This window comes from Takifugu flavidus, chromosome 21 (genome assembly GCF_003711565.1).
Source record: "Takifugu flavidus isolate HTHZ2018 chromosome 21, ASM371156v2, whole genome shotgun sequence".
Classification (NCBI taxonomy): domain Eukaryota; kingdom Metazoa; phylum Chordata; class Actinopteri; order Tetraodontiformes; family Tetraodontidae; genus Takifugu; species Takifugu flavidus.
In genome coordinates this window covers 4,884,774-4,956,862 of record NC_079540.1, presented here as the reverse complement: position 1 = coordinate 4,956,862, position 72,089 = coordinate 4,884,774, and the positions used below count along the sequence as shown (strand labels likewise).

The following is a 72,089-nucleotide window of genomic DNA, read 5'->3' as shown; positions in this document are numbered from 1 at the left end:
ACATTTCATAAGGGCCTAAATAAAGCAACGCAATCTGATAGAGAGGCCCAGCACTTTGCCTGCGCTGTTAAGATGCATCTGTGTCAAACTCTCTTCTTCATCACGGCAAGGTTCTCGTGTGAAAGGGGTGCTAATCACCACTGGAGACACTTTTCACCTTTCTGCACATCAGGGATTGGGGCGGGGGTCACAGATTGTTGAGCAGGAGAGCTACCCCTGTGAATGTGTGACAGTCTCGCTGTCACATGTTAAGATGATGGTCCGATGGTGGCAGCTAGCTTAACCGTGTCTGGCCCATGTGGAAATACGTCACCAGGTTAAACAAATAACAGCATTTTTTAAATTTACAACAGCGGGATATTCCGATAAATATGATGCAGGTTCGCTTCCGTTGGCGCCGAACTGCTGCAACAGCTCTACAACAACAAACTCTGGACTTTATTGGGTTCGCTCTTGCACCACCATAACTGATCCTGGCGTGAAGGGCGGGGCTGAGAACAGGTATTCAGCTCCTGCGCTGTTCCCGCCATTAGCTGCCAACTCACACACTCTGGACCGTTAAACCAAAACAACCAGTTTGTTATTAGCGGGTAGTCGCTAATTAAAAACAGCAGGAAACCGGGCGTCTCGTAAATGACAAATCACTTTTATTTATTCTTACACTTTTTAATTTAGATAGTGTGTTTACATGTCCCACATCCCTGTAATAAGTGGAGATAAAGTCTTGCTTTCATTGTTTTTGATTCATTTGCATGCACTCGGGGTTACACACAGTCTGCTGCACAATTGGCCATTAAAGCTTACATCATGACTAATTTATATGCATTTGGAATGAGCGGCGCTCGAGTTTACCCCGGCAAATCACCCAGCGCAGCCAACGAAAATAACCAGATTTTCTAGACTCGTCTAGGAGAACTAAACCGTGACTGTAATCAGGTTAACGCCTGAGCCGCGCAGTCCCGAGACAGGAGCATGCGAGGTGAGGCTCCGCCCCCTCAGCCATACGGCTCTGACTCATATACAGCGATCTGCTTGCACAGTTCCGTGTCCTCGCATCACCTCTCAATAACTTTGTTACAGCCACTTCAGTAAAGTCCCCGCAGCGTGGTGTGTGACTGGAATCTGTTTACGAGCGCCGTGCCAGTCGGCCCTGCTCGCCGCCTCCTGTCTTTTTACAGGGCTGCTCTCAGCTGATTCAATTTTCCATTCAATCTGTTTTGTTTATGGAACTGTTAGACAGGAAAGTATCAGGGAAACATCTAAACCCAATTTCATAAAAACACAACAACAAGAAAATAATGATTATGCCATTCCCAGTGTCTAGGTTTCACTCGTATAATCCTGTTTGACCATGGCGTCTGACTGTAAACATTTTCATCCCTCTAAATCGTTCGTTTCTCTTCTTTTGCTCTGAACTCGTCTGAACTTTACTGTCCCCTCGTTCCCTCTCCTCTTCCTCACCCCTCCCAACATCCCTGCCCGTCCTCCCTCAGCTCGCCTCCACATCATTTCTCACTTCCCTCCCTCAATTCTCCGCCTGTCCTGCGAGTTAACTTTAGGTAAGCAGGGCAGGTGATGCGGGGTGAAAAAAGGAAACAAGAGCAGCGTGACTGCGCTGGAAAACAAGCGAGGGTGAGGGCAGCCGGGGTGAGAGAGCCTGTATGTGTGTCGGAGCGGGAGAGGGTGGGGGAGGAACAGAAATAGTTTCCATCCTCACGTTGCAGAATTACAGTCTGGATTCCCTCAGACTGGATCCCCAGAGAATGACCAAGGCTCTGTTGGTTTTTTTCTTTCTCTGCCTCGCTCCTTCGTAATGTTCAGCGCTGATAAACTGCTGGCATCCCATAAGCACAAAAGCGGGGCGAGATAAGGCCCCCGCTCAAATCGTCAGTGGGCTCTCCTCGTCTTTCCTTTTTAAATCTTTGTTTTCTCACTCCGTGCCACTCTCCGGCTGATGGGGATTAAGAGGCTGGTGAAACAGTTCAAACATATGTGGCTTTATCACAGCCACCCATGCATCCGTGTGTGTGTGTGTGAGTGTGTGTGTGTGTGTGGGCGTGTGCAGGGGTGTGTGTTTCCAAGGCCGCCAGCGTCTGTGGTATTTACCCATGCCTGGCAGTACTGTACTCGCACTGGCGTTTGAACTCATTATGACTGGAAGACACCGGGTCAAGGCTCTGCACACTCAGCACATTTGCGTCAGCGTCGTGTGAGTTTGTCTCCGTCTGCGCGGGTGTGTTTACATTATGTATGGATGCTTGTGTCCCATGTCTTTGATCACGTGTCTGTGGTTGAGAGTGAATTTACCTACTGTAGCTAGTCCACACCTCGAGGGTTTTGAACACCAGAAGAAGCTTTGCGCAGGTATAATGAGATAATGGAGAACACAGATCTGCAGCTAGCGACATTGAAAACAGTAAAACCAGTCCAGCGAGGACTATTTACATATATTTATTTGTGTTTGTGGACTAATCCTGCAGCTGCCTGTTGTGAATATCTCTCTTAAGGGAACGCCTTTTCAATGAAATCGACCAATATTCAATTATTTTGTGTCTCTGCTATTGAGGCCATGCTAAATTTGAATAAATTTCCAATATACATCTTTGTAATGAAGTGAATTATTGAGTCAGAAAGTATGTTCGGAAGGCCTTCTTCCAATTACCTGTGTGCTCACAGCATGTGGCTATTGTTCCCAGGCTTTCCAGGCAGGAACGGCATTGGTTTTTTCAAATAGTTCACAGAAAAACTACCAGAAATTTCAAGGGCGAGGCCGTTATTGAGGCCTCTATTCACTCAGTTGAAGTATCACCTTAATACTTTTACCACCGTGGTTATAACTAGTTTCTGCCGTTTCCCACGTGGCCCTTTTCACCTTGCTGCTGATAGATTTTAATCTAATAAACGCAGAGAGACCATCAGTGGAAAAATGACGCCCAGCAGACCCGGAGTAATGCAAAGCCTCGTTTGGAGTCCTATTTATAAATCAGGCAGCCTACCTTTTCTCCGCTTCTGTTTGTTCTTGCTGTTTGCTGCTCAGCAGGTAACCGCGGATTTAAACGCAGGTTGTTTTGCTGCAAACGGCCACCAGCTGCGCCGAGGAATTAGACTAGCAGAGAGGTTGAACGAAAAGAGCAAGCTGGGACGCCAGGACCAATGAGGGTGATTGAAATGTTGAGTCGACCTCAGGGGACCTGCCAACACTGCTGACATGCATGATGCAAAAGTTGAAACAGTAAATCCTCGACAACACACAACTGTCACCTCAGTTCTCAGTTGTGTGTATAACACAATTAAAGGAGACATGGAAGGAACAGAACATAAGCCACCTTATTTCAGCAGACACGCTTCACTGTTTCCCAATATTCACTGGTTTCAGAGTCAACAGTCCCAGTTTGGTTTCCAGCCGTTGCCACGCTCTCCAATTTTTCTAAAGATCCGTGTTATTGGATTATGCGCTGGCCTCTGATGCAGACGCTGCGAAGCATTAGTATTTTCTTTTTAAAGCTAATTCTGCGCGGTTGGATTTATGCTCAGGGTAAATGCTGCTGCGGCCGTCGGACTCTGCAGACGTGGAACACATGTGACTCCCGATCCGGAGGTGGAATGCTTTCCCAAAGTTGGGAAGGAGACCACAGTCCTGCTGTGATGTGTCTCGGAAATAAAACATTTTAAAAAACCGCTCCCTGCCAACTCAATTTGGTTTGGACCGGTCTTCTCTCCAGTTCGTCTAAATGCAGCTGCTGGGATTCTAACTGGGACTAGCGAGCGTGAACGCAGCACTGCTGTTCTCTCCTCGCTTCACTCATTGCTTGCACTAATTAATTGCTTGTTTTTAAGGTTTTTCCGAAAGGTTCGTCAGAAACGTTCCCGTTCAGGTGCCGAGATCGGACAAATCAGACGGCTTGGACCATCCCAAAACCAGGAAAAAGTCCAGCTCAATTCCCAAGTAGAAATCTGAGGTAAAGAGTGCACGTCCAGCAGCAGCAGCCTGTCGTGAGCCATGAGCCAGGATCCTAAGAAGTCTTTCATCCGGTGACACTCCCGTTATTGATGATATTGATCAGACGCTGCGGCCGAACAGAAAGATCCCATTCATCAGCCAACGCTGGAGTTTGATAATGGAGCGACGACGCAACAGATTAAACGGCGGCGCGTGCTGTTGGGTTTTCTGCTTCATCAATTCTTCAGCAATCAGTTTGGATCGCGGCTCTGAGCAACAAACTGCAACTGCTGCTCTCATTTGTTAGACATAGATTTTTATTAAAATGATTATTACCCTCGTGAAAGTCAGACGGAGCGGAATATTCACTATTTTGTATGCTAGGCTGGGCTTTCAGTTGGCTTTGAAGTGTGATTTGAATTACCCTCCACACAGTTAATGGAATCAACCTTTTGTGGAACTCAAATGACATCGTATTAATACATTTACAGAGGGTTGAAGGTGTTGAAGCTTTCACATCATATCAGGTTTTCCTGCTGTTTACGATCCATCAAAACAGCCTCAACACAACGATCAGAGCTGTTCCATTCGCTCCAGCTCTTTCCACGGGTGTCTTGCGTGGCCCTGACCTCCGGGCCCCCGAACACAAGAGCACCTAAGGCTTCTCCCACGTGTGGCCTTCGGACAAGTCCAGCCTGAGCACCTTTTCAACTCTTTGCTGCCACATGTAGGTTTACTCTATATGCTTAAGCCTCTTGAGTAGCAATTAGCAGCTGCCTGCATGCCTAACAATCCCTTTATCGAAAGCCTGATGAAAGCCCTCGCACCTCTTAAGTGACTCTCCAACTGTGTAATAGGCTCTCTTCATTATGAGCCATGGACACAGAACCCAGTGTTAATTATGGGAGGGCAGCGTTGAACACGACCGCCCCTGTATCTGGGTTTATCGACAACTGTAGCCATAAAGGACAAAACCCTAACCAATTCGTCCTGCTACATGTGTCTTACAGCCATGTGTTCATTATTAATTCATCTTTTTTTTTTTGACCCTTCACATATATCAACGTACCATCTCTTGCTGGCCTTGACCTAAAAATATCTGTCTTAGCAGCTGCTTTGGAGAGGCCTTATCAGGCAGCCCGCAGGCAACACGAGGCCTTCTCCCACAGAACAGCGGCGTGCAAACAAAGGATGTTGTCTGAGTTGCTGCCTCACAATGTGGTCTGTTATCAGTTAGACCCACAGATGGAGAAGACATTCCCTTGCTTGAAATGTCACTGGAAATCAGATGATCCCGTTTTATCACCCCGAAATGATCACGCGCGGCACCTGCATTTGCGCTTGCCCCCCTCCCTCGCTCGCTTTTCTCCCTTCTCTAAACATCTTGTAGTGATTTAGAGGAGTTGGAGGTCTCCCGGGGACATGAGAAAAGGCCTGAACTGAATCGGAATCAGAAGGTTGAGGTGAAGCGTTGCAGTGAGACAGGAAATCAACAGGACGTGGCGAACCAGCCCCGCAGCACTTTCGCTCCCATCCCCTTCGTTCTTGTCTTTAATCCTTCCTCTTTGTTGCCTTCCAATGTTGACACTCATTCCTGTTGCCTGAAATAGTCTACCTGCTGTCTTACCCCGCGTTTGGACAGTTGTTGCCGTCCTCTCTTTGACATACTAATCTGATTAGCGCATCTAATCCGGTTGTTGTTAATGCTATTAAATGCTTCTTAAGAGAATAAATATTGCCGCTGCTTGTTTGCGGTAGGTTTAAAGTGTATAAAGTTAGACAACAGAATTAGTGCCAAGACATGTCTATCATCCCCTGGTGGTGGACAGCTGTATGTTCTGTGATGTTAACACACTGGGACATACAATCCATGCAGAATAAATACCTGTAATGTGGCACTAAATCAACGTTTCCAACATTTGATCAAACACAGCAAGCTAAAGCAGCTGCCGCGCGCACGTGTGCCTGTCTGACTGAAACTGGACTCTCTGCAGTGTGTCCTCTGGGGGTTTGACCTGGAAGAGGAGACACAGCTGGTGAGACGACGAGATGAAGCAAAGGGACAGCGCGGAGGGGACATGATCCGCGCAGCAGCATTCCGAACAGTCGGTTCGTTTCACCGTCGCTAGTTAGCCTCGAGCTAATATCTACACAATGCACTTGTGGCGCTTGTGGTCTCTGAGATTGTAAACATTTAAAAGAGGAAATGTTTGTGATGGCTGGGCCGCAAACATCGTCTCGCAGCTAATGTCTGCGCAGCGCAGAAGAGTGACCCTTGGGGATGAAGATAAACAGGGTGAAGATCAGTTCTTTGGTTTTGTTAACTCCATTTGGACTAAAGCCGTCAGCGCCGCTGTAGAAGACGTCTGAAAACAGTGAAAACGAGGCTCCTTCAAGAGTTTGATTAAAGTATCAGGTCCTCTAACAGCCTGGATCAGGTTCTCCAAGTGGAAAATAACCGAGCTGACATACTCAACCTTGCTGTGGTGCGCCTGTGTGCGTGCGTGTTTGATTGTTGTCGACCAGTGGCAGTCATAACAGGATGAAATGGTCACCCACTCTCCTTTCCTTCTCTTGATCTAAACAATCTAAGAGCAGGGAGTTCCCGTCACTGAGGAACGTGAGGGACAACATGTTTTTTTTTTGCGTGTCCCTCTGTGTGCGCTTGCGCTCGTGTCGCAACTCCGCCGTCCGTCTCCCACCCTTATTCTGTCTGCCTGGATGTCCGTGCACGTCTGTCCGTGCGGGGCTTCGGTGTGTGTAATACGAGAGGACAGCTCAATCTGCTGCCTCTGATCACCAGGATAGTGCAACACCCCGAAAAAGACACCTCCTATTTCCAGTGACAAGGCTGCGACTTCCTGTGGGCCGGTGTTCGTGCACGCTGTCCCAGTCCCCCCCTCTTGATTAGCCGTTTTTTGCCACGGCGTTCAGAGGCTCGCTGGCCACTCGGCCGCCTCCTCTTGACAAGTCGATTACCGAGACAGGAGCGAGATGGTATCTGCCGCCGCTGGCCGAGGGGATTAAGAGCTGCGGGCTTTAATTGTAGCCCAGACCCAGTGTTCTGCTGGTGATGGGAAGATGGGAGCAGTGAAGGCGTCTGTAGAGATGCTGTTCACATATGTGAGATTGCTGCTACGGCCCCTCTCAGCAGACGACACAGGGAAACAGTCAGTTTGAACATTCTGGTCTGTCGGACTGAGAGTTGCTGTTTAAATGACGTTGGCGTCCCTGTTTAGGGGGGTTAGAACCTAAATACCTTCCACACTTTCACACAAATACAAACCCAGTTGATGTTTCTGAACCAGGGAGAGCCAACCGACAAACGATCCGTTCCCAAAGGTGCGTCTGCGACCGATTCCTGCGTGCGTTCCCTCCGTCAGGCCGACTCCCCCGTGGTCCAAAACAACAACAACAAAAAAAAACTCTTTGGAGGCAGCGTTTTTGAGTTTATCTCTCGCCCTCCCTCTGCGTGCAGCAATCCCCATCTCCCCTCGCTCCCCTCCCTTCGCTGCACGCATCTCCACCTTGTTATCACCCCCTCAAAGCCAAAAAAGCTCCGTCGCCATGGTGACAGCCTGGCCGTCGGAGGGGAGGGTTGCGGAGCCACAACTTTGTGGTGGTTTCGGTTCGACTTTGCGTAAATGTGATTTTATTGTGCGTATTTTTTTACAGATTTGTTGGGTTGGACCACTCGGCTGAAGGAGTTAGCGTGACTAATGTCAGATTAGCTAATCGACTGCAAGAACAGAGACTGAGTCAGCACAGTTCGCTAATCCTGCAGTCGGCTAATCAAAAGCTATTCAGATGCCTCCTCTCTTAACATCTTTGTGAGTGATTTGACTATGAATAACTGCAGTTATCGAGGCGACTCCGCTCAGGATGCGCTGCGGAGCGACTCCACTTTAAAGCTGCGGAGATCTTTTTTTTTCCTTCCACTTTTCTTTGACGGTTTAGTTGGAAGCTTAAGCACCATCTGCCAACAGCCCAGCCAGCACGCTCTGCCTGTACTGTATGCGTCAATTAACTTGTTTCTCAAGTGTTCTCACTAGCTCACAAATCAGATTACCTCTCCGAAGAGTGTGTGTGTCTGTGTGTGTGTGTGTGTGTGTGTGGGTAGAGGAGGTCTTAATTAGAACTGCTTAATATGCATATCGATATAACATTTTTAGGGGTGAAGACAAATTTGTGGGGAACATATGGTGACATGACACGCACCCACGTAACACACACACACGGAAATGCTCAAATAGTCACATTTAGGTGTTAATTTAAAAAACAAGGTACAATTCTGATGTATAAAAGGGAAGTTTAAGCATAATTTCTGGCAACGGTTATAAAAAAAACCCTGTTAAATCAGGTGATGAAGAAAAAACGTGAGGTTTCCTTTTTGAACACTTTCTAAAACAATATGAGTGTGAAGCCTAAAGAAGTGTGGAGTGTCCAAACGCCTCGGGCCGAGTGGTTGCAATAATATTATGGTCTTAAAACATTCCCAGTCCTTATCGCTCTAGTCCACATGTCTCAGCGCGCGTGCACGCGCGTGCGTCTGCTCGTGTGTTTCCAACCCTCCACCTACATGTTTCCAACCTGAGACGTCCAGAGAAGTCACGCGGAGGATTAGCAATCTGCATTCCCAAATCCCAAACGCGGGGCTCCAACGCTCTCGCAGCGGGGAGCGCTGGCCTCCTGATGAGCCACGCTGGGGAATCCTGGAACAATACCCGTCAAGGCAGCGCCTGAAGGGAGAGGATGTTGGAGTGAGTTCCTCTCATCCACACCCCGAAAAAGATCCACGGTGTCCAGAGAGACGAGCCGGAGAGGGTTTATATTTACAAAGGATTGCATTTCTGAAGGACTGTTTATGGCTCGCTGTCATGTTGATTTATCTTCCATGCCCACACATGCGGAAAATTATCCACCCACCCTCAGAGGTGTGCATACACGTATATACCATAAATGTATACTTGAGCTCGGAGTTTATGTGTCAATTACCATCAGACTTGCCAACAACTCCTTTACATCCGACTCCTCTGTATTCCCCCCAGATGTTCTTCAGCGCCTCCGGTTTTATTGGAACGCGACTGTAGCTCCCCCCCCCTCTTGCCCACCCGCCGAGTGAGTGATGGCGAACGGCGAGCGGGGTTCGAGGAGTGATGGGCAGTTTGGGTGAGCCAGGGAGAGTAATACTATTACAATAGCAACATACTTCCTCGGCTGGTCGATACTTGCCAATACGCTGTAAAGGTGGGGAAAAAATGTAGCTCACAAATACGCGTGTGTTGGGCGCGTGGTTGGGGGGGGTAATAAGGTTACGACCTTGCACGTATGGTACATTTGTACATCTGACGGTTGCCGTTTTGCAGGCGTGTTATCCTGAGCGCTTCCAGCAGGTTGGGATGGAGTTTGACAGGACGTCCTCTGTTATTTATTTATTTTTGGTAGTTTGCTGTTGCCGTCTCGGCCGCAGGAAGGCACGAGACGGAGCCTGGGTGGTGTTTTATGAGAATCATTGATCGGGAGGCGTGCATTGATAAGCTGAGTGAAGGCAACATTGTGAATGAAGCAGGATATAGTGGTGACCCAGGGGGAATCACAACACACTCCAGCCTGATCTCTGGCAAAGCCTCCTGGAATCTAATGCCGACCGACCTGATAAATGCACCCCCCCACTCCCTCTCTCTCTCTCTCTCTTCTCTCTCTCTGTTTTCCTGCTCTGATGAATGCAGAGTGAATCAATAAATCCATTCCCCTGCTGGATACCTGACAAAATTTACAAGGACAAGCTTAATAAATTACTAATGGGGTGGCCAATTAGTTTGTGTGCTAGCTTGTGCTGGAGTGTATCTACCGTGTGCGTGTGAGTGTATGTGTGTGTCGTTCATTGAGTAAATGTAAATCCTGGTTTGCGGGTGTGTGTGTGTGTCATCGTGGCTTTGCAGCCTTCTACAGCTCGTGCCAGTGCTCGCGGTCCATCTTGTGCTTTCACCTCCCCGTTGAGGGGTCAAAAGAAATCAAAGGATTCGGAACCGCGGCCAAACTTAAGGGGCTCTTCCACGGCCTGTTCCTGCAGGACTCCCTCCTCGATCCTTTAGTTTTACAGCAATCCAGCGCAGCCAACCGCCACAGAGGGGAAAACACACGCACGTTAGTGGACAGAAAGAGACTCATCTCTGCTCAGAGGCGTCTCCATGCCAGTGGCAGTGGACTGTAAAAAGGGTATAATATGAATAAAAGTGTCTAAAAATGGTTTATTGTATTTGTTCATTAATGCTGGATCGTCCGGTCGATCACAGATTAGCGCTGCGGTATGATCACATGTGACGGCAGCACGGTTAGCAATGGCCGCCTGACTCATCCCAGGCGGAGCAGCGAGGCGTCGGAGTGCAGCTACCGCGGCCGCACTGTCATAAATTCAATGTCATATGCAGCCGTAATAACCAATTTTTGGAGCCCCGGCCTCAGCCGGGCGGTCTAGCGGCAGCTGAGCCCACAGGAATAATGAGCAATAAAGCCATAATTTAGAGCGTCAACATCATCAGTGTTAGAAGGTTTTTGGTTTGATTCCTATTCGGGGCCTTTTTTTGCGTGGACTTAATGTTCTTCCTGCGTCTGCTCGAGTCCAAAGACTGCAAATTGGGTTAATTACTCCCTATAATTTGCTCATATGTGTGTGTATATGGATAAAACCATTATTTCCTCAGATGCGTTAGGCTGACTGGAGGCTTTAAAATTGCCTTAACATATGAATGTTAAAGTTAATGTGCACGCCTTCAGTCCAGGCTTCAGCTCCCTCCATGACCCGATTAGCAGTAAGTGGTGGTTAAGAAGACGGTCCAGTTTGCTTTGGTTCTTAAACCTCTCTTTGGTCAAGTGTAGCAGCAGAAATCAAAATAATAACTCCTGTCCTGTTGTGGCGCGCGGACGCTAAGGTCACTATGAGTCATTCCGTGTGTCCCGACCATTCCAAGCATGCATCCGTCATGCAGAATCTGGATGTTTCCATCTCTTCTCCCTGTCCCGGTGCCATCCAGAGGAGCTGCACTGATTCCGTGTGTCGGGGTGGTAAAGATGACGTGTTCATTACAGCGATTCAAACGCTCTTACATATTAAAAAGCTAATCGTTTGCGTTCGTATATTAGCGGCAGTGATAAATTATACGGTTATGATTCATTTCCAGCAGACTGTTTGCTGACATGAAACCTCTGGTGCTGATGTATCTACTTATCGCCTGACATCGCCACATATGCATGAATGCCGGACGTTGTCCAGAGAAACCTTTAGATATTGGTGGGGGAGAAAGGGCGAGAGACATCAGTCCTGTGCCTCTGCCCCCATTAACCAGCAACATCAATGACTCTTTTGAGGATTGCTGTCTTCAAAAGGGAACCCAGCGTTCCTCCCTCAGACAACCCCATAATTATTCTACATTTGCATGATAAGGAGGTCTCCCTGTGTACGCATTTATATATGTATGTATGTATGAGTGCTTAAACGCACATTAGCCGCAGTCAGGCACGAGCTCTTGTCTTTTATCTCGGCGCAAAAGATGGAAAAAGGCCTTTTTAATGTGGAGCCTGGATCACTGTGTCTTTGCTCTTCATGCGAGTGTTCATCATTAGCCGCTGTCAGTCCAGAGCTTTGAAGTGGAGTCTTGGTTCTCAATGCCGGATCATTATGGCACCAAAGCTCCGTGTTTGTGTGTTTGCATGTATGCATGCTTACATTAAGGTATATTACAATCACAGGCCCCTCCATCTCCGACTTATACACAGAAGTCTGCTGCACGTAAAAGAGTTTTCATCTTTTAACTAGCGTGCGCGGCGGGTCTGATGCCGCACTCCATGATAAGAAAGGCCTAAATAACAAGACATGCTTGTCTTTTCCTCGAGACAGGAATGTTTTAATAAGTCCCTATGCTTCACTGACTGTGGTGATGGACACAAATACAGGAATGGGAAGAAGCGGCAAAAAACACAAATGGGGGTGAACGAGCGTGGCGAAGGCTTCGTCTGGAGATGTCCTGAATGTATAGTATCTATGCGGTGCATGACTTCATGCGCAAATAACCATATAAAAAGCCAAGCAGTCGGAGAAATGTTTTTAGATGTGCACAACCACCCAAGGCCTCATTAGCCCCAGAATGTGTGTGTTTGCATGTGTGTGTGTGTGCGCGTGCTCACTGAAGCGCAGCAGCATGCATAGTACATGCGCGCACAGCCGCCTGTATAATAAACACTTGAAGCTCATGTCAGTGGGCAGTCAGGTGCACCATGGTAGCAGTTCCCCGTTTAGCTTATTATTTATGGATTATGTTTATTTAGTCCAAGTCTGCATCGCATACTGGAACTTTTTCGGTCTTGCGGTGTCGCTCGCACACGCGTGGAAACATTGTCATTATGCTGCACAGCTTCCCCGTGGCCTCTGCTGGCAACCAAGGAAGATGAACCGAGTCAAAAACGAAGCTTCTGGCAAGACCCCCCACACTTTTGCGGTGTTGGGGGCATCTAGCGAAGCATTGAGAGTTCAATGAAGACGATAATGAAGCGTGTGGTCCTGTTTCAGACGGTTGGTCTCGCTCCTGCTTCCTGGTCACGCCGCCCTTCCTCTAAAGAGGTGATCGGACGCAACAAACCGGGTCGTCCGCTGACGTTCATGTTCAATAAATTAGCAAAGCCGTGATTTTGCTGACGCCACAGCTCGCTGCCTGAGTTTGTGGTCAAAGATTTACGTTTTAGTGCCGTTCAAAAGCAAAATGGCGCTGTTAAAGCTAGCACGCTAACTCTCCAGGGGACGGAGCATCCAGAGCCCAGGTTTGACCTACACACTCTTCCAATCTCCATCCAACGCTTCTCCGTGGGGGCTCTGAAGGTGCAGCGAACCTACTGTTACAGTGTCAGTACGCGGTGACATGGAACGACGTGACAGAGTGACGGTGAAATGCCGGTGGACGGGACGTTGTACCGGATCAATTTTAAAGATCCAGCCCAGTCCATATCGCTCTGGCCACCAGCACCACGGGCCCGCAATGACTGACAGCCTTAATAACTGTCCTAATAACAGGAGAGCGGATTAATAAAGCATACCATAAATGATTACCTCCATCATTAATCCATCCCGCTGCTATTTAAAGCTGCACGTATTAACTATTTGGACGGGAGGTTTCATGTGTTAATAGCCGCGCTGAATACACTGAAAGTACATTAGAGGAACATGTGATTTAATTAATCCCATTCACAGGAATAGAAACAAATTATACATGCAGAACAATGCCGCCCACCTGTATTTAAAAAAAAGGAAATATTTGTGCTGGAATCTGTTGTAATCTCCTCGAAACAGATATGAGGCAAAGACCGGCCCTTCGTCTGCTGCATCCGGACGCCGCGGCGGCGGGCGGGTTCATTTGGGAAATCCAAGCATATATTGCATACAGCCGCTTTATGGCGGCGCCCAGGGCTCAGCCTGTCAGCGGTGATGATGACAGAGCTGATTCAGGCTCGATAAATAATAGAGCGTTGCTGGAGGTATCACCTGATGAATATTGCATTCCTTTTCCTGTTGTCTGTCTGTCTGTTTGTCTCGCAGACTACCTGGCCTAATGCCAAGCTTTCCATGGTTTTCCACTGGAAATATCCAAATCGGCTCAAAGTCGACAGCTGGCAGGCCCGTCCCCCCCCCCCCCCCCCCCCCAAAAGAAAACACCCAAAGAATCAAGCAGCAAACGTGAGACAATTACTTCTCCTCTGCAGCACTGAAACTTCTTCCCCCAAAAAATGTAATGTCCGCCCATCTGACAGGCACCGCAGGTGGATTCGGTGCCAGCTGGAGTGCAGAGGGTTCGGGAAGGGGGGGGGGCAGAATAAATTATCACCTTCAGCAGATTTTTACCGGGGAAGATGTCTGGAAGTGTAATCTGGGGCGCGTGTGCCGACTTGCACCTTTTGGGTTCGACTCTGACTGGAAATCAGGTCCAGGTTGGCTTTAGACACACACACTATCCTGTTAATTAACATATCAGAAGGACTCATTAATGCACCCATGAAAAAAAACGCAAGTTTATTCACACCTGTAACTAGTTCCTTCAATTAAGTGAACCGGTCGTTAATGGATAATTATTAAAAATATAGGCACATATAGGTACAAGTGTCTGTTGTATCACTCGATGTTAAGTGTTCGGGCTAATGCGTTTTCAGGATGTCTTCTGAAGCCGCGCGCCTTCCGAAGGTGCAAGAAAGTGCGTCACGTGTCACCAAAGCCATTCTGGAAATCATTAAGAGTCGATATGAACGGATGGCGGGGAAAGCAATTTCAGTCCCGCGTCCCATTGATGTTTGCTAAGCAGACGAAAATGAGCCCGCGAACAGAAAGGCGAGATTGGAACAAATCATTTGATAGCAAAAAGAGGGCGTAGAGCTTAAAAGCAAGGAAATACGAGTCGCCATAAAGGGAAATTAGCATTAGGTGAAAAGCAATTGGATGTTGTATGATTTGAAGTCAAATAATAGCCTTTTGTTCTAAAGTTTGATCGCCTACCAGTCATATACATATATATGTATCAGCACACGGCAGCAGCACAGGCTTGAATGCTTATTACTGATCGCACGCATCAGCGTACGGCGGCAACACGCGGGCAACACTCGCCAGCTCTGGACGGTGAGCAGCACTGCGAGATAATTGCTAATTACTCCACCAGTGTATTTGATGTCTTGGGGGGTGAAAGAGAAATGACTTCTGTAATTTCTCTGACAGTACTATTTTTAATGGCACACTAATTATTATTAAATGCGGCTGAAAACGAGCGTAAAACAACATTTGCACGACATACATTTCCTTGAAAATGGTGCTTAAATAAACCCCTGAAATAAAGCGGTGCGGGACTGTGATGGTGCTTATCTTGTGTCTCATTGGTGCGCCAATCAAATCTTTCCGTGCATGTTTTAATGGCACCGGCATTGTCACTCGTGCACACGCCAGTGTCGGGGTGTAAATTGGAGGGGGGGTGAATGCTGCTAAAAAGGAGAGGGATAACTGTAGGTGTAGGCAGAGGAGGGAGAGAGCGGAGAACATAATCAACCAATCAGGAAGCAGATTAGCAGGCGGGCTGAGCGGCAGGGGGCTGAACGAGGCCTGTTACTACTGAGGAAAGACTTTTCTTTATTTTGGCTAGCAACAGGGTGACCAATCAAAATCTTTAAACCAACCCAAACAACTTCATACACCAGCGATCCCGTCTGTGTGTGTGTGTGTGGTGTGTGTGTGTGTGAGAGAGAGAGTGTGTGAGTGTGTGTTTCCAAGAGGAAGGAAAATATGTAAGACTGGACAAAAACTGCCAGCTCCAGGGATTTTTGGCAGCTGCCCAAAGTATGTGTATGTGTGTGTGTGTGTGTGTGTGTGTGTGTTAAAGTCAGTCTCTAGGAGAGGGAGACAGAGTGCGCAGACTTCTTCTTTAATTTGACACGGTTCACCGTTTTGGCATGCGCCTGTTGCCTCTGTGTGAGTGTGTACGGGTAAGGGTGTGTCTCTGTGTGCATTTGCTCTTTTGTGTGATTGTGTGCGGCTACACACACGCGCGAACTCTCGCTGTATGTGTGTGTGTGTTGTGTTGAGTGACAGCTGTGACCTTTTCAATATGCCTGATAAACCTGAGCTCTTGTCCCAGTGCAGACGTGCCTGTGTCAACTCTCGCACTCCTACATGAAGGTCAAACTCTCTTCTGTTGGAGTACTGGAGGACACACACACACACACACACACACACACACACACACACACACAAACACACTTGCATACAGACTGTTTCCTGTCATGTTGTTCACTTCTTCTCTATAAATAATGTGCTCTTTGCCCCCACTTGCATGTCCAGGCAATTACCACATCATAGTGATGCATCTGCTGCGCTCCCCACCAGGCAGTAATTGTAGATTTAGTCATTCTCCTTCTCCTCTTATTTCCTTTCGCCCTTCTCCCTCTCCTCCGTGGCGACAGTGCCATTGCCTCGTTAGCGGGCGCTGTCATGCCGCTGCCAGGGGGACGGATCCCCGGCCGTGTGTAGATCTAGATTGCTGTGATTACCACGCTCTTTAGGGAGGCAAATCTGCGTTATCTGACGGATAAGGTGATAAATCTCTTTGATGGTGGCTAAATGAGATGATTTGTCACTGTGTTGTGATGCTGTGTTTATTAAATCACAATTGGGTAAATAATAACCTGTATTAGCAGATTGAGGGGGGGGAAACAATTAAAAATGGATGTCATGTAGAAATATGAGAAATGTAGTAAAACTGAAGCTAGAAAGAGAAACGTCCGGCTTTATATGTATAAATTGACAGTAACTGCTGTATAAGTAGAAGTATCCTATTTCCCAAAGCAGAGAAATGAGATGTTCCTTAACTGCCGAGATGGTCACCTGATTTCAACCCCAGCAGAGGAACTTTCCAGGACGCCTGAAGGCAACCGAAGAAGCACAAACCAGCTGCACCTGCAGGCGACGGCAGCAAAGGCCTGACGTCAGCGAGCTGCCGCCTTCAAACCGTCATTAACCTGATTTCCCTCTAAATGTAAAACAAATGACTTGAGAAAAAGAAATGCAAACGAGGCCCATTTCCATCAGGCGCTGGCTGGACCAACTGGTTTTGTTGGGCGATTTGACAGAGGAAGGTGTATTGTGAGCATGTGATCATCAGAGTTTGTGCTAATGCGACGTCTTTCCCATCTGCTCCCGCGTGCATCAGCTATTTTACACATCATTTTTCTGCCATAAAAGGACACTTTTGCTCCAATTATTGCCTTTCCATCACCCTTTTATAGCGCAATAACTTGGCTAAATGGCTGCAGAACGTTCATCTACACGTTGCTGCTCAGACAGATGCTCTTACATGTTTGTGTATTTGTCTTTTATACCTCTGTTTAAGTAAGTTTCTTTGTTTCTCACCTCGGCAGAGAATTCCTTAAGTCCCTTAAAGGGCTCACGTTAAAGATGGGCGTTCCTTCACGCAATGTTCCGTGTTATATAAGTTCCTCTGCGGGTGTCAGGTTGAAGGTGATCAAATTAACAATAAAGCTACGTGCACATTTCCGCCTGCTTTTTCAACGCGAGTTTCAAGTTTCAACGCGAGCTCCATTTTTTTTCTATATTTACAGACACCATTTTATTTGCATTAAAAGGCGTCTGTTTCATTTGCGCGAGCGGCAACAGGGCGCTGCACGGGTGACATGTGCCGCCTTTATGAGCCCGAGAAACTTCTCGCAGTCTCCAGCAGTTGTCTGGCAACGTCACGACAACACCACTCCGGTGCCATAAAGATGTTCTCGGGTTTAAAATAGACATCAAGTAAATCTTGATCTTGGAAAAGAGTGCACTTACACTCAGGACAAACGTGCGTGCACGTGTATCTCCAGGCTGTCGTGCTACACATGTGTGGAAAAGTACTTGATAACGGTCAGTTCTGGCTGGGTGTAAGCGCCTGTATAATGTGTTTGTGTGTGTGTGAGCATCTCCCCAGTGCGATGATCACACAGGGGAGATGCTTACAGTCCATTTGTCTGCAAGCACACTGACCATTAGCTGGCCACCATACATAATGTATAGCAGTGACCTTTCTGCACACCGCACCCTAAGGCCTATAAGCCATTGTTTGGTGTTGTATTGATTTTTACCCCCTTCATAGATGAAGACGGTGATTTGAGGGGAGAGACTGAGCGCCGCGCTGTCTGCAAAAAGAGGAGGGGGAGGGCCAAAGCAATGGAGTGGAAAGAATTGAAAAGGCTCGGAGTGCAGAAGGACACATACCTGTAACCCTCCTTTCAGCGCTCCGGCGGCACGGAGGGTGGCCCTCGCACGGCGGGGTGAAAAGACAGGGTCGTGTTCAGTGTGGTGGACCGCGCCAGCGCCACCAGTACACAGCCCATTAGCTAAAGTGCCCGGACCGAGGCTGCATAGCAAACAACCTAAGTAAAAGATCTCCATTCTTCAGGAATTGCTCGGTGGAAAATGGCACAAGGTGGGGTAAAAGAGAGAGGTGTGGGGGGGGGGGGGGGTTCCATCTGCACTCCTTCCCTATAATCTGCCTGAATGTTCTTTAAATCCCTCCTGTGCCAGATGACAACTAAAGTGGAGATACATCGGGGAGGAAAATGGGCTGAGAAAAGTGTTTTGGCATCCTAAGGTGATGGATCTTCAGACCACCTGGCAGATGAGAGAAGGGGGAGGAAGGCCAATTAGCATTCAGCATCACTTTCTTGTCACCCAGAAGGCCAGTTCCTGATCTGGAGGAGGACAGGAACAACACTGTCGCTCTCACCCTCGCCTACGGCGCCGAAATTACCACGCTGATTTGTCACTTAGCAGAGAAATGGAGACAATATGACAATCTTACATCATCAGCAGTTGCATCACGCTCCCCGGTCACATGCGATGGCTGTTGTTGTGTTTGTTACTTTATTATGTAATAACACCCTGAGATTAATCATTTCTATGGAGAACTGCTCACTTACTTTGAAGCACATGTAGATGCGGAGCCTTTATGGGCCTAATGCAGCTTTAGTCGGACACATAAGGGTGGAGAATTGTCACTGTCTGCATCTGTATTTTATTCAAATAGCATTTGAACTGTACTGATTGTGTAATTACAGCATACTTACACCCATTTCACGCCCAAACTCTTCATTTTTAGCACCAGCGCACCTCAAAGACCGGTTCCTCCTGTCTTAAAACTATGCTGAGCCTCATTTTCCTGCTAAAAATGGAAAAGAAGAAACAGGAATTTATGTTACACGGGTTTGATTCATACATAGATCCAAGTGTAGCGATCCGCAAAGCTGTTTTAAGAGCGACGGCTAAATGTGGAGCTGTAATGCCGACACTAATGCAGCACTGATCACTGGGTGAACGGGGAGAAGGAGCGGCGGAGAGAGAGGCGGCGTGCTGAGGGGAGAAAATAAGTGGCAACCAGCAGAGCTTTCTAATTCCTTCAGGAGATTGACACCTGAAAAGGCTTTCAAGCAGGAAACCACTGGGTGGCAACACGCCGCCGCCTCCCTCCAGCCCCCGCCTCCCTCCAGCCCCCACCTCCACAACAGCTAACCCCTTTTTACCCTCCCCATCCATTTTCCCCTCCTGTCCAGGTCTCTCCTGACACGCCAGCCCGTAACAATGACTTTCGCCCGGTCTCGCCTTTTAAACTGTTTGTTCGGTAAACAGCCCCCTCACGCTTTGAGTCACGTGCGTTGAGGAAACTTGCCGAGCGCGTCAGAAAAACTCAATTTCAGTTAATGGCGCGGCATTAATTATTCAGCTCTCCATAAAGTATTCAAGCCTATCATTCTTAGCGCATTATGTTTATTAGATTATGATGTGATTGTGGTAATTAGGAGTCGTGGTGTTGGTGGTAATGCACTTTTGATGCGAGGCGCCTTTATTTTGAAAGGAGGAGCTGATTGCCTCCGATGTTCTTGGGGGGAAAAAACCCAAAACGTTTGTTTTCTGCCCGCGTTGATGACTTTGTTGTCTTTCTGTCAGCATTTGTGGATTCAATCCCAGTTCAGTAACTGGTTTTAATGGCTCAGGTAACCCGTACGGAGCCATTCAGTGGTCATTTCTTCACTTTCAAACTTTCTCTCTGCACTCTTATCTTTCATCATCTTCACGCCCCTCCCTCCTATTTTTCATCACTCCTGTGTCCTTCTGTTATTTTCCTGGTGCGTTCTCATTCATCTTGTGTCTCCATCAAGGGTGGACGCGGCGGGGGGAGCGAGGGGGCTCGGAACAGAAGAGTTTCACAGCATGGCTCCGTTTCATTTATCAACATCAGGTTTTCTCAGCGCGATGCCTTAAAAGCCAACTCAGAAACCTCTCTCCCGGCCCAGCAAACAAAGAGCCCAGCTCCACCTTCCCTGTTCGCACCGCTTTCCCCTTTCACCAATAGGTATTTATCCGAGAGTGACTGCATGGGTGATTTTCCTTTCAAAAGAGATGGCATAAAAAATGATTGAGAGGAACATTTACTGAGCCTTCCTTCGCAGCCTTGAGGTTTTGCTATATGTGAAAAAGGCTTTTAAAAAACAGATTAATTGTATTCATTCAATTTTCCTTGTGCTGTTGTGCATTCTTTGTCTCTCCGTCCCCGGCTTTCATGGTGCTGTGGTGTTTAGCCATGACAAGCGTGATCAAGGCTACTCTGCTAAACAACTCTGCGCGTCTGTCTATTAAGCTACCTCTGAGGAGCAGTTTAGCCATGATTTTCTGCAGCTTTGTGAGTGGTGGGCAGATAAAAACGGCTGAGGGTTTCACTTTGACCTTCCTTGATACAACCGGAGCCACTGTGAGCCTGCATGCCTGCGTGCGCACGCCTGTTGGCATGATTGGTCCCCACCATATTTAGCCCTCCATATGGCTTATGAAGATAGCTTTCTTTGGGTCATGTCTTGGCTCAGCTTTAATTAGTTGATTTTGCTGCTAATAGATGGAGCTAATTAACAGGGATTTGGACTCCTGCACGTTTACCACCGCTCTGTTTGTGTGTTTGCGTGCACGTCCATATGTGTGCGAGCTGACATGTTTCTGTCTACCCAACAATGGAGACAGGGGATGCTGTCACCTTGGAAACCATGTAAAATGGATTCCAGGGTGAAATCAGCCTGTGCCAATTAGACATAGACATGCTATGGAGATGGCGGAGCACACGGAGATACACACCCTGCACAGGCACACACACACACACACACACACTGGCAGCGTCTTGCCCCAGGCAGTGTGGATATGACCATCATAATCACATCACCCCCCTGATAACAATAACTCTGTTCAGGGATGCAAATAATCTGTGTGTCCAGATATCTTATTATTGCAATCAATAATATCGAAACACCCCAATACGCACAGACACGGGAGCACACACACTCCTGTCACACTAATAAGAAAGCATAGGCCATTATAATTCTCAGTGTGTGTGTGTTTCTGCTCTTGTGTACGTGTGAGTGTTTGTTTTCCAGCAGCTGGGTCCCCTTCTTTAAAAAGCGCAGAGATCAGAAGAGAGCAAAGGGCTCACAGGGCGTAAAAACTAATTTACTTTTCATAAAAAAAGTAATTCTGCTGGCTGCCCCCCCCCCCCCGAAACACACACACACACACTCACACACTTCTTCTCATCATCAGGCGGCCCCTCTGTTTACCAAAGGCAGGGAGATTGAGAAACGAGTGGAACGTGGCGGGGAAGGAATGAGCAGGCCTGTGTTTGATTCAGCCCTGTTTGGCGTTTCCCAAAAGCGAACCGGTGACCCACGTGCATTCCAGTCCCTCTAAAGCTGTCCTGATGAAATGGCCACAATATTACTGCTGACTTTGTGATAACACCCTCACTGATGTCAAACACACCCTTCTCCACGCAGACCAGCCAGCAGTTTGGGCTGACACACACGAACTTGGCAATAAGTTGGTGTGTTTGAGGGCGACGTGTGCGTGTGCCCTGATAAGTCTAGATAAGTGCGTGCGTGTGTGTGTGTTTGGATGATTGCTGATTTGTTGCAGGGTGTCTATTGTTAATGAAATCCTTTGTGCCGCTCTGATTGGCTCATCAATCAAACAGCAGTTCGCATATTACCCATAACCCCTTTTCTGCTCTCTCCAGGTGGCGGATTACAATGTGACACACACATGTGTACGCACACACACACACACACACATGGGTAGACACAAATGCGTGATGGACGGCGTCACAGTTACTACACACATATACCTACCAGCGTGTTACAAATACACACAGAGACATCTGCCCAAAAGCAAGCGTACTCCCTCGTTCTTGCTTGCTCGCTCTTTTACACTGTAAATCTATGTACAATCACACACGCGTGCAGACAAACACGCCCTGTACACAAACACCCTCCGGCTTTGCTGAAAGCTTTACATCAGGAGTTTCCCCGAATGTTGCTGTCATCTTAATATCCATCCACGGAAAGACGGAGACAATGAGACAGTGAATGCATCATCTGCATTAATTTCTTCTTGATTCAAAGTGTCATGGGTAAAGAGGGCAAAGGGAGGGGCGTGGGGGGGAGCGGGAGGTGGAGGGGAGGGGGTGTGGCTGGGAGATAAAGAGGTATATGGCTCAGGGGAGGGCGGGAGCCTTGGGGGACTCCTCGCCGCGGCTGGGCCCGAGGCTAGCTGAGAGACGCGCGGCTGCGTATCTGCTGAGAGCAGGAACAACAGACACGAGTGAAGATAATCACGTTCGCGCATATGCACACTCATGCAGAAAAGCTGCAGACATAACGAGGTAAACGCCCTCAACAATGGATGTGAAACCCCAACACAGCCACAGCGGGGACGGTATATAGTTCCTGTACATGTGTAATCATACAATGGACGGATTGTGAAATTATAGCCTAGAGGCGGGGGGAACAAGGATGTTAGCATGACACGTTGAAAGCGTTTTCCCAGCAGATTTTCATCGGGGATACTGGATCAGTTTTCGTGTTTGTCGACAAGTGCCTGAGTTCCATTTAATGTCAGGATTAAACGCGGAGAAAAGTACCTCTTTCTCTGTTTTGCTTGGAGTGAAAGTCGATCCACTCCTCCTCCCTTAAAGATCTCTCACCCACGGGGCCACTCCGAGGCCTGGTGTGATGTAGCATTAACAACTAGGGACAAGGTAAACACCAGTTTTGACAACCAAAATAACTAATCACTTATATCACAGAATGTTTTCTAGAATCCCACAGCTTCCGCTCGCAGCGAACGCAACCAGAATTGCTCTTTATGGACCAAAACATTGCCCAGTTATCTAAAAAAAAAAGGCCTACTGGCGTCGAACTGTTGAACCTACTTCTGAATATGCTCTGATTTGAGTTGGCTTCTGTTCTCTGAGTCTAGCTGCTTCTGGAAATGTCACACTACGGTCCAACTGCAGCACGCTAGCTCTTGGGGATCCACATCAATGCTGTGGCATTTATGCAGAGGAGCCGGGTACATCAGGGAACGTATGGGTCTGTTGTCAAGGCTTCAAAGATGCTGTTTTAATGATTAATATTTGAAGTAAAAAAGGTGAGATATAATGTTCCGCAAACTGCATCTGACATTTCACCAGAGTGAAATTTAAAGGTTTTATTTGATGCGAGGTAAAGAGGGCACTCTAAAAAGTTGATGGAGTCGTAAAGACAGCCGTTTTCCTCTTCCACACTCCCTGCGTTGGCCACTTATCCGTCCCCTTGGTCTTCTGCACCTCCACTTTTGTTCCCTCTCGTCAGCCTGTCGGCTCCGGGACGCAGCTATGACTCATCTGTCTGTCACATTCAAGTCGCTAGACAAGCAAGATAGCCAAGGAGTCCGTCTCCTCATCTCAGTGAATCACAATTTAGAGCTGGATGCCTTTCCCAAAATCAGGCAATCTGTGCTGTCTGCACCTCTCCGTCCCCTGACAGCTGGCAGTCTGCGTGATTGTAGATCATTTACCACAGAACTGATCGATATAACTGACAGTTGGCGGCGCTTTCCTGCTGCCATGCAGCTGAACTCTTTATATAATGAGGGTGGAAACGCCGTCTCGTACACACTCCCACACTGATATATTGTGCATAATATCTCGGTTAAATACCGACCAATGTTTAATCTCCTTGGTGTGTGAGTTCGACCAGTGTGGGCACGGTGGTCAAACTAAATAAGACAGCTGCTTTGACATTACTGCAGACATTTGGATCAAATCCAGTTGGGCGAAAAACTCAATTTCATGCTCGACAGACATCTAAATAACTCGATTCCGCAGACAAATGCAGCATGTTCTGACTTTCATGTGCGGTGGAGTTTCTTCCAGCCGACACCGGCGCATAGTTCAACTTCTCTGCATGAAAAGTGGCCGCTGGTTTCTGATATATTGCTTCTGGGAAAATCAGGCAAAACTATCGCCCATAATTAATCTTTTCCTTGTAGCATTTTCTGCAAAACCTCATGTCCCATGATCCTTTCTGGCAAAGCAGTGCAGAGATATATGGATGCTGAAGACATGTGGTAAAAAAAAAAAAGTTTGCATGTCCTCTGAAATATTTTACTTGCAAAATGAGGATATTTTGGGTAGTCCTACCAAGTTCAGAGGGCTGAGATTAGAATTGGGTTGACAGTGAGGGACTGTATTATGACTATGAAAAGTCCTTATGAGGACAGAAGTAAAAGGACGTGTGTGTTCTTCTATATTCTACATACAAAGAACCAAAAATGTGACATCAACCCGCAAAATGAGGATATATTTGGTAAGGGTGTGTGGTACGGAGGTCAGGCTCGGGGTTAGAGGATGTTTAGGGTAAGGGGCTGGAGAATCTGGTATGTATGTGTGTGGAAGTCCTCACAAAGATAGAAGTGCAAAGAGGTGTGCGCGCGTGTGTGTGTGTGTATCATGGGCCTGCAGGTTTCCAGCCCACGCTGATTTGACTCTGGTTGGACCAGAGTTTCACGGTGTGACCTGCCAAAACACACAGCAGCCGCACCAACTCTGAACTCTGTATGGACGTGGACGGAGACGAGGAGGGCGAGAGCCAGGAAAAGTGAGATTTAATTCAACCGGGAGAGGAGTAGAATAGTGAGGGGGGGGGCACCTAGGGGAAGGGGAGTAGTTGGGGCGAAAGAAATTCATCATGGTCTCAAAATGTGCGCACAATCAGCCGTGATGTGTGTGTTCAGTAATGACAGAGTGACAGATGTAGTTCTGGTCTCAACCGGCTGATACCCTGTACTTAAGAACCCATTTATGCTTGTAAAACCACTCACCCATAGAAGTTTGGCCTCTGTGCGCGCGTATGTGTGCCGCCACGAGAGTGTCACTATTTGTCAGCTGATTGCAGACCCAGCTATTTACGTCTTTGCTCGTTAATTTTGATTGCGGGGCCAAACGGCGCTGTTTGTTGAACAAAAACAACAGGTCTGCGGCGCGGCGAGCCTCATGGGAGGAGAGATGAAACTAGCTGATAGAGGGTGGAATACAGAAGGAAGATGGAGGGGGGGCAATAAATGAGTGCCTTTCAGTCTTGTGGAGGGGTAGATGAGCAGGGACTGACAGCTAGCAGAGTCCGACAGCTAAATGGCTAGCTCGGAACACAAGAGGAGACAGAAGAAGAAGAAGAGCACAAGTGAAAAGAATGAGTGAAATCAGCCATGCGACTGTGTCTGTCACCAGACAGAAGGACTTCCATTGTCTTCTCCATGTGCATTAACCGACTGTTTCTGTTCAAAGAAGACACTTTCCATTTTCAATGCTAATAGAAACATGTGAATGATCTTTGACCCAACTGGGAAAATGAACTCATTATCTTTTCAGCCAAGAAAGCACCTTTGCGGGTCCAGAAGTGTGAAGATATGAAGCAGAATCCAGTAAATTCCAAGGAAAGGTCTATTTTATTATCCACGGCCTACCTATGCAGCCGTGTTTCTGGTAAATAAGGATCATTCAGCTCTTCTGTGGATTCCCTCTGGGTTTCCAAAATGTCTGTGTGGACAGCCAGACATTTGTTACACAGATATAAGAACCCTCTGTTGGCACACTCACAGAAGTACTGGGGGCAGAATAATGTTCCGTCCAGCGCAGGAATGCCGCCAACATTCTTGCCTCTTACCTTGATTATTTGATAATATTTACCCCAAATTGTTGGACGATAGCGTGCACAGGAAAATAAGATATCAGGAAACGTTCTCGGGGCTTGAACGACAGCGTTCCGCATGTAAAATCAACAGTGTGACTGTGTATCCGCTGCCGTAAGACTGATGCTAACTGGCTAGCTCTAGAGGCTGCAAACATCCTCAAAACGTTACAGGCTTGTGATTTATTCCGTGTACCTTAACCTTCTCTAGCAACCTGACCATGACCAGCAGTCATGCAAAGATTTCATAAAATAATTTGACACTTATAAACACAAGCTGGTTTTAATGCAAATACGAGCAATAACCCCCCTCCCTCCCTCGAGCAGCTTAGAACAGGCTCGCTGACATCTCAGAATTATGGCATTTTGCCTTTATTTCTCAAGAAACATGCAAAGAGTGAAAAGGACGTACCGTCTGTCCAAACAGATTACTGTACTGTATGCAGGCTTGATAGCCAATGAAATTTAGTCTGAAGTAGGTTAGCCCATTCTGCTGTCATTTAAATCATCCTGATCTGACTGTACGTGAAGTCTATTCATTAATTGCGTAGAGGTATAGGGGATTGAATGGAAGCTTTAGGGGGCTTTGTCTCGTCCTCGTGCACCGCACGTCCTTTATATATCAGGATGATGTGATGGCGCCCGTCCAAGCTCTCTGCGTTCTTCAGTGAGAGCTCAGGTGTTTGTAATAAACGGAGGTTCAACTGTGGGAGAAAAGATGCAGATCTGGGCTTGGCTGAACTTATCACCCGACTGTGGGTCCAAGAGTGTGTGTATCCGTGTTGCCCATACGTTCAGTTCACACAGCCAGTTATTTGACAGCAATACAAATTAGAACATTTGCTGGAGTTCCTCCAACTCTTTTAATGGGATATGGAATCAAATATAGCGTTCTGCCAATTAATTTCAGCAGAAGTGTAAGTAGGCTCCATTCAACATAAAGAAACAGAGAAAGGTCTGCCAATTGCCCACAAATGGGTTATAATGTGCATAAATTTGTGGTGTGGGTTTTCCCGAAGGAGCACGCTAACCCACAAAGATGCTGCGCTTCCATCAAAGATGCCACTTTTTGTAGATTCTTTGACCTATTATAGGATTTACAGCTGTAACATATGTTAACATCAGAAGGAAAAGGCTCAGTAATTCCCCAGACTCTTTTTGGGCATTCAGTCAGACCACCAAAACCTAAATTCTGCACTGCGTAATACCAAATTGCATAAAAATAAGATAAAACCAATGAGCTCTTGTCTGAACACAGTGACCTCAGCTGAAGTGCATGTGGCAGAGGTGATGAGGAAATAGTCCAAATAAACGGCCGTTGTGACAAATACTGACCAACCCATCAGGCTAATATGCTAGCGATGACAGAGTCAAAGTCCGTTTGATGCCTGCACTACATATATTTTGTTCCAGTCTATTTAAACTGGGATGAAATGAAACAGAAATGACCAAGTGGATTCATACCTGTGGAGTAAACTCAGTACATATTTGTATATTTATCTTATAGCGCTACTCTGGCTACAACAGCTAAATGACCGAGTTGCCTAGTCGGGAAACACCGCTCACTCTCGGCTTATCCGGCTAAAAACCAATTTTAAAAGGTTTTAAAGGCTAAGTTTAAGCTGCCATATCTGGAGCAGCCAGTGCAGGTGAAATCAAACCCTCCATGTTGGAGTGAGGCTAATTATAAAGGGAGGTGAGTGTTGTTACTACCTCCACTGATTTGAGCGCAGCGTGGGAGCACTTTACACTTTTCTGCTCCTCCGTTCTTATTATCTTTCATTCACACAGAAAAGTGTGTCACCGCAGCAGCCGAGAGCGCGCGTCATCCTGTTATTGTGTTGGATGCAAAGGCTCTAACGGGAGGTTTATTTACCGCTCCTCGCTCAGAGGTGCACGTGTCGATGCCGCTTCCTGCTGCACGCAGCCGCCGCCTGGCTGCACATGTCAGCTAGACTTGACATAACTTTACTCTTCTCTCCCTTTCATTCTTCTACACTCGCCATCTCGCCGCCACCCCGAGGCAGAGCAAGGCAGCGATGATTCTCAGCAAAAGCAATGATCAAAAGTGGCGCTCGGGTGCCTACAGGTTTTTCCTGACATGAGAGGAGATTGTTTGGTGGGAAGAGCGATGGTGGTGCAGAATTTGGAGGGTGGAAGGGAAGAGCAAAGAGGAGAGCCACACCCATTCGTTTCCAAGGCGGAGATGGGATACCTCAAGATTGGGATGGATGGCAAGGGGCGAGGAGGGGCGGGGAGGGGGCGCAGGAGGGGATGAAAGGTTGGAGGCATGAAAGGAAGACGAGGGTGAAAAGAGGCGGAAAAGAGAAAGGAGGAATAAAGTGGAGAGGAAAAAGTTGAGCTGAGATGAGCGGAGTAGAGCACGACATGGGGGGGGGTTCGAGTTGAAAAGTCGTCATAGGTGAATAATTGAAGACAGGCAGCCTGTACCTCCACACACACACACACACACACAACACACACACACACACACACACACACACACACACACACACACACACACACACACAGGCAAGTCAAAAGGAGGGGTGGAGATGTGTACATGCAAGGCTGAGCAAGACCGAAGCGGAAAATCTTCCCGTAATGAGGAAATTCTTGACTCAGTATAATAATGTTTTCCCCAATTGGAGAAAATGTCATTCTTCAGTGCTCATCCACACCCGCCGCCTCGACTCCACTTTCCCCGGAGTGGATCTGATGTTGCTGCGTAGCGAGGCCGCGTTAAATCAATAACAAGCCGAAAATAGTCCCGGTCTCTGTGATTCCGGGTGTGACAGTGACGGGAGTCGAGCTCTCTTTTGAAATTGGATGCTGGGTTTTGTTCTGCCCTCATCCAAATTATTTTACACTCTCTCAAGGGCAATGTTAGGTAAATGATTTACCTCCTTGCTGGTGTTTGGATTCTCGGAGCCTGGATGCGTCTGATTTTATATTTACTGCTGGTGTGTGTCACTGTATGCGAAGTGCTCCTCGGTGACGAGATTCCCGGCTCACATCGCATGTATAATGCAAACCCCAAATTATGTTACACGTTTGTCCGCATCCCTGCCTTCTGTCTGACGCGGAGGCGTTGGCACTGGAATGCTTTATTTGGCTGCATATAAGGCCAATTTCAGCCAGATTTATGACCTCTGGCGTTGGGTTATTTCGCCAAATCCCAGGACGAGGCGCACAATTGATGAGCGCCTGCTCTGTTTTTAAATCTGAGAGCCGCGACGCTGCCGGCGTGCCGGGGGAGTTGTAAGAAGAAACCCGCTATATTTCCAGCAAGCCACCTCTTATTTATCCGTTTCTGCATTCGCCAGATGAAAAAGGAGCCCCAGGCAACTTTTATTGCGCCCTCCCTCCATTACAGCGTTGTCATAAAACGGCACACATTTAATCACAGCCTTCACCAACATGATGAAGTAGTTCATCACAAAGAAATGCCAGGCTTTAACAATGGAAACATTCCAGAGTGGACAGATATTAGATATGTGTCGATAAAAATGATATAGGCGTCGCCGGTGCCAACGCAGCCCATGAATTACAATGGAGGAAAGGGGTGGCACGTTTCCCTCACTTATCCGGCTCCAGTCGGGATCCCCGGGGACAGAAGCGGCATCCTCGGCGCGGTGACAGGAGGATGTGGGTCGGGCAGACGCTCCCCCACAGGGGGATTGTCCTCTAAAGGAATGGAGGCAATCCATGTTGGGAATACAAAGTATTTGAAACATCCCTGAGGACGGGAGACTGTCCAGACAAAGAGAGGGTCCATCGGGGCACGGGGGGATTCGCAGTGACTGCTTGTCCCTCTAGGAATATGGATATGTCACCAGTATGACTTTGACACCGTTCTGACTTGACATTTGGCCTGGAGATAACAACCAACATGCGCGTGGAGCTCTTTTCATCCGGATGACTGGAGTCGTGCGCGTCGTCAACTGGTAAGCACAACGTAATCACCCGGACGCTCCGGGTTTGGAACATGTGTGGGATCAAACCGTCTCCTCGGCGCCCCGGCAACATATAAGGCTGGGAGACGAAGAAGGGGAAACAAGCAAAATCAATGAGAAAGTTTCAGAGCAAATTTCCACTGATGCAACGCAAACGGCAACCAGGCAACAGGCACAAGCCCCGCCCCCTTCCCAGTTGTCCAACAACAAGCTGACGACAATGACAAAAACAACCCTCCCCCCCCAGACATCATTCGTATTCTGTTCAATTTAACATGGTTGCCTGTCCGACACTCTTTAGTTCAGTATAATAAATACATTTATACTGTATATATAGCAAAAACTATTGCAGAACTGTAACCTATTACTCATCAAGGTGATGTTTACTTACCTCGCCTCATATTCATGCACATAAAACAAACACCTACGCTTGAACTTTTCTCTTTTTTTTGCATTGAATACATTTTATTGTAATGGATATAAGAACACAGCTGGGACGACACATCAGAAACATCCTCCTGGACTCCTTTATACATATGAAAATGATACATTTGCCGGTAAATTAAATGTTATTGATCTCGAGCCCATGAAGACAGGGAATAAGAAAGGAATAAATAAAAAACAGACAGAATGATTAAAGATCTCCAGAGGGGTGCAGAGCTGCAATAGACGCACCGGTAGAGAGAAAGTGGGCGAGAGAGCTAAAGGACAGCAGCTCTGGACAGAGAGAGAGAGGAGAGAGAGAGAGAGAGAGGGAGAGAGAGGGAGGAGAGAGAGAGAGGGAGAGAGAGGGAGGGAGAGAGAGAGAGGGAGGGAGAGAGAGGGTCGTCTGTATTGCATTCCTGTTGCATCAGTTCAGAGTAACAAGATTTGGAGATGCAGGCTCAGACATACTAATACGTTTTTTTTTACCCCCCTCACCACACACACACACACACACACACACACACACACACACAGTTCTGCTCAGCAACACAGTTTTGCTCACCACTCTGCAACTATCTTGAGAGTGTGAAACAGAAAAAAGAAACAAGTGGACGACCAGTTCAACACACACACACACACACACACACACACACACACACACACACAGAGCAAAGGACAGTGACATTGAGCCGCAGTAAATAGAACCATCAGCAGAGGAAATAAACACAAGCAAGATGGCCATAAGAGCACACGATATATCTGCCTGAGCAAATCTAATTTGGACTTCTTTTATGGAGCCTTTGTGCTGCTGTTAAAGCCTCATAAGGAGACGGCTCATTGTTCAGCTTACACTACATTCGGTGTTTTTCAGGGAGATGAAAACCCACCTTTCTTGAAGGAGAACCTATTTTAATTTCCTCCTTCTTGGTCACTGAAGTGAAGGGAATAAGAGCTCAAATCTCCTCCCTGACTGCTTTCACAACAAACCATTCAAAGCAAAACACACTTGGGCACTGATATCTGGTCAGTTATATATATTATATGTATAGATATATATTTAAAAAAACAATTCCAGCTCCTCTAAAGGATTGGGATGTTTATTTTCAGAGGGGAACTGATCCCAGGCCTGCGCTCATGGGAAGGCTTAAACCGGGATTGAAAAGCGGCGAGTGTTGCCGTTACGTTGCAACATCCCGGATATTTTTAGCCTATCAAAACAGCTCATTTTATCATCTTCTGGCAAAACATATTATGTAAATGCACCAGCGCGGCCATCATTACAACCTCCTCAAAGACATAACAAATTACAAATAGACGCGCCTCTCTCACACAACGGGCCGATATTATTCATGCGCTTTTACCAGAACCACCGTTGGCACCTTTAAATAAGCGATTTGAGCGCCCCTGCTCCTTTATTACCTCTAAAGCATCACATGGCCTGTTGTCTTTCCGCATCGTTTTCATCCTGTTCTCCACCAAACTGTTAGATTTCTCCCCAGCTTGGGTTTAAATCCCCCGACGTGCGTTTCCCTCGAAGGACTCAACCCCTTTTCTTCCATTCTCTCTCTTCTCCTCTCCAGCTCGCGAGTTCTTTCAGGTTGAAATGGTACCTTATGTGTAGAAGAAAGGCAGTGAATCAATAATCAAAGCTCGCCGTCTCCGTGCCCACAGGCGGATGGTTTCTCCCTCCTCAGTCTGAACTAAGGATCATTTATAGTGTATAAAAGACATCTCTAATGCCGTGCTGTATGAGCAACAAGAGATACCAGAACATGCTCCTTTTCTTCTCGTCGAGCTTTTGGTTTGATTCTTTCTTTTTTTAATTTCGGCGTCTCGTTACGACCAATCCAGCAGCGCCAGAAAGGGGATCTTTTAGCCGGATGTTAGAGTACTGTGGGTTTTGTTAATTTGCTTTATAGATGAAGGCGAGGGATCGCCCCGGGTGAAACAGGTATCACCTCAGATCTCTTTAAAGCGTAATCCGATAGAGCGCGCTGTACTGTTGCGCAATCAGGAGGGCGTCGAGCGTTTTCGGAGTTGCTCGCTGTGGGCGGATATCGCGCAAACTCTCCTGAACACACGCGGGAACGAGAACGCCCGAAGAAAACAGGAGGACCTTGAATATATCATTAATTAAAGAGTGATTAGCACTAATGGTGGTATTGATTGTTGGGGCTGACGTAATGGCGGAGGCTAATCTGGTTAGTATCGTGGCGCTGAGGGAGAGAAGGCTTGTAAATTGAACCTTGCTGAACCTAAAGTGGTTAAAGGTTCCCTGGGTTGTTTGTAGGGCCCATAATGCTTCCATGTTATTTAAGCAGCAATCAATCCACCATATATGAAGGCCTTCCTGTGGATGCTGGAGCCGCCTTGGCTGCTGCTTTGTGGCCGTTCTGACAAGTATTTTACTGAAACCAATGAAATATTACAATAGCAGGGAAACGGTTCCGGTCCCACTCTGTCACAAACACAACTCGCAGGGCTTGAATGATGTTGGCGGTGTTTTTATCTTTAACCTTGGAGCACATTAGGGAGAACGTTTAATCTTTGACCCATAACTGATAAAGCTGTTAAATTGCCGAAGATGGCGACCAAAATCGAGCGTTAACGTCTTTAAACGACCAGCGGAGCATCGTCCAACCTCGCCCTGCGTTCTTCTTTACCTTCTGCTGCTCTGACAGCACGCCGGCTCACACACGGTTGAGTGAGCCGTGACCTTTCGGGAGCTTCCAGGTCAGAGGTCAGTCATAATCTGCCTATCACCATTCCTGTCATAACCCATCTGACATTTCACTGGCTGTGGCTCCAAATGTCAGGCCATAATCTGTCAGGGCGAGAGCTGCCAGACCGCGGCTCCGCTGCCTCCCGCCGACACATTTTCCAGCACTTTCTCTCCATTTCCAACACTTTTCTAAGGACTCGCTTTCACAAACAAGCTTGATGTGTGTATGATATCTAATTTGGTTTGAAACGAAATTGGAAACTGTCCACTGGGCTCAAACCAGTTATCTTTCATTCCCCTCCGTGAGTTCTGTGTGGGAGGTCGTGGTGGGCCGGGCATCTCTGTTTGTGCAAGAGAGACGGGAGCTAAATGAGTATTGTTGCCGGTGTCGACTTCCATTGCGAGCCAGGGAAAAGATGGAGGGAGATCATTGGGTGTTCTTGCCCCCCTCCGTAATGGGGAAATGGATTGTGAGAGAAAGGAGTGCCGGCCTTCATTTATGCTTTGATTCCTCAATCTCTTTATTCATTTTCCCCCCACATGGTGGAAGAGGCCTGCCAAATTTGTGCACCTGCGTGTTCCTGTTGGTCCGTTTGATCTCTCAAAGCACTGCAAACCGATGATGCGCGCTTATTAAACTTTAATACCTACAGTATTGCATATGTATGGGATGGTGCTGCGGCGCCGCTCGCATGAGATTGAGATCCAAATGGAACACATTTAACGTAAGCTACAAGGGCCTCCCCTTGTTATTTGTTACTTTTTATAGATGACCCCTTTGACCTTCGGCAGCTGCATTTGTTCTACTCTTTATCTGTGGAATATTGCCTTTCATCCTGCTTTTAGGAAGTTCCTCCAGCTTGCTTTGAAAGCAAACTGCATCACAGAAGCACAGAACTTATTTGTTTTTCACAAAGTTTGTGCGTGTACTCAGAGAAACGGCTAAATTAATAAGCCCCTGCGCAGCGATGCTGCTGCACAGTTGTTGTTTAACGTGCAAGTAGCTTAACAGGCTGCAAAATGATACCTGCTTATTTTCATCCAGCGTGCCGGTTGATGTTCCTGACATCACTTTGCTTTGATGTATTGTTTGAATTTAGGTCAGGGGGTTTTATGACAGGACTTAAAGTATGAGGAAATCTTCCCCTGTAAATAAAAATCTAAGTAAAGCCAGTTTCCCTGGGTTTATCCTCCCCTACATCCCCTGCTCCCATTCTTTCATCAATCAGCCAACACCCACCTCTTGTCTCGAGCGCGTCATGGCTGTTAGTGGAGATCCTGACGTATTCCGATACCTGAAGTGTTGTGAGAAACGTCAGATTTAAGATCTGCAGCCGTGTGGGAGTGGAAGATGTGACGGCGAGGGCCACGAGGCGCCGAGTGCCACCCCGGCTTCTCTGCCTGAGGCTACAGAGTCGTCTCCAACTCCTCAGCAGCAGCCCAGGCATCTTCGCCGGAGCCGCCGCAAACGTGCCGCCAATCCACCGCATCCCTGCCATTTAGCTGCTGTATGTATAGACGCCAAACGCATCGCACCCCCCGCGACGACCGCCTCGCTTCAGATACCACTTCGGCCTTTTTTTCCTGTCTGTATGTTGAAGGCACCGAGGGAACGCTCAATCGTTCTGACACATATAGGTCCTGTGTGTTTAATGGTGTGTGTGTATATATGTGTGTGTGTGTATGGAACTGGGTTTAGGGTGAATGTAACTGAGTCAATCAAGTAGACGCGCGTAGATTACCATCACTTCCCCTCAATTACCCGTTCCTAAAAGAGAGGAGAGCGGAAAGAGGGGGAAAGGAGAGATCTCAAATATGACAAAAATCCAAATGGACTCGCTGCACATCAAAGGCGAATCACACTTCTCCCGTTTCGTTTTTTGCCGATTTGTTCCAGATTACTGTCACGTATGTATCGTGTGTAATTCCACTCATCCAGCTCCCAACGCTGCAGCCCGCGTGTTTTACACTGTAGAGACGGAGATATCAACCTATGAAGCCCACATTTATTACTCTAATCCATAATATGACATTATTGCATCATCTGTCCACCCAGCGTTCCTCTGGCCCTCCGGCGCTCGTATCTGACGTGACAGACGGCGGCTGAGTGTGTGTGTGTGTGTGTTTATGCATATGTGTGTGTGGGCCCTTGTGGACGAGCAGGAAGAGCCACGCAGGTTGTGTTTGAATTGATGGCCGATCGCTCCAAGTTTGCACGTCCATATGCTTGAATCCGCAGCTACATCTACCATCTGTCCCAGTATGATGCTAATTTAGCTCTCCTGTCATTATGGTCTGTCTCCGTATTCCCCACCGTCTACAAATGCCTGTTTTGCTGCTGCAGACTGCTGATATATGCGCTGCAACTCGCAGGAGCCACTTCCTGGCTTGTATAAGCAGAGCTGGTGGGTAGCAGTGGAGGCCCTGAGGGTGTGTGTGTGTGTGTGTGTGTGTATAATGTGGAAGGTATAGGCTATTGGTCTCAGCAGCTCTATGGCTCGTCTCGAGCTTAGCCTGGGGAAGCTTGTCAGGAAATTCCGTGGATAATCACTCAAAGCCAGGGTGTTTACCCGTCGCTCGGAGTGGGGGAACGGCGGTAAACCAGCAGAGTAGTTTGCTCATGAGGTCAAGAGGGTAAAGGGTGAGAAAACGTCTGCGTGGGGGTTTACGTCTGCAAGGGCAGCCGGTTTTACCACGTTACGTGAGAGGAATGTGCAATCAACTGACACACCGGCTTCATGGAAATGCAAATCTGTGAAAGTAGAAACTCAAAATGTTGTAAATATATTAGCTGATTGGCAAGCTTACAAGTGCATTATTACATGCATATTAAGTTCATTACGACACTAACGAAAGCACAGTCCTAGCATCTAAATACCGCCGTTGTTCTGTGCTGCTCTGAGATAACATGATACGAGTCTCAGTGCTGTGATAAAGACATTAAGGATGCAGATGCCTCGCCTCCAAACCAACGTGTTATTTCCTAATACTGATGCAGCTGGACGCTAACTGAATCATCACAATGTGACAAGATGCAAGTCGAGAATTCGGCAAAATTACAGCCTTTGTCGGACGACTTGACGCGCTGCATTGTGAAGTGTAATTTTATAAAGCTGGCTCGCACAATTGAGAATACCCGAGCTGAAGGAAAGCAGTGGAATCGACGGGCAGGCGGCAGTTTAACTGCAGGATAGAATATAGCAGAGAAACCTGCATATCTGGTCTTTACATGTCAGTACAATGCACACGCCTCCCTTTGCTACACACTCTCCCATGCAAGATGGGTAAAGTTGCTACCGCTGCACCAATAACGGCAGGTGTATTATTTGTGAAAAAAAAGGGAAATCCGATCCAATCACTGAGCTGCGTCTCACCAGATACTACAAACCATTTGATAAAACTCTCCAGAAGAGTAGTTTTGAGTCATCTCTGACCTCCAGCGGTTCATCCAGAACCATAAATGACGGAAAACACGGTTCACAGTGAGCAACTTTTTCGGTTAGCTGAGTCTATTACTCCCTGCTGACGTGAAGGAAAGGTTTCAGCAACGCGTCGTCCCTGATCCGGCGAAGCTATCGGTGTTATCTCCTCTGCATTTACTACCACACGTCAACCATCTGTGATGCACAACCGTAAAGACTTTGTGACTTAGAAACTGGCACGCTGCATCAAGAGGGGCCGCTAATTAACGCAGCGCACTGTGTTGTTAGTGCCATCCTAGCTTTTCCCTGAGCGCTGCGCAAAGCTGTCAAGCAACCACAGAAGCGTCTGACGGCTGCGTGCGCACACACACGCGCTGCGTGATGAATGTGTTTGAAGGTAAAGACTGAGACGCTCCTGCGGGGCGAGCCGCGCCGCCGGGACGCTCCACAAGAAAAGGCGGCGCGCGCGTGTGGCGTGGCGGTGGAAGAAAGGCGGCGAGAGGAAGAAAGATAAAGACAAGAGGAAGAGGAATGGGTGATTGAGACAAAAGCAGAGATGAATGCGTCCTGTCTGATAAACAGGAACATGGTTCATCATTACAGCGTGCACCGGGGGAGAACCGAAGCCCGTCTGCCGGCTAATACATACTAACACTCCCACCAGCCAGTGTCAAACTGCAGGACACTGGGCACGCCGTGGGGGCTTTGTGGCACGGCTACAGAAACACAGGAATCGCTAAACCAGCGCTAAAAAGCAGGGTTTAAAAGATGGAATGCGTGGAACGATAGTCAGCGATGCACCAGCGACAGTAAATCCAGGCTCAGCTAACTGTATGCTAGCCGCAGCACGCATCCGTCACTAAAATCAGAAGATACGTGTCGCGCTGATGTGGACTTTTAAGCCGAATCTGCTTTTGTTGTTACGACATCACGCAGGTCTAATGGGCTGGATTTACCTCTCTCCATATGTTGCCCTGCGTTACATCAAATGCCCCCCCCTTTCTTTATCTTTTCACTTTGTTGGCAGCACAAAATAGCATCCTGGCTCCGTCGCAGTCGCCCTATTTTCCCTCCTGTGTTTTCCTTCATTAACCGCAAAACAGGAGGGTAAAGGAAGGTCCATCACATGGTGCCGTTTACTGTGTCAGGTTGATTTCAAACAGGTCCAGCTCCCCGAGCGGCGGGGCCTGACACCCACTCAGCCGTGCTATTGCCTTTGATTTTGTGTTTTTGTTGTATTTGTGTGTGTGTGTGTGTGAAGGAGAGGGGTGTCAGTGGTGTAAACAGTGAATGTCCCTGGTGTCTGGAGGTATTACACTGAAGCGCAGCCATGCATAGAGGCCTGGGAGGGCCTTTCTGAATCACTGGACAGGACCGGGGCGACCTTTTCAGCCCACATTAAAGCAGGGTCACCTCACTGAGATCCAGGTTTTTGGGAGAGCGACATGCAGACGTGGCTGGGGAGATGTAGATGGAGGGGGGGGGGGGGGGTGTCACGGGTGAGTTGCCTTCTTCACGATACTTTGTGAAAATGTGCCCTTTTATCATCGCTGGATGTGCGTCTGTTCATACGCATCCACGCGAGCTCGTTTACTGATCACGCTCACGATATTGCTGTTGCACGTTCGGGCTCATCTGCCGTGGGACCGGTGAAGATGGTGCAACAGGCCGGCCGTCGAGCACAGAACCTCTATAGGTGTCGGGCTTTTGGTTTTGGTGCCGCCAAACGCGCGCGCTCTGGCGCCACGCACGCATGGGTGCGCTTCCACTACCTCAGCAACAATCTGGACCAAAATGTCTTCACACATCAAACGCACGCATGTGTGTGTGTGTGTGTGTGTGTCTGTGTGTGTGTGTGTGTGTGTGTGTGTGTGTGTGTGTGTGTGTCCATGGGTGCACAAGTGTCTCAGTGCATCAGACCGGTGAAGAGAAGAATAACCCAATTATAGAGACAGTCTGCCTCACAGACATACAGTATGTGCATGGTGTGTGTGTGTGTGTGTGTGTGTGTGTGAGTGTGTGTGGTGTGTGTGTGTGTGTGTGTGTGTGTGCGCGTAGACAAACAAAGCCCAGCGAGTCATTTTTGATGAAAAGAATGCAGCAGAAAATGGGGGGGGGGGTGAATAAACTCTGAATAAAGGTGTGAGGGAGTTGCAAAAAAAAAATAGAGCTCAAATATTGAAACATTGGGATTTATTTAAATGAGGATCCTGAGGGCGGTGCCGCACCGCGCACGTTTCAGTTCATGTACAAAGTATTCCTCCATGTGCAGTTTTTTTTCTTTTAAGGAGGGGGGGCAGAGAAAGGGAGGGGGATATGGCCCTGAACCTGACAATTTGGAGGATGCAGTTGCATAGCAACAGACAGCAGCCGAGTACCTAAAAAGCACGGCTATTTGGCTGCTTAAATATTCTCTCTGCCAGGACACCACTCAAAGCCAAATGTGTTTCCATAGAACCAGATTTAGAATTGCAGCTGGATAAAGGAAACGAGTGAAAGCAGGGACAAAGCAACAGTTCTATTATTTTTCCCTTTCCCCCCCTCCGCCGCTGATTTTATTGGCGTTTTTATCTGCGCGGCGAGGAGGTGGCGCCGGCGCATCCTTTATTTACACAAAAAGTGATTACATCTTGAGAAGGGGGCCAGTTGCTCGTGACAGAACGCGCGGCGCCACGGAAAGATGAGTTTGTCCACACCGAGTCCCACGTTTCATTGTCCGCGTGGACAACACATATTGCATCCACGCATTATTTAATAAGGCCGCTCACAATGGGGAATTAGCATTTGAAATGGCATTTGTGTGTTTGCGCGCTCATAACATGTGCCGGGGATCAAAGTCCTGATGTTTTGTCATATTACAGATAAAGACAAAGCAATTTCCCTTTGAATTTATTAACATTTGCGGGAGGACTCCTCAGTCTGTGGCCCCCACCGTGTGCGTATGGCGATACGTGTCCCGCAGGTTGCGGGGGTTCAGTAAAGCAATAAAGCAGCAGCGGTAGTTTGTTGTCAGCTGTAGATTAAACTAAATAAAAGACCCTGACGAAACTCCCCCCAAAGGACAAACAAGACCGGCTTTTATTGAACCTCTCCAAAATGCAACGGCTATACATTACCTGCTCTTGAATAATACATCAAACCCCACACGATTGTGTTCTCCTTAATCTAGCGAGCGTTGAATCCGAACCAGCCCTGAGAAATCAAAGCCCCGCTCCTCCACCAGCTTTTGCCAACTTTGCACCCTCTCTGCTATCTCTGGCGGCGCTTATTAAGGTTTCCTTTGCGCACGAATGGGGCGGCGCTGCTCCGGGACGTATCGTAAGTGACTGCTGTTGATCTCGCCACCAGTGTTTCTCACAGAGCTGTGAATAATAGATAGGAAAGCTGACCAGAGATAATATGCTTCTCATCGAGGACGTAGCTCCTAGCATCTGGGAGAATGAGAGAATGCTAACAAGCAGCATTCCCCCCCCCCTTCCCCTGCTTTTTTTTATTTTTGCAAAGCCGCAGAATGTTCCTTTTCTGTTGGCGCTCATGCATTTATTAATAACAAAGTTCCTTTCAAAACATCTCCTCTGGATAAGATGGATAACTCATTCCTTTTATCATGCCCCCCCCTCCCCACGCGCGCATGCAGCATGTCGCAGTGACTGTGATGAGCTGTGAAATCGAATGGGAGGGCTGGAGTGCAGTTTTGTAGCCTTTCAGCACATAAATTTGGGTCACGGAATAGATTATCGCCCCACACATGTCACTCTGACACTGATAGATCCGCGCAACCCCGCAACACTCATAAATTACACATGCTGCATGAAAATTAATGCACTGTTTAAATTGGTAAATGATCGTTCTGTAGATTGATACGTCCTGTATATACAGCACTGCTTTGCCCGATGAATGTTTATCATCCTGTACACTTGAATATGTGCCTTTGTTACATCTTAAGGGGGTCTGGAAGTTGTTGGGCGGGCGCTACTGTAATTGTTCTGGCTCCCGCTCTAAATCTCTGTAAGGGTCTTTGTGTACAAAGTCCCAGCATTCTCAGTTTCAGACGAGGAAGAGGAGGCTCGTGTTTACCTTGTAGCGCACCGGGTCTGGAGTGCAGAGGCCATATCAAAAGGATCCTATAGAAAAGTACAGACAGACAGCGCTGACGCTCCGCAGGAGCACTCCGCTGTGAAGAATCCGCCGCGTTTGAAGTCAATGACAGCTTTTAGGGATTTGGTGGGGGCTCAAGCGTTCTCTTTTACCCCCTCACACATAAAAATGAGCGTGCACGTGCGCGTGTGTGGTGACAAAGACAGAAAGCGACTGACTTTTCAGCTACTGTTGAAGGCAGCAGGGTCGGGTGCGTTTGGATGTCAACGCTTTCGTTTGAATGGAAAATAGATTTTTTTCCTTCTCCATCCTCCTGTCGGGACTCTTACCACTCGATTGAGTCATCCTCTTTCCTGACCTTTTGGGGACCGCAGGCTGTTGCTCGGCAGACGCCAGATTAAAGATGAAAACAGTCAGGAGCGTCTCGTCCGGGCACACCTGACGAGGACGCCTTCGTGAGGTCAAACAAGTGATTTCAGGCAGGCAGGCAGGGACGTCCGTCCTGATGCTCTGGCAAATTGGGAATGAAGGATCTGCTCAGTTTGGATGCAGATGAAGTGGCAGAAGCCTGAAACGCGATTGGTTTTTTTATTGCCGATGGAATGCAGAGACAGAGGACGAGGCCGCGGCCGCGTCCTCTGTCTCTGCACAGATAAAACTGTCATTTTTCTGACACACCAGATATATAAAAGCCTTCGCTCCTCTTGTTTATAAGACGAGACAGCGTTGGCCGCTGTATTACATTAATTATGCTTTCTAGAAGTCACTGGGCCGGCTGTTGTGTTTGATTGCAGGATCGTGGAGAAAGGTCCTTCCACCCGGCATTTAAACGCAGTCCTATCTGAAAGACTAATGCGTGTGCTGGATATTTAACTGTATATGCTGGAGTATGTATCTCAGCACCTGCGCCCGCGTGTTGACGTGACCCTCGGGAACCCGCTCAAAGGGGGGGAAACAGCTCAACGGTGCTTGAGGTTAAACCAGAGAACAGTGAAGCTGAAAGGGAACCTCAAATGGGATTTTATTGAAATGGCTCAAAAATCCAGGCCACAGTGTGGATCTTATAGTTGAATGTACAGACGCTCCCGTGTGTTTAACAAATGAACAAACTCCCTGGTGTCATCCTCCAGAAGGAACCTTTGGTTCGGATAAAGCGAGATAAGGTCACCATAACGTGCGCGGCTCACATGGAAAGATATTTCTCCCTCATAGTGGCCAGTTTAGGTTAAAACAGGATCAGAAGTTGTGTCCAACAACATTCTGCTGTCTGTATTTCTGAGTGTGTGTTAGCTTCAGTTCAACCTTCCGGTGGCTGCAAGACTACACCCTGTATACTTATTTTAAATTCTACTAACTGCGTTGCCATGACGACCCGATCTGAAAGATGCTCCAGTGACACTGTTGGAGCAGAACCCGAAGACCCTGGCTGAGGAACCAGCACCTCCGCGCCGCTGCGTTCCCTGCAGCTTTCCTGTTTTGTTCCGCTCGCTTCCCCTCAGATCTAACCTGGGCCGTTTACGCAGCTCTTTTTCTGGGTTAAACACTCCAACATCAATCGATCGGCTGGGGAACAGACGGAGCCTTTATAGATTTACCTTCCCCTCCCACAAAAAGACGAGATAAAGCCCCACCTCGATAGGGTGTAAATCTGGAAAGGAACTAGCGGGGAAGAGGTGAAAGAGGGGTAGGATGAGATGACAGCTTCCTCCCAATGGAATTCCATCACACTGGTGGGTGGACAAAGACAAGGAAATAGACCTTTCTTCCCCTCTTCCTTGCTTTCTTCCTTTCTGTCATGACAGATCATTCCTTTACTGTTTAAAATCCCGGCAGTCCCTCCAGTGGAAACAATCGGAAAGTGGACCAGAATTTATTTCCCACCTCTCTCCTTCTCTGACCACCAGACCTGAATAAAGGAAATGTATCATGACATAAATCACACAACGTAAACCCAACTGCTCCTGAGTTCTGATTGCCAGGGCCCGGGGCACCCTCAGAGATTCCCCCCGTCCTAAAGGTCAGAGCTTTTCAGGCCAAATGCAAAGGAGCCGTACGGTATCAATCAGGCGGGCACCTGTCAGAAAGAAACACGACCAGAGGCCGAGGCAAAGAAAAGCCGCAGCAGCAGCCATCCAGAGCTGCTGAAGGGCTGCATGATGGGTCGTTTCCACTCTGATCGCTCCCTCTCTGATAGACCCCCTTGGCTGAACAGCAGGAGGGGAGAAAGTGAGGGCAAAATAGCAGATTCTTGATAAATTTACCGTAAAAACGGACGGAAAAAGGTAGATTTGACACGATATCGGGAGACAGGAAGCCACTGATGAGGAATCTTTTGGTTTCCACCCTCAGATTGACAAAAAGGCTCGTGGAACGTGAGCAGCGCTCCTGTCTGAGGGCTTGGGGTGTGAGCGTGCCCCCTAGCTGCAGCGCACAGGCCCCGTGCGTGAGGACTGCTTCCATTAATACGGTGCTATTGTTTACCTTTCCTACGTGTCTGCGTGCAGCTGCGAGGATGTGCTTTAGCGTGACGTGCGGCTGGTTTCCAGGCTGGAACAAGGAATTTAAACATTAGCAGATGGGTTTAAATTCTAATGAAGTTTGTCCTCCCTCCATGACTCTCTGCCGGCTCATCAGTTATTCCCGGCCCCATGAGAAACAAATGTCAGGCACGTTAAGCAAAGTCTGCGAAGGAATGGGATTACCTCACATTAAGCATCCGAGAGACAGTTCTCTGATGTTCTGTGTGACAGCAGGAGTCCGTGTGACTATGATGATCCCTGTTTCAGCCGTTGCAACAGAAGAGTGTCACACATCTGAGTGAGTTGTGTTGTGTTTACTTGTTCAGAGTGCGACCAAGGAGAGGGTCCTGGGTTCCTTGTGCAGGTTGCACGCTCTCCCCCTTTTCTCCAGCTCCTCCAGTTTCCTACCCCAGTCCAAAAACATGCACATTAGTTTGATTAGAGACTCCAAATTGCATGATTGTGAGTTAATGGTGTGTATCCCTGCACTGGCAGACTCTCCAGCGCCTCCCCTCAGTGACCTCTGGGACTCCAGCACCCACTGTGATCCTGATTAGGAAGAGGAGGTGGTTACGGGACCGTGCGTGCACCCTGGCCAGCTGTGCCATATGCTGGGCAGACTGGTTGGTACCTCCAGGTCACGGCGAGCTTTGGTTGATAGAGACGGTTCTGACTCAGCGCGCCAGGTGCAAGAGAGCAAACATGCTAAGCTACGCCTCCTCCCCACCAACGGCCCCTTCAGGGCCGAGTCATACCAACGCGGTGCCAGCAGCCAATCAGCTCTCCGCCGATACGACCACACCCACGCGTGCGTGGACAGTCCGGGGTTTATGCTGAGAACACAAAACATATGATGCCGGATCATTACAGTATCAGCAACACCGCAGTGGAACTGTTTGTCTGTTGACACACGCTGGATCCAGCCAGCCGCCGTATCAGACCCCGCAGCGCACATCTGGAGGGCAGCTGAAACGCAAACGCAACACTCCAAACAAATCCTCCCGGCAAGCACTGAAAGAATCAAGAACCTGTCAATGTCTTTGCACGTTAGCCTTCGCATGTCCGCGTCTGCGCTCCAAATTTAGCCGGAGAGGAGCGTGTGAATACAGCAGGAGAGCAGAAAGAGGGCGTGCTGGTGAATGATGTGGAAGCGGAATCAGACAAACATCAGAGGATTTTGTACTCTAAGATAGACGTCTAAAGAGAGAATTCTCAAGAGATCACATAGAGTCTAAGTAATAAAAAACCTGCTTATCTCCCCCCTTTCTAACTCTTACTTTCTTTATCTAAACCACTTGTTATCCTATTGTTTTCTAATCTTTTTTCTCTCCTAATTATTCCCACCTTCCTCTGTGAACTCTCTCTCTTTTCTTTCTTCCTTCCTTCCTTGTTCTCTTGCTCCCCCTGCTTCACTTTCTGTAAACAAGGTTTCACAATAAAGGTCAATAAACATAAACCGGGTTCGTTATAACGGCCGTGACCATTGAGGCTGCAGATCCTGAAAACGGCCTTATCAGTGTTTTCTCCATTCTTGCTGATATCAGCTACACACACACACACACACACACACACACACACACACTGACGCACACACAAATTGTTATCTTTGCTATCTAGTGTTTAGCCAACTCAGAGCTAATCCAGTGTGAACCCACTCCCTGACTTGTACTCAGCAGTTTGCAAACAGATTTGAAGACAGACAGACAGACACACACACACACACACCCACACAGTGTCAGAGAGTTTGGCCCTGGAGCAGGGAACATCACGCTCTAGTAATGTGATGCTGAGGCAACACTGTGGCACAGTGGTGTGGCATTAACATAAATGTGCATCTCAGCATGAGGAGGAGGAAGCATGTGGATATTTGGAGTCGTCCGCATGTGATAGCTGTCTCATTACTCCGTTAGCGGGCCTGCACACACAGCGACACACTCCGCCTTGCATTGCAAAAATATTTCCATCCCCAATAATCAACCCTAATCTAATTTTCTTCAACTAGAACAATACTCACGGGGAGTCTCCCTTTAATTGAGTAAGTAAATTCATTGAAAAGAAAGGAGTTTAGAGTAGCCATAGATTCGTAATTGAATTTAAATTGAAAAAAGATGCAGGAGATGATTCCACGGCAGGAGAGGAGGTTGTTGAATGCACTTGAAAAACCCTGTATTTTATGATTCTCTGATCTCCAAATTAAGGTTGGTCTAATTACTTTTGGAGCAGCATCCCAGAGCAGGAGGAAATGTCTGCAAATGTGTAATAGCAACAATAATTTCAATTGTTGAATGAGCCCAACGGGCTAATACGGGCGCAGGCAAAGAATAATAATAAGCAATTCCAGAAACTGGCAGCTTTAAGTTTAAGTACTGAAATGACTACTGTATATTATACTGTATATTATACTTTTTAGCACTTATTCTTACATCTTCAGCAAAATTCCCACCATGCATTTTACTATTTATGTCAATTTACAGCAATGACTCGCACTTTTCCAGAGTGGAAACAGATTCTGTGTGGGGTTTATAGGCACTGTAAATGCTGCTGCAGGCTGGCTCCACATTCAAGGACCAGCCCGAAGCTCCAGGCTCACCTGTGTGTGACCACGCCAACTTGCAAAACAGCTTTTTTTTTTAATGAGGCACTGCTGTGATTGGCAGCCAGACAGGTGGAGAGGAAATGTGGGCCTGATTGGTCAGATTCCAACAAGTTCACATAAACAGCAGTTAAAGGAAAAAAAAAAAAAATAGCAACCCTTGAAATCCCCACTTTTTACACGCTTGACTAACTTGGCTCATTTTCCCTGAACCTGTTCTCTCTTGTTATAAAAGCAATAATCAGGCACAGGTTTGAGGCAAAAAAAAAAGAAAAGGAATATTTGTGTCTTTAGAGCAACAAGATCTGCACAGTCGTCAGGATTGTTTGTTTTTCTAAGAATAAATAGACTTATGTGACTCATTAGGACGGATGGTTTTGCTGTGTGGAGTAGTTGTGTTTATATGACTTTCAGTTCATGTACTTCCCTCGCAGCCTCTCTTGTCCTCCCTCTCTCTCTGCTTCTCTCGGGAGACCCGGTTAGATAAGACTGCCTGGGCTATAAAAGCATAAAAAAGAGCCTGGGGAGGCGAGTCTGACATGCAGAAACACTCGGTAAGCGTAAAGCACGGAGGCAAAAAGCAGAATCCGCCGTTCTGAAGGGATGGACGCGCAGACACACACACAGACAAGCCATTTTCGTCCTGTTTTCTCGTCCTTCCTGTGCATGTCTCCACCTCCTTTTCTCACAAGTTTTCTATTTGTGGAATCCCCGGAGGCCTTTCTGTCAATATGAAATTCCTGTTTATTCCTTGGTCAGTCTGGCCGAAAACAAACCCGGCGGTTCTCCAAGCACACACACACACACACACACACACGCTCTCCCTCTCTCTCTCACACACATAGACTTGCAGGTAACTTGTCATCTGAAAGCGTGTGTGCCACCTGTCCTCTCTTGGAATCAACAGTCCGCTGTTATCGTACATGCTGCTCTGCACCATTGACTCACTGTTGTGTAACAAACAGATCAGCTTCTGCAGCTTCACTCATGTGGGCTGTTTGATATCATCACCTCGCATACATCACCGTAGCAGCCGTACCGCGTCGCTTTGGAACCGTAATTATGTCTGTTTCGATCGAGCGGCGGCAATTAAAATCAGGTTGGCGAGAAGTGTGAATCGCCTTATTGGGCTCGTTGGACCGCCTCACTTCCGTCAACGTAAACAGCGCATAAACAAACGCTTTTGCTAATGCTGGCCTTTTTATTTTAGCATGTTTCCCTGCAGTTTAGCGGTCAAGAGGGGCAAGTAGCTCCTGTGCAATAGCGATCAAGAACAAGAATTTGGAATAAAGCTCAATGATATTTGCTTGTTTTGCAGACAGGAATACATTAATAGATGTATTTAATGATATACTGCGAAGGAATCTACACCCGGAGGCCCGTTAGAGGCGCTACTGGCATGGTGGCAACAGACCAAATGCTCAGCTCAAGACGCAAACCAACAATCAGACACTAATCAATTCAATGCACCCAGGGCATTGGTAGAGTGGCCCATGTGTGACACACACAAACACACGCCCACACACACCTCCCCAGACAGCCAACTGATTACGCATCATAACACAGATGATTTGCCCCATGGGTTGACACTTGCTGTCCAGTCCAATCACTTTACCCTTTCCAGCCGGCGCACTGTTGTGTGTTTGTCCATGTCCAAGTGATCACGTGCTCCGGGTACATCGGGATATTGCTGCATCCACAGTGCTTTCAGCGACGCGATTTGTCACTCCGTGTAAAGTGTTAAGTCAAGAAAAAAAAATCCTGAAGGCAGCAGGATGGAGGAGGGAAAAAAAGCAAGTGTGTAATGGATTTCAATGTTTGTTACTCTGAGGAAAAGGTCAAGATGGGCAAATACCTGGAAAAACTCCCTCTTGTCCTTAAATGCATCATATGATTATGAAAAGTACTTTCTAAGGCTACATTAGCCATTTTAGGAGCTCCTACAGCTCCGAGTCTTCAGGAACACATGCTAAATAAAACGTGCCCCTCTTTAATGGGATTCTTCATGACCTCTGGAGCATAAAAAAATAAAATCCCTGCATGAACAAAGTTCTTGTTCTCCTATAAACTGCATTTGAAAAAGAAAGAAAGAAAAAAAACCTACGGTCCTGACCACAATCTGCGGCTGTCATTCTGTTGTTTGTCATGGCAGAGGCACAGCGTGACGGGTCTGGGGGTTTAAGGCAGCTACTACTTTAGACGTCATGAGAGAAGGACATTAAGACAAAAGACTGCAGGAGAACGGGCCAACTTTAAAGCCAATGCCAAACACGCCCTGTAGTTATGATGAAATTGTGAGATTTACCGTGCATGCAGGCAGGGATGTATGTGCAAATGTAAGATATACCCCAGATGGAAGCAGGCAAACACTCGCGCTCGGTCTCCTCTGTGTTATTTTTGGAGATGGAGAAAATGGTCCGGCTTGGCAAGAGTGCATATGTGCACTGGTGGGATCAGCGGGTCCCAGTATATACGGGCCAGTATAGGGTCTGGCACATGTTTACTGTGGTGACCCACTTTTCTATACATCTGGACCTGATCACTCCTCTCCCCGGCGGTTGTGGGAGCGAGATCGAGGCAGTGACATCTCTCTCTATCTGGCCCGGCTTTGAAACTTGGCTGCAGCGGCCCGGAGTTTCATCCATAATCAGCGAGCGGGGCGAGCGCCATGCGAAATGAGCTGCTCACTCCAAACCATCCTGCTCAGACGCACGAGCTGCAGCGCGGAGGGGTGTTTTTTAAAGCTGCTCATGGTTTCTCTGACTTAAGTGGTTGGTTTACATTTCATGTGGAATGGACTGGGGGGGCGGACAGAAGGAACCGCGCCATTATTTAGTTTTGAGGTTCCGTACGGCTGTTTGGTGATTGAAACAAGTCCTCCTTTTCTTTCTTTTACTGTTTATCCAAACTCTTTTCAGCTTTAGCTTCACATTCTACTAAGGTGGCACTCAAAAGGGTTTCAGATGTACAGTAAATGGTTGGGCAGAACATTTCATATCCTTCACCCTCAACTTCAGACCAGCTCACACCTTCTACTCCCCAACAATTGCCCAGTGGATGTCTGAAAAAGTTTCAGAAAGGTATTCCAAGTTGGATGGGTTCCCTGCAGGAGAACGCAGCAGAACCTTCCATTTTGTGCTCCGGAGAAAAACAGGAATCCTTTAAGCACAAATTCATCTTTCTCCTTTTCCTTTTCCTCTCCTCTTTTACAGACTGAAACCCTGTAGAGGGGATTTTCTTCACCGGTTCCGTTTGATTGCCTCTGATCCCTTCAGTTCGAGCAAAGCGTTTCTTTAATATGCCCACAGCCACAACACGGGGGGGTTAGTCCTTCATAGACGAATCGCTGCAGATGGACAGCTCCCAATAAATCAGGTGGGCTTAAGAGAAAAAGACTAAACTAACCCTTTAAATACCTGGCCCATCCCCAATTTTCAGCTCCCTTTGTGAGTCGCTGACCTTACCAAGTTTCTGTGACCCACCTGCATTTTTCCATCCTTCTAAAACATTGATCTCCCCAGGGCCTATAGATGTTCACCTCAGGATAACGACATTGTTAGTGTGACTGAGGTATGTTGCTTTAGAGACTGATTTCCACTCCCCCTAGGGGTCCCGGGGGAGCCGCACAAGGGTTAGTCTGATATATCTGCTTCGCTATTGGTATCGATCCTTGTTTAGTGTCAATCCGAGCACTGGGGAGTAATGATCACACCCAGCCATTTGGACACTCACCAAGAAAACCCTGCAGAGATGGACAGTCCATGGAAGGGGACACGGATGGAACTGATGCACGGCCATGCATGGACGCACCTACCACGACATGTTCTGTCCACTCCTGCCGCACTGCAGAGCATCGGCTGCTCTGCCGCAGCAATAAACACTTGCAATAAGCCGAATCGAGCTGATATAGCCACAACAAATGAGCAAGAGACACCAAACCCTCCCCTCCGCTGCATATCCACACACACACAGGCACCCTCCGCCTCCTCCTCCTCCTCCTCCTCCTCCTCCTCCTCCTCCTCCTCCTCCTCCTCCTCCTCCGCCTCCGCCTCCTCCTTCTCTGAAGCCGGAGCAGACAGATAAGCAGACAGCCAGAGACGGACTAATCCTCCCACAGTGAGAGATGCTATGATGAGAATAAAGCCAGAAAGAGACGGAGTGGGAGAGGATGAGGGAGGATACATGAGGAGAGATGAGAGGCAGGAGGGTAAAAGTGAAGCGAGGATAAAGATTAGTCAGATGAAGAGAGGAACGGGGATAATTTGAAAGTATTATTAGTGTGAATGGTGTGTTGAGAGTTTTATTTAAATTCCCTCCTATATTCCCCCCACCTCCCTCACGTACCCGCCATTGTCTTGCACTTTTCCTTATTTAATAAACGTTGCCATGCATTTTACAGCAGCAGCCTCTCCTCCCGTCTCCTCTCAGGCATTTTTCAAGCTCCCTCTCTCTCCCTCTCTCTCTCTCTCTGCACCCCCCACCTCCAGCCCATCCCATTCCTCTCCCTCTCTCTGTCTCTCGCTCGCCCGCTCTCTCTCTATCTCTCTCTCAGTCTGACTGAGGCTGATGTAGGTCAGTGCGTCTGGAGCTTGTCTGGAGCTGGAGAGAGCCTGAGAGCTCCATGCCTGGTCCTCATCGACCCCGGCAGCGACTACCCAAGCTGAGGACGCCACTCCCTGGGCTACATGAGGACAGATCGGCCCCGCCTGACCCAATCTGCCGGGAGGAGGATCTGCTGCAGGAGGAGGGGAGGGGGTGCAGGGTGTTGTGGGGTCTCTGTGTGCCATGGAAAACCTGCGTTGTCAGCATGTAGGTCTGATGCATATATTTATAGCGAAAGGAAGATCGAAAAGTAAAAACGCCAGCGATCGAGCGAGCGGCATCTCCTCGCTGAATCGCAACATTCAGGATGATGTTTTGGGGGAGTTGTTTCATGCAGCCCTGCCTTGAGGTTTCCCTTCATTTGCACACGACTCACCCCCACTTTCGAACTAACTTCTTTGTGCTTTGTGTCTCTCTCTCAGGACCCGGTTCCCTCATGTCTGCATCCATTTCCAAATTTAAAAAAGAAAAAAAAACAACCCAAAAAACAACAACAGACACTCCAACAAACTCCAAACTCTGATGCGACTTTCCTTCCCACCGAGACTTTAAGACAAGCGGCTGCGTCGTCTTTCCTCTTTTACGGTACATCCACTTTGGCATCGCTCCACATGGATCCTGGTCTGAGAGGTGTCCCCTCTCGAAAGAGCTCCACATTAAAAGTGTCCGTCTCCTACTCATCGAAAGTCGAACGCCCTTTTGATGGATACCGTGGAGTACGACGGCGGCAAAATGTGGCTCTTCTTTCCTTCCTCCGCCCTCCTTCCCTGCTTCTCCGTCTTCTCTTGGTTTGAAACAATGCCCACCGAAAACAACAACACAAAACGGTCGTTGTAGTGGAGTAGTGGAGTGCGGCTGCGAGATCGTCTGACTGGGTGGGAGCGAGTGTGTGTACGTTTGCAGCGAGTTTGGCGTGTGTGCGAGTGTGTGTGCGCTCAAGAGTTGACTCCGCAGCACATCTGTGTCCTGCAGTGGTAAACCGGTACTTGGCTGGCTCTGCCTCACCGTCGGGTCGCGTGCGTTTTGCCGTTTGTGCGTGTTGTGTGAGTTTGCCTGTGCTGACGTGACACAGCAATCATCCCAGCTGCCTCATCATCACCATCCAGGGTGAAGGACGATCGGTGTCAGCGGCATAAGCCACGCCTCCATTTTGCTCTTAACCGTAGCTTAAATTTTCCTTTTTCTGACTCGGTAGGGGATGGGGCGAGGGCTCTGAAATCCTCAAATTAAGCTAGTTTTCAATTCCCAACTTTGACGTCACCCCCCCAATCCTTCCTTATTCTGATTTAGGACCGTTCATGGTTCACGCAAGCACAAGAATCCACTCTTTACCGTGTTCTTCTTCTATTTTCACATACAGTGAGTCTAAAGAACAATTTTCCTGTCTCTAAATAGCAAAGAGAAGAGCATTCATTTTGGTCATCAAAAGCAATCTGACCCAACAGCAAACTAAGGCCCCGAAACTATTGAGAAGGAAACCGTTAATTCTTACTTTTATCTTGATAGCTTGACTGCATGGCAGCACACATTCAAATGTCTCCAGACTGAGCTACAATTAAACTCTTGAAGTTTTCTTTTCTATTGTTGTTTGGATTAGAGTTGGGAAGCCAACAAAAAGGAGTACATGCAATCCTTCGGTGGCGTTCCCTAAGTGACTTTGTGAGTGGTGTTGTGTAAGGGCTGGCAGCAGTGGGTGGGTGATATGGTGAGATGGCCACCTGCACTGTCTGCCACCTCCACACAAAACACTGCGAGGACAAACTGCCTGCAGATGAGTCACGCAGAGGGAGATGGAGCGAGCGAGCGTGCATGCAAATCAGTGCTTACTCTTCAGTTTTTCTGTGTTTGACTGTGCTGGAGGGGACTTCCCACCGCCTTTTAAACTTTGAGCCTCTGCAGAAGCTCCGATTCGGTTAGTGCTGTGCACACATGTGTACACACGCGCGCTCACAAAGGCTTCATTGTGCTTGACCCTGGTTGACAAGCAGGAGGGTCAAACTGGTGCGTCATTCCTCGGCTGCTGAGAAAGGCAAGTGCGTGGTAATGAATACCTCCGCGCGCTTTGCCCTCAGTGGAGTAGCTCTTTGCATCTTCCAGCTCCGCGTCTGAGTGACACGTTGTGACGACTGTAATCCCGTCTCTATTTTCATCAGCCTTTGTCATAATAAACCCAACATCATGCTGTGACGCTGAGTTCCTCAGGCAGAGGCTCCGATCTCTCAGGCAACGTTAGCCCAATATATCGGGTTTATGTTTATACTTTATCAAACACCACTGTCAGTCAGCTCAGAAATAATGAGGCCCCCCACCTTTATAAAACTCTAGTAAATGTGACTTTCTTGCCATATTTAAATGCCTCTGACACATTTAATGGAACGAAGGGTCTCGCGGTTGAAAAATCCTGTTTGGCAGGTAGTCACTGTTTTGGTTTAGAAGAAAATATTATTTTCTCGCTGTAAAAAAAACCACTAAAAATTTTAATAAAACTCACGTCAACACCTGCCCATCATAAGCTGAGAAAGCTACTCGCAGCCGGAGTCTTAACACACTTTCAAGGAGTCATTGTAATCTCTCCAGCCTCTCACAGCAGTCTCTCACGACGACACCAGCCCTTCAGGCGTCAACAAAGCTGAGACAAAGCACTGGTGTGTTTTGGTGTAAACACATGGCTCCGGCAGCTCTGAAGATGACAGAGCGATAGGCCGGCGAGAGCACGCTGGGGCCCGGTGTCCCAGCGCTACCGTAGCTTTGCATCTGCCGGTGACAGAGTGGAAAGATACCTGACAGCTGCTTCTCATACATCAGATAAGATTACAGGTATACCTGCTACACCTGTTTAAACAAGACTGTGTGTGTGTGTGTGTGTGTGTGTGTGTGTGTGCGTGTGTGCTGCTTTATAGGTGTGTGCAGGAGTTGGAGACAGCAGACTAATCCAGTACCAGGTGTATGATTGTAATTGGGGCAGCTAAAGATAAAGACTGATGAAGCAGCTCATTATTATTTATGTGCGTGATTTATGTAAGCACAGAGGGGGGTAAAGGGGTTGACTTGTGAAATTTTAAAGAGTTTATGACTATTTTAGCCTGACATGAATCTGGTCATGAATAAAAAATCAATATCATAGATGCATAAGGAGGTTTGTGTTACATCACTTGAAGGTCTGATCAACCAAATGGACACAATATCGTGTTCGTTTCTTCACTTGCTGCTGCTGATCTGCGTCTCAAGCAGCCACCAAAACCACTCTGCCAGTAGGAGCCTTTACTGGTGACATCACCTGCCTGCCTGATTTCATGATGGCACGCAAAAAATGATCCGATTAAAGGACGGAGATGAAGCCGCTGTGCGTGATAACGCGCGCAAACGCACATGGAAATGCGCGTCTGCGCCTCGTCGACTGCCTTTGGCTCCAGCCTGACATCTAGCGACACAGGCTGTAACTTGATCCAACATGACATGTCAACATAAAGGCGGAACCTGTGTGGAGGTTTTATTATTTCTACTTTTTATCTCTGCGCCTTGATAAGTTGCTTCATTCCTGTTATATTTTTGGTTTTTACGCCCCCCCCCCCGCACACACACGCACGCACGCCCTCGCGCACGCATCTGTTAATACTGCTGTGATGTAACGACTGGAGCTGCTGCTGTAATGACCTGTAATCACAGGTTGGCTGTTTGGGTGGGTTTGGGTTCTGCTGCCCTGTTCACCACACTGCAGATTGAATTTGTGTTTCCTCAGCAACCACCCTCTCCCCTCCTCCATTACGCAAAATCCAAAATTAGTCGATACTCATCCACATGAAAGTCATTAAGTTCCAAGTATATCCTTGCAACGAGCTTTCCTTGCAGTATTGGGAGAGGACAAAGTGTTCCTCCAACACACACACACATACGAGGGGAGAGAGAGAGTCTTTCTTCCAGTAGTCTGACAGGAATGAGGTCAGACACACAGATCCTCATTCCACATTATTATTATTATTACCCTTTTTTATTCAGCCAATGGGGTGCCGGGGGCGTGGTTTGTGAGGAAAAATCGGGATAGAGACAGAAGCCGATTGGCTGTTATATCTCGGGTGAGCCTATAAAAGCGTGAAGTTCTCGTTGTTGTGTTTACAGTAATATCACAGCGCGCACAGCAAACAGGGAGACTATGAGAAAGCGCAGTCGCTCCATTCAACCACATGGTTCCTCAAGCCCTCAGACAAGCTGCGCTGCAGACAGCCAGGTTCACATAAGGGACTGCTGTTGCCTACAGCGGCACGATTTCAACCTCACAGGGCGGGTTTTTAGCCGCACGGGCAGTTGAAAGTTGTTGGAGATCTCGGGATCTTTTTTCTCTCCAAATCTCACCGGTGAAAGTTTTGACCAAAAACCAGCCGAAACTGAATAGAAGAGACTTGGATGAACTTTTTAAAGCGGCACTCAGCAGCGGTCCGACGTCAGAGGAGTGAGACAGTGAGGAATATTTCGGCGAACGCCTGATAGGCATCTTCTGAACTTTGTAAAAGCACTGAACTAAAAAGAAGTGTTTGCAGACACTCGGCGGGAAGGATGGTACAGCACATGAGCCAGAGCGAGAGCGCCCACGCTCATTCCCCCGGCGGGGACTCCACGGACACGGGAGACATGGACCTAGAGATGGATGCGTCCCCGACCCCTGAGTTCCCCTCCAACGGTGAGCGGAGTGACTTGGCGTGGTGCAAAACTCCAACGGGACACATCAAAAGACCCATGAACGCCTTCATGGTCTGGTCGCAGATCGAGAGGAGGAAGATCATGGAGCAGTCGCCGGACATGCACAACGCGGAGATCTCCAAGCGCCTGGGGAAGCGCTGGAAACTGCTGAAAGACACGGACAAGATCCCGTTCATCCGCGAGGCTGAGCGGCTCAGACTCAAACACATGGCCGACTATCCAGACTACAAGTACCGGCCCAGAAAGAAAGTCAAGTCCGGAAGCGGAGCGAGTAAGCAGTCGGAGCGCGGGGAGAAAAGCGGAGAGCGCAACGCCAAAGCCGGCGTGAAGAGAAGCCCCGCGTCCAAGGCGGTGAGCAAGGCGCACAAGCAGGTGGGCGTGAAGAGCGCTGCGGGGCAGGACTGCCCGTCTCCGCTGACCACCAGACACTCTTCAAATCCAGGTCAGTGTCCGGCGCAAGGCAGATTCCGGAGAAGCGCAGCGGAGAAGCGAGGCGCGGCCACATGTTCGGCGGAGCCAGCAGTCTGGAGAGTGGGCCTCTCTCGGTTGGAGTCCCGGCCAGTCCCACCCTGAGCAGCTCCGCAGAGTCCAGCGACCCTCTCAGCCTTTACGAGGAGCAGAGCCCGGCGACCAGCGAGTCATCACACACGGCGCGCCTCCGGTACACGCGCGCGTCTTCCCCAACACCATCAGCATCCCACTCCTCTTCATCGGTGTCGTCGTCTTCATCTGATGAAGAGTTTGAGGACGAGCGGGTTGACCTTAACCCGAGTCCCGGGTTTGAGAGCATGTCTCTTGGTGGGATGGGCTTCTCCGACGCAGAACTGGACCGGGACTTGGACTGGAGCTTCGGGGAGTGCGGGGCGGGATCTCACTTCGACTTCCCCGACTACTGCACCCCGGAGGTCAGCGAGATGATCTCAGGAGACTGGCTGGAGTCCACCATCTCCAACCTGGTGTTCACCTACTGAAAGAGGAGCACGGTGGAGCGGAACCGCGGCGTCTCCCCCCGCGTTTTCAACAAATTAACCCCCCTTCTTTGACAGGCGTGTGCGTCCAGACCACGCTATCTGCGCCATTCTTTCACTAAGCAAGGGTGAGCGAAAACGGGATAGGAGAGGTGGCCTGCGTGCGTGTGAAGCCCAGGTACGCGCCGATCAACTTGGACAGCGTTCGACGTGCATGACGAGAACGCGCAGGCGGGAGGGGGGAAAATGCTTAGTTTGCATTTGGACACGGAGGAGGAGTGAATGTAAGCAGAGAGCAGTGAAAGACTCGGACTTGAGCTCAAATGTTCCCAGCTGTGCCCGGAGGAGGACGACTGAGACTGAACTTTGAATCGTCGATGTTTTCGGGGTCGGGGGAAGGGGGCATTTACCAGAGTGCTCATCCTGTTGGGTTTCCTTTCAAGCAAAACAGCCGGTTCACATTGACCATCGAGTTGTTATTCAGGTTCTGTTTAACTCCTAACTTAAAGTAGTTTCAGTGTCAGCACGCGTGGCCCCCCGCGTTCGGGAGGGATTTCGTTGTTTCTAAACGCGTAAACATGTTCATTGCTGCGTAATCACGCAATTAAATGTGACCATAGGACACAGTTCACTATCACCAGCTTCTCTCTCAACGGCAGGACATAAAACAGAGACTGACTGAAAACTTAGAGATGCTTTTCTGAAACCTTTTTAAACACTCAGTGCTAAATTCAGGACCAATGTTCCCCGGTGCGCATCCTTTCTGCCCAGTGCTTCAACTTTGTAGTTCCTCTGTGTCGAATGACGTTTTTTTATATCGATGTATTTATACCGGCCAAACTTTTTTATACATAGAAGTATTGTCCCGTACAGGTCTCGTTTGTGTTCGTGCACATACACCTGTCTGTTTCCTGCGCGGAAGGGCTAGAAGTGTATCTTATTTAAAAACATCTGACGTCTCCCACTTTTTCGGAGATTTGAGTGTGTCATGATTTTCTACTTGTATTTTTGTACAAAATCTATAGAAAAAAAAGGGGGGAGGGTTCTTTTTCTGGCGAGTGGGTAACCTACAACATTGTTGTTTGGATCTCCATTGGTGTTTAGACGTGCAGAGGGGGGGAGTTGTTTGGCACAATCTGACCTCACACAGTGTTTACAGTATTTACCCACATGCTTCTTAATGGCACAGTGACTCCAGTTTCACCAGCCAAGTAAACAAAGCACCACTGAGGCTCCCTCTGAGTGGTGACTGTTTCCAGTATCCATAGACCTAAAGTATATAGAAAGATCCAAGAGAGTCACTGTTTGGATAGAGCTAATACCTCTGTGTGCTTTTTAATTTGTTTTATTTTCTTTTTCTTTTTTTATCAAGATAAGTTTTATTTGAACCACTGGATGGAATTTCACACTCATTCCACTTTGCCTATAGACTTTGGAGGAAAGAAGGTGTATGAAGTGCTTCATCTGTTTTTTGCGCAAATTGCATAAAAAAAATAGTATTTAACCTTTCTGTACCTGTTGGCTAAGTATAGCAGGCTAATTGTTTTCCTATATTATGGCATGGCAAATAGCATTTGTATTTCAGATTCAGGTATATGTAGCTATAGCTGTCGTGTTTAAGATTTTTAAAAGAATAATAACACGGAGATATTTATGTAAACTGACTGTACCATAAGCAAAGATTGTGTGTTTTATGTATGATAATGATGATCAACGACAGGCACTAGGACGGCCATCTTTGAACATCCTTATGTTGAAGATGATTGTGGTCCACAAGTTTTATTTTGTTTTGTTTTTTATTGTTTTTTTACCCTCAAAAAGGCATCTTTTATAAATATAAATATATGTCCCTCCTCTCTTTTTCATTTGTGCAATATGCTGTGTATGATCATGTTTTGTCCAGTTTTGCCGATATCATTTGATGTTTAGAACTCAAAAACCAGCCAATGTTTGGGTCAATCACTGCCTCTCAGACCTCTGTACAGATTGTCGTTGTTTAATTTGTTATTTCTTTTCTTCCAAGAAGGAAATAAAATCAGCTGGAACTGAAAAGTGAAAAGTGTGTTGTTGTTGTTGTTGTTGTTGTTTGCCCCAGAATACCTGTAGGTATTCAGAGCAGTTAGTGAAGCACCTCTGTTTCTAACGGTAAAAGCATGCGAGAGAACTGATAAGCATTCATTATCACATTCCTGAGCCTTCAGAAGATCCCAGGAGGAATGTTTACGCTCTGTGCACGGGTACGTGCGCGCTCTCTCTGCAGATAGGTGTGCAGCTGCAGGCTGTTAATCAATAGCAAGCCAGTGAATTGATGGGAGTGGTCTCTTTTCCCTCACTTAACCCAGTCTGTCTCATTCTACACGTGCAAAAAACGTGGCTGCCATGGAAACACTGTATCCAAGAAAGAGGGAGAGACGGCCTGTCGGTGTGTGCGTGTGTGAGACTGATCCATCGGGATGGCAAAATATGTGTGTTTGAAGGGGCGTCAGACATTTCTCCAAGGCATGACTGGAATAAAGGAGGATGGGGGTGTGTTCCAGTCTGTGTGCCAATGGGAAGGAGGGAGGTGAGGGTACAGACGGGGGTGTTTGTCTGTCCTGGTGGATCCTGCAGGAGATTGCTCCCAAATCCAATTAATTCCTACTGGATGCATTCATTTGTCTAGTACGTCTGATGAGGAGTGTTGGGGGAGACAGAAAAAAAGTAGAGAGCCCTGAGGTACAGTATTTAGTGTGTATCAATTTATACCCCAGTCCACAAGAGACATTGGTAATTATTTCCATCCTTCCATCTGTCAGGGGTACAGGGTCGTCTGCAGCTTTCCTCTGACATGTCGGGCTGGGTAATGAGAAAGATAAGCCATGGTCATTACACACACCGCCCCATGGAGGAGGCGCGGGCCTCAGATGGCTCCAATAAGGGCGACATCACACAGGAAGCGGTGTGTGAGGTGCGTTTGAGGCGTCGCTGTTGGTGCCGGTTGCCCTCCGGCTTTGATGCAACTGGAAAAAAAAAAGAAGGTGATGAGACTTTCCGCACACGTGAGGATGCTCCGGCTCCCCCTGCCAACTTTGACTCTGATTCAGATCAGTGTGACATGAGATCCAGGCTGAGGTGGATTCTGACTGTGCAGCAATGAATAAGGCATGATGTAAACAGCTACGAGGTTGTCTGAGGTGTCCTATGAAAAATTGATTTGCTTGGCAAGAAAATAAAAGGCAAAATCCGTTTACTGATCTTAGAGCCTATATGGTGACCTGAACACACACTCGCCCTCTGGTACAGAACAGTGGAAGATTTCTGCACAAGACGGAGCTTTTTGGATGGATTGATTGATAGAATTCCTGATTTTTTAGCTATTCATGTTAATTGAATAGCTCAATGTATATTTCTCACAATGAGAGAGCACAAAAGGCCCATGCCCACCCCCCCCACCACACACACACACACACACACACACCCGACAATACAAGGATAATATGATGTATAAGATATAAAATGAGAGGCCAGCTTTGCCAAGTCCCAGCGGAAGTATTATGGGAATAATATGGAATATCGTTGTGTTAGCAGAGGGGATAGAAATACCATCAGGTCTTTCCAGCACTGATGGTCCCTCCGGGAATAATATGGACGTCTGCTCCCTTTCTGTCACACGGCAGGTGGGACAGGCTCGAACGCAACAGCCGATTGGACGATACGTTTTCCACGGTAGCGTAAAGGTTCCTGTGTTCCAGTAGAAGCCGCCTTCCTGGTGTGAGACAAGTCTGAGGCTAATCTGGACTCTAAAGGTGACTTGTGACAAACAGCCTTCAGCCACGGGCAGAAAAGTACACGGTAATCACAGAACAATACACGTTAATCACTTAACAATTAAGCTAAATGCATTTTGGAGTGCCTGCTGTCACGGCCAGGTTCAGCCCAGCATGGGCCGGACAGCAGCTGTGTGTGCGCATGTGTGTGTGTGTGTGTGTGATTACTGTTTGTCTGTCCAACCTGATGGATCAGAGCTGGAGAGGACAGATGTACATTATAGTACGATCCAATCGTTGCAGCGCCGGGTTAAATGATGTCTGACTGTGCAAGTATGGGTGTTTGTGTGTATGTGTGTGTGTGTGGGGGGGGGGGGGGGCAGGACACATTTAGCCCAGGGGCTCCTGGCTGGATAAGCAGGGTAGTGCCCCCATTAAACCTCGATGAGTGGATAAACTGTGGAGTGACACAAATGGAGTACCGGGCTGTAAACATGCCACTGTGGACTTATTTTTGAGGCTCGGGTTCGGAACAGAAGCCAGAGGATCTGGGTCTTTGAAAGAAATCTTTGATGGGGTAAAGATGTCTGAGCAACTGTTAGCGGACCCCCTTAGGCGTCTTCTTCTAAACAATCTGTGTCTACCTCAAGCATATCTGGCTGGATCATTCCTTTAAGTTCCTTCTGGAGTCAAACAGAAACGTGATTCCTGGTGGTTTCTAATCCAGGCGAACCTTAAAGCCTTTTAAATGTGATAGAGGTCGCTGGAACAAACACTCGTCTGCAGCCAGCATGTGGTTTCTAAGTCACTCTGTAATCTATAAAGCAGTTTTATAATTCTGGCCTCTTGATTTTACCCGGAGACAGCAGTAAACAACAAACTGTGGATCAATATGTTCAGCTTCGGTCTCGTCGCCTTCACAAATATCCTCCTTGTTTCTGAGTTCCCCTCTGGTTCTCTCCGGCTCAGGCAGCTGGGCCGCCAAGGGTCGCCCCCTGTGACCCCAGGCAGCCGCTAAACCGCCCGTCCTCGCCGCAAACATCCAGAAGCTGTGGGAGATGCAGGAGAGACGGTTTCAGCCCACCTTCATCCAGTAATGGGCCGCGGCGAGGACTCGGGCGCCGTGCGCTGAGCTGAAACAGGAACTCTGACTCATCCCGGTAGGTGTTGGACGGCAGAGAGTCCTGAGAACGACGAGGCTCGGATCATAATCTCCAAAAAGGATAATGTGTCGGAGAAAACAAGGCAGCCCAACGTGTATCGATGTAAATATGGCGCGTTTCCAGCACGATGGGTCCGGCGTCCCGACGCAGGTGGCCTACATGCAGCCCCGATTCAAAAGCGAAGCCTTTCACTGTTGCCGTGACACAACCGGAATTACATCATCCCTTCAGACGGACGTCATTCCTTCGCCCAGCGTGTCTGGAGTGGCTCCGCCAAGGACAGAAACCCCAATAACCGCATTAAATAAATGGGAAGAGTGTGACTTTCCAAAGAGACTCCATCTGATTTAATTAAGGAAATTGAGAATGTAGCGCGCAACCCCGCTCTGGCGCTCGTGCACGGAAAGACGTGCGCGCCGCTGAGGCTGGCAGCACTGAGCTTGTCTGTGGGTTTTCATTCGGACCGGAAGGTCTGAGGGTTGGAAATCACGTCGCCCTTGGATGTGGACGCCTGGACGGGTCCTGTGGCTGGTTCCCTGCAGAACTGTCTTCAGAACCGTCCTCGTTGTCCTGTAACAGTAAGTGATTGAGAACTGGAAGGGAGTTTAGTTTACAGCTCAGTCCTGACTGATGTTTATCGTCTCGTCTTCTTTTATTAGTCCGTGCATTTCATCATCGGCCGTCTCCCGCGTGTTTCGCTCTTCACATCTCTGTTTCATTTCCTGCCGCTGGTGGATCGATTTGATCCGACGAGTCTGCGCCTGAGCGTTCGGACGGGCCTTCAAAGGCTTCAGCGTCGCGGGGAAAAAATGAACCTGCGGGCTTTGATTCTGCACCAGCGAGCGCCCAAAGTGTCCAGGAACAACACGAGACGCACCACTGTAAAATCAACTGAAGATGAGGTCATCCACCGCTTAAAAAGGGAGGGAAATGCAATATTAATGTATATGAACACTAATAAACAAGGGCAGTCTGGAGACGGGCTACAGGCACCACTCGGGCCAGAATGAGGATGCAAAATTCCCATAATCGAGAAGCGCTGAGCAGATCCAGGATTAGAGCTCCTGAGGGGCCGTTACACACATACACACACGCACACACACCTGCTCGGCTGTCGCGCTGCATCTCCCTCTCATCGACTCATGGGTGTCGCTCACACCACGAGGAGATGTGATTGCAATCACTCCTGTCCCTTCCCATCAGCCGGCTGCCTGCTGACCGCCTCGCAGCCGGATGTGGTTTTATTACCAGCTCTAAGACGCGGCTCAAAGCTGCCCGCTGGGTCCGTGGCTAGAAAATCCTCCGCCGGGCTTTAGGAGATGTTTCCATGCTATCTGAGCGACGATGGAGGACTACCGTAGCTCTGCAGACTTTACTTCAGAAAGTTCCGTGTTTCCTGCAGGTGAGAGATAAACGTCTGTTTTCAGGATCCAGCTCCAGGTAAAGAGGTCAAGGGAGGGTCAGATGAGTTGGTTCTGAGGGTGTATTTAAAATACCAGGAGGGAAGAAGCACCGTTAGACCTCAGCCCTGATCCCTGTAATGCTGAATTAAGAGTCGGTGCAGTGGGTTCTTTAACCTGCCCCGGCTGAATCCGTGTCGTTTTTTCCCTTTTTGCTTGAGCCAAGGGTGGGCCGCTACAAGAGGTCATATCTTAAACATCTCCAAGGTCAGGGAGCAAACAGACACTTCTTTTTTGCCTTTAACACGCCATGTAAATTCTGATCTTTGGTGACTCCTGGGAGGGATGGCTCATTTATATTCGATCCTGCTGCCTTTAATAAGGGTTTTTAAGTTCAAATGTGGACTTTTAAAGTCCGTGTGGGCACGAGGCCCCTGTGGCTACGCGGCCAAGCTTCTGAGTAAACGCCAAAATAGGCCCACTTACCAGAAGAACAAGAAAATGCTGCTCCTAATGGTGACTTAAGGCAGGGAGCGAAGCGTGTTTCCTTTTTTAGCTTCATTTATTGTTTCCTCCGAATTGCCTTATTAAGGAGACTCTCGTGCCTTCTGCCCATTAACTGGACCAAGTGACCTGTTTATTAGCAGAGGAACTGGAAAAACACGAGTTTAGGTCCTGAATTTTAGTCCACAAGCATCTTTCTTTTAATGCTTCTGCTGAGAGGTTCGTGAAACAATTCGTAAATGAATCCGTTTATTTGGGACTAGCGCCGGCTAATTGGCAGACATGCAGAGGAGAGAGAAAAGGCGTTATAATCTCGGCATTTCCTGATTGGTCGTGGCCGCGCCTGTCAGCGGCGGTTAGCGGAAGCGTGATACATTGTAATTGTGCGCCGGTTTAAGACTGTGATAAACCCACCGCGGCTCTGTCGGCAAACGTGTCTGATCTCTGTTTCCTCGCCACCGTTGGTGGGACCTGAGAAGATCAGAGTCAAATCAGGCGCCGCTTTCACGAAAGCACTAAAGTCTGGGCGCGAAAGCGAGGCCGTGGCCATGTTCCGGGGCCCCGCGTGCGTGCCGGCGTCGCTTGTCGGGAGGATGGTGAGATATGATGTTGTGACATGCCTCGTCTTCCGCCCTATAGAAAAAACAACAAAGACAGTCGCTGCTGGATCCAGACAGCATAACTAATTAGCCAGGAACGCACACATACACACAAGCATGTGGCAGGAAGCGAGAAGGATATGATGTCACCTCCATAACCATAATTACCCGTCATAAATCATGTGGTGTGACAGGCTGCCACTGACAGGATGGGTGTCCTGTGTGCCAGCAGGATGGCTGCACTTTGCTGTCTGGGTGCCTCAGAACTGCAGACTCAATTTTCTGCTTTGATGTTCTCTTTCCAATCAAATCCCTTTGAAATGGCGCAAAATGGTCGGTTATCATTCGTTAAGTAACGATGTGGGTCAGATATTACAACGTGGATTTTCTTTTCCTGGTGGATTAAGTGGATTGGGTAACACTGATAAAAATAGTCGGAGACATCTGGATCTGACTGTGGCCCACTTTACATCTGGAATGAAAATGCATTTTTTTGTGTGTGATCAGACTGCGCATGACCTCATGGAATGGATCGTCTCCTCCAAATCACCCGTAGAGACGATCAGAGATGTGATGTGAGCACAAGGGAGGTGGGTTTTAATGGTGCCGGCCCACAGGCAGTGTCTCCCGGACATAGTTGAGGTAGCCGAGGAAGAGACGCTAACTTTATAGTCGCTAAGTAGCTTCTTTTTTTTAAGCTTGCAGGTTGTAGGATTAAGCTTAGAGGCTTCATTGTGAATCAATCAATCAATCAATCAATCAATCAATCAATCAATCAATAATCAAGAGAGGAGAGGCAGCCATGACCCAGTGGGGTGACAGAGGCCTGTCAGGTGATCATGTTTCTGGACCCCGGCAGCCTTGGCCTATAGCAGCATAGCTAAGATGTTAACCTGATAATTAGACGACCCTAATATGATAATTGTGTCTAGGATAATAACTGAAATTACAGAATTAGTGACCATAAGCTTTTTCAAAGAGGAAGGTTTTAAGTCTAATCTTAAAAGTAGCGATGGAGCCTCCCGTACCTGAATGCAGCGCTTCAGGAATGGGACTGAAACGCTGACACAGTGACACGCGTTGATCATGTTTGAGGTGAAAGACCATCTGACTGCAATGTGATATTTAGACAAACGCATTTTTGAGTTGCCGATGGGCAGAAGAAGCCATTGTCATGACCAGAAAGCCTTATGTTTTTAACATGGCTGCCATTTTTGACTAGAGCGTGTAAGAAAAACTCACTCATAAACCTGATTTTCATTGTTTTTTTTCACTCTAAACTTTACTCTCCACTCACAAGCGCCGCCTCGGCGTTCTGTTGGTAGACTGGTAGAAGCTGGAGGGAGCCCGACTGGTCTCGCTGTTTCACAACCTCTTTTCAACACAGAAACTGTTTTAAAACATCATCGGGGCTGTCCTGAAACATCCCAGCAGCCACTGCAGTATCACAGCGCTGTCTGCTTTCACTGAAGTGTGTGTGCGTGTCCTTTGCACCTGCACGTGTAAAGTGTCCTTGCTTTAACACAGCGACTTTTCAGTCCCTGTGGATAGGCACATATGTACCACACACACACACACACACACACACCACACACACACACACACACACACGTGAACAGAAGTGCTTACACTGCTGATTTCAGCAGCTTCCCTGTCACTGAAGCCCTTGAAGTGTGGAAGCTGCTCCAGCAGTCCTTCTGCTGTTCAAGACAAATCCCACACCTCCACTTTCCGCACCCCCCCCCCCCCCCACCCCCCACCCCCTTCCTCCTTGTCTCCCTTTTTGTCTTCACACTTAATTTGGTGCATTAACTTGACTGCTGTGTGAAACAATCCTGCCACGGCTGTATAAAATGTAAATTTTCCTAACAGCCCAAACAGTTTATACATCCGGGATGATTAATTGCTCCTTTTCTCCCGAAAACATGGAGGACGGGCGCCTCCCTCTCCTCCGCCGCTGCCTCTCGGTGACACACACTCGTGAACATCCTTCTTTCTCTCAAACACACCCGGCTGCTCCCCATACTGTAGCTTACACGCTTGATCAAACACACACAAAGAGTCAGTGAGCTATATTCATCTGCCTCCCCCCCCCCCCCCCCCCACCTTTTTGCTTGTGTAATCTTTCCTTATATAAGTGGAGCCAGGCAGGGTCACCGTATCTGGAACAGCGCAGGCAGAAAAAGGTTGCTGCGCGTGTCACGGCTCGTCTAGACGACGATCGAGGTCAACTATTGGCAAACATGAGACTTGAGGCTCTTCAAAGTTTTTGTTGTTCTCTTATTTTAGAAGCGACTTTTGAAGATGGAGGGGTGTTGGGGAAGGGGGGGTGATTGGGTATGAGGAGGGTTTGAGCTTTAAAAGAAGAGAAGAAGCCACCCTCTGACCTGAGGACGAGCTGCTGATAAAACAATTCAAGCATCTCGGCGTGAAACAGCGTGGTGGACAGCCGCCATCAGCATCGATCCCGCTGCCAGAGCTGTCTGAGCCCTGTTGGTTTCATCAGACCTACTTTTATTTTCTGTCCTGAATTCAAAGTTATTTTAGAAGTGCTGGTGTCGGCAGCAGAATCTAAGATGAATGGAAGGCGCAGAGCATGCGCAGGCATTTATTCTTCCTTTCCCTGATGGGGCTGGCTGACTTCGGCGCCTCCACTCTGCAGGTTCGGTGTTACACCGGAGGTTAATTAAAAAATACTTTGAAAAATTATGCAAATTTTCTTGACAACCTAAATGAGATGAGATGGTGTCTGATTGAAAATAAAATTGTGACAAGAAAGGGATCTGATGAGGTCAAGACTGAGGCCGCGCTCGTTTTATTAGTGAAATTGACGCATTGATTGCATTTTATAGAAGAAAGGATGAAAATAAAGTGGCGAATGTATCACGTGATGGCGTGTCACAAAAGGTGCGGTTGGTATTTCCAGGAAATTTTATGGAATACGGGTCTTTTAATTGGTCTGTATCAGCTCATTACAGTAAAATTCCTGGTAATTGTGCATCAAAACTTATATTTTACCTAAATTTCAGTTTATGTAGGTGTTAATTTTGGGTCCCCTCAGGCATTTAGATAAAACACGAGTTACTAAACAAATAGTTTTTACTTAATTAGCTTAGCGTAGACGCTAACAGTCAATTACTTTTGTCGTGTTTGTTGTGACATTTTTCTCATGTTTCACGTTGCGGTTTTAGATTCAGATCAGCACATTAAGTCATTCTGGAAACAAACCGGTAAATCACTGAGCAGGTCGTGATTCAAAACATCATTTTGCACATTTGGGGATGCGCCGCCACCTTTAGAGAGCGAATCAAAGGCATGATATCCCGTGGACGACAAATGTTGGATCAGATCAGCCTGATTATGAGACTGACGTGATTTAGTTGCACTCGCGTGCTTAAAGAACACTCCTGCAGCGCCCGAACCGACAGAGAGCCAGTTTGAGGATCCAGCAGCTCGGAAACGGCGTGTTCTCGTCCCATCGCGTCCGCGGCCCGAACGCCTCGCGTGCGGCAGTTTTTCATGGTGACATCACAGCTGCTCGGCTTTGCCTGTAAAGTCATTTGCTTCTGCTTCCGCTGTATTTCTGATTAGGAGAGGAAGTACATGAACAGCCAAGACCAAAGAAATCTGCTTCCATGACTCCACAGTCAAGTGGAGGGAGATATTTTCCAGATGGAAAGCTCTATACTGTAAGTGTGTGTGTGTGTGTGTGTGTGTGTGGAGGGGGGGGGGGGGTGTATGGAGCGCACATCTGTAAAAGCCATTCCTCTATACAGTATGGAGAGGAAGAAGGGAATAAAGATAAATGTTCTGTGACACTCTGAAAGTGGGCCAAACCAGGTTGTGTTTAAACTGATCCATATGGGGTTTGAAACAGCGGATTCATCATCTTCATCCGCTCCACCGTTATTAGCGTGTTCCTGGGGTTTGGGAATACTGAGTCCTGCTCACCATTTGTGTTTGGAATTAAAACACCAGCCAATAGAGTCAGTGAATAAAACCAATGCATATAGATGCTGAAGGTACTGGGAAAACAAGCTGGAATTCTAGTTAAATATACCAATCCCACCAGAGTGGATCTACATGATGGTCTCTATGGAACAACCCTGCAATAGTTTTTCCTTTGTGTGTGTGTGTGTGTCGTGTGTGTGTGTGTGCGTGTGTGAGTGTGCTTATTTGCCTTTTCCCTCTGCTCTTCTTCTAAGAGAGAGCCCAAAGGGATGGAGGTTAGGGTTGACTGGAGGATCTCACACACACAACCTGCACCCAGGAGACCAGGATTTATGCCCTGGGTGGAAATGTATGTATTCAAATCCTTTTTTTATTCCGCTGCATTAGAAATGCTGTATTTTAGCCACTGTCGGAGAGACGTGCAGAATCCTCCTAAAAGTCATCTCAAACATCTAGAAAGACCCCATTCCCCTTCCCCCGTCTCCAGGACCCACGTATCCCTGTGTGTGTCACAGTCTGCAGGAACCGAGCCCCCGACCCCCAACACGACCATGACTGGACCGCTTCCCTGTGACACGTTTCTGTTTCACATCCTGCTACTCACTGGAGGATAAACACCAGCACGCCGTAACCTGTTGTGCACGGCGCCGTATCGGCGGGGCAGTAAATGTCCAGCGCGTGAAGCTTTTACAGCTGATAGTGGATCTACAGCCCTCAGATCTGGGATCTGTCCTCAAACCCTTCTCCTCATGTCAGTTATTAGACTCCGCCCACCTGCTGCAGCGCTCCATATAGACTGGATGTCTGGTTTGAGTGCGTGTGCGACGTTAGATGATGTCAGATCCCTGCAGAAGCCTTTCGATGAAGGGAACCGACTGTAATCCAGCAGTCTGGACATGTGAGACGCAGCCGTTCCCGAGCCGTTAGCATCTAACCTCAGCCCACAGATCACATATGCAGGGCTTGGTTTGGCCCCCAGGTTCTCCTGTTTCCTCAGCTCCTAATCCCCAAGGATGAATTTATAGTATTTCCCTCCCCTCCTATATCTTCCCTTCCACCACATAACTGCCACTTCTTAGATTTCTTCTCGGTGTTAAGCTTTGATGAAATCACGCTGAAGACTCCGAGGCCTGCGTAACCGTTTGAGCTTCCCCTCGGTAATGAAATGTGAAGTGGGCGCGAGTTTTAATGCAAACCAGCTCTGCTGTAGAAGGGAAATGTGATTTTTGGCAGGGCGAGACGCGGGTTTTTTTGTTGTTTTTTTACCGTTTTCCCCTTCTCTCACATGACAGCCGGGGCTCCGCCAGTACAGGTCTGTGATGGCCGGGCTTTATATTTTTAATTCTCCGCGTCAGCAGCCATGTTGTGTTTATTTATGGCCTTCGGCAGAATCGGTAACCAGTGGGTAGGGTTCTATTTTCTATCACGGCCCTTATTCAGATGCCTCATGCAGCTCAGAACGTTTAGTCCCAAATGAGGATTGTTGCCTAAAAAGCTTCAAGGTCAGTGTGTCAAAGGAAATAACACAAATCAAGTGACGGACATTTGAAAAAAGTCATTTAGCAGCCGTCTCCAGCTCACAGCGTCACTGCCACTGTCAGGTCTGGGCCCAGTCAGTGGGGGCTCGGACACCCCGCGGGCCCCCCTCAGTGTGCGCTGATGTAACTCATCAGCTCGCAGCACAAGAGGGGACCTTGTGCGCCCACGCCGGAAAAATGTTTGACAAATAACCACAACCCGAACAGCGTGCGATGAGAACACGCCGCAGATAAACACAGACGAGAACGTGCCGGGGAACATTTGGGACGGAACGTTTGCCAAGTCGTTAGCCGTACCTGCCGTCAAGGATGGTGGCGGCCCGTCCGCAGCAGTCCCGGATCAGGACCCGACGTAAAAGCGGGAGGGGGTGGGAACCTTTAATCTAGACCAGAAGGCTGTTTAGAAGGTTCTGTTTCAGCTTTTTGGGTCCCCTTCCTGGAACATATGATCTTCATACAGAAATATCTTGATTATTATTCTTGATCATAAAAAGTTAAAACAGGACTAATTGTGTTTGTGGAGGCCCGAAGTCTCCGCCGGTGGGAACCATCCTGATGACTACGAGTGGCACAATGTGGGTGATCAACTTAAACAGGAACGAATGGACGCAGGATCCAGTTCTCCCGCTGTGGAACACCCAAGACACAAACCACCAGCCTGAGCTCCCCCAGACATTCCTCCGTGAGTCACTTGATTTATAATCGGTTGCTGATGTCAAACAGTATTAAAAGATCCATATTTATTCGGTGGAGAACTCCGCGCTCTCCCTGATGTATGGGCTGGCTGAGGGTTTCACTCTAATGTCCGGCCTTTGATCGGACTGGACCGGGGAGGGAAATAAAGGTCCCACATGTCTCCGCAACTGCATGCAGGCGTATTCAAGAGTATTAAAGTCATCCACAGGTGGAGACCACCATCACTCAACACACACACACACACACACCACACACACACACACACACACACACACACACACACACACACAGATCTTTAGAAGATACTTAGAAAATTTAAAGCAGGTGGACAACGTCTGAAAGCATCCATTGCCAGCGTTCTTTCTTAACCACAGCAGGAATCCACCCTTTGATTTCCATAAAACCTAAATTTTAAGTTCAGTATAAGAAAAAGAATCTTTATGTTCCACTCTGGTGCCTTCTTGTTCCAAACTATGCGGCTGCCGTAATGCTAACGTCAACGCTTTCAACCGCCACCTGATAGGCCATATCACCGACGCGTAGCCGTATCCAAGGGCGCGCAGATGCACCGTGCACCAACGTGGACTCGCAGGGGTGAAAGGCTTCCTTGTTGCCTCTCTTATCGCAGGGCGGCCTCGCCGGATTGGGATGACATGGCAAGTCTGCTAACGCCAGGGAGGTTTTCATCCGCTGTTACGCACGTGCTAACGCACGCACGCACACACTCGCAGCCCTGAATGCCAGCAGCTGGATCACGGCACAGACCACACGCATTCCTCCGTTCTCGGAGTCAGGACGACTGATCCCTATCACACACGCAGCGCTGAGCATGTGGGGAGCAGCGTCGGTGGGCGTGTGGGGGAAGAGACAGACAGACGGACAGACAGGCAGGCAGGCAGGCAGACAGGCAGACAGACAGACAGACAGACAGACAGACAGACAGACAGACAGGCAGGCAGGCAGACAGACAGACAGACAGAGGTGGGACAGGTCCACGCAAGTCCAGGCAGCACCTCATCCGCTCTTCAGCCAGATGAAAAGATGCAAACGCTGTTGCGTCTTGTTGTTCTTGTGTTTTTTTACTCAGCGTGTCACAAATAAGTGGGTCATTTCCACTGTGGGAACCAGAATCCAGCCCGTGTGCAGAGACGTCCATTTTCCCTCCTCCTGTATTTGTTCCTGTCGTCCATCGCTCCCACTGTCTGCTTCCTCTCTCCCTCCGTCTTCTGAGAGCCTGGGGAAAGTCCCCCTCTCTTTCTCTCCCTCTCTCTTGGGTTCTCTCCTTCTTTCTACTTGCATTCCTTTAAGGAGTGAAAGCCCACCACCAACACACACACATACACACACACATACACACACACATATACACAGCAGAAATAAGAAAGAAAGAAAGAAAGAAAGAAAGAAAGAAAGAAAGAAAGAAAGAAAGAAAGAAGAAAGAAAGAAAGAAAGAAAGAAAGAAAGAAAGTCTTTTTTCTAATTGAGGTATTGAGTGTTGAATGTGGGCTGTGAGATATCTGTCACTAAATATAACAATAGACAGTAAAAGACAGGAAGCTGCAAGCATGTTGGGCTTTAGTGTGTGTGTGTGTGTGTGTGTGTGTGTGTTTGCATGCGAGCCCTTCGATTGCTTCTCCAGCTGCGCGTCCCTCTCAGGCCCAGTGTAATCAGAACACTTCAGCTGTGGTGGACTGAGGCCATTTCGCCTGTTACTTTTCCTCTTGACGGCTCAATTTAGTGTCACGGTAATATTCTGGGATGCTGCGGCTGAAGCAGGGATTATCAATTATCTGTCCTATTCTACAGATTACATATGTGGGGAAACCACTGGGCTGCAGGCTCTCTCCTCCACCGTCTCCAGCGGTTTTTGGGGCCTTTCTGAAAACCTTTCTTTGCCTAAAGTAGATGAAAAGTCTTGATTAATGACTCTATCATCAGCTTCATATCCCAGCCCATGAGCAGCCGTGCACTGTGCAGCACCTTAGCTATATTTTCCTTTCATTTATTTTGTTTTCATTAGTCTGCAGCGATCAATAGATGCTTCGCTTCCACCTGTGTCTTCACATGTGACGGTAAAAGAGACCCTCCTGCTCAATAATTACAAGTGCGGGGACACTTTAGGATGAACAGTCCAGCCACTGAAGGACTGCAGAGAGGTGGAAGAAGCATTATCAAGAGTGTTTCAGCTTAAATGTGGCGACTGGTGACAGCAGTCACCAAATGGAACCGTCTAAAACGGTGCCCCGTCGTCGATTATGTTCATTTTACATTAAATTTGCATTATTGCAGTTATATTATCATCCTAGAATGTCTACAAAACTAATATTGACTCCTCAGTCGAGGCATTACTTATGTTCTTGTGTTTCAAGGACTATATAGATTCAGTTGGATGTTTTGGGGCACTGAAAGACGAGTAGTTATCATTATTTTTATTTTTTTTTACATTCTGACTCTCATTTCCGCTCCAATGAAGGTAATTAATGGCGTGAAAATGCTTATTTTAAAAGCACACATTAGAGTAAATGTATGTTATATGTTTTGGCTGTGATTAATGCATTCATGTGTATATTATCTCAATAAAATTGCAGCTGCTCGACATGAAGCTCATTTAAACTGTTTTATAAACTGCTGAGTAGCTCAATCCTTAATAACTTACTGGCCCAGATATATACATTGTATGAATAATTTAATGTGCAGATGAATTATTAAATAAATCTGTCAGACACTTAAACACAGTGCTTCAAAATGATGATTTATAGACTACAGTGAATGTGTCTGTGTTAGCAGGATTAGCATTATGAGCTCTCACAGTAAAAAGCAGTAATAACAGAGAGATGCTGCTAATGTAGCAATGATAAACTAATTAGCATGACATCGGCGCTTGTGCCCTGAGTAGTTGTGCCCATAGAGAGTTTGTGGTCGCCAAATTTTGATCT

At 47.9% G+C, this 72,089-nt stretch overlaps 1 protein-coding gene and 1 long non-coding RNA gene across 2 annotated transcripts; one reads left to right on the top strand and one right to left on the bottom strand.

The window, feature by feature from the left end:
- Positions 1–28,882: 28,882 nt before the first annotated feature.
- On the bottom strand, positions 28,883–33,528 carry LOC130518766 (uncharacterized). Its single transcript, XR_008948140.1, has 2 exons — positions 31,357–33,528; positions 28,883–29,590 (listed from the first exon to the last, which is right to left on the bottom strand). It is a non-coding gene; the product is annotated as an uncharacterized LOC130518766 (long non-coding RNA).
- Positions 33,529–49,796: 16,268 nt separating this feature from the next.
- Positions 49,797–57,615, top strand: sox4a (SRY-box transcription factor 4a). The gene is given in 2 exon segments (XM_057021630.1): positions 49,797–55,011; positions 55,014–57,615. Coding segments are annotated over 2 exon segments (1,113 nt in total). The 5' UTR covers positions 49,797–54,444; the 3' UTR covers positions 55,560–57,615.
- The last annotated feature ends 14,474 nt before the right edge of the window (positions 57,616–72,089 follow it).